The sequence below is a fragment of the Poecilia formosa genome, unplaced genomic scaffold (genome assembly GCF_000485575.1).
Source record: "Poecilia formosa unplaced genomic scaffold, Poecilia_formosa-5.1.2 Scaffold8, whole genome shotgun sequence".
Lineage (NCBI taxonomy): Eukaryota > Metazoa > Chordata > Actinopteri > Cyprinodontiformes > Poeciliidae > Poecilia > Poecilia formosa.
In genome coordinates, this window is record NW_006799947.1 from 545,442 (window position 1) to 617,530 (window position 72,089).

Sequence of the window (72,089 nt, forward strand, 5' to 3'; positions counted from 1 at the left end):
ATACCAAATAGTTAAATTCTGCTTGTATTTGTAAGTAATGTATACTATTTTTCTAAGTGGGTCATTTAAAAAGTCCAGATTGAAAAATTATTTTGCATGATGAAAAATTGTAAATATCTGTAAAGACTAACCATTCTTCATGGACTTTTTTTTCCTCTTAGAATTTTTTTTTTACATTTTTGAATGCATCGATTATTCCGATGATTATCCAGGTTATTATGGATTTATGTTTAATTTTTATATTTTATTGTCCAATTGCCATTTACACTTAAAGCAAACTGCGTCCCACCTGCATTTTTTGCCATTAATTAAGTGTTTTTTTTGTTTGTTTGTTTTTTTTAAAGACATTGGCCTTAGTGGGGCCTTATTTAGGGGTATAAAAATATTTGATGTTTATGATGGAGTTTCTGTGTTTCAGTAAATTAATCTAAGCATCCAAAAATAAGAAAAAGGTTGCTTAGAAAGGCTGTATTGAAAAATTATCAATTTAATAGTGCTTGAAAAATCTTTGAAAAATATATAAATTTCATAGGGAGGCTAATGATTTCGACCTCAACTGAGGTATATATGCATACATTATGCCACCATTTCCAGATATTTTAATTTTAAAAATATTTTGAATGTGCTATTTTGTGTTGGTCTACCACATAAAATTATATGACAAAATGTGAAAAATTTTAAGTGGTATTGATACTTTTGTAAGGTGCAATATATGTAGTTTTACCATAAAAAAATAAATTCTGAAGACAGAAGTGAGGCATCTTTTTTTTAATTAAAATGATTAAAAACTACATTATCCGCAAACTTTACAAGCACTCATATGGAAGCAGTAATGGTTTCAGCACATACACGTTTTTTAAATTAACATATCAGTTTCAGATGTACATGCTTTCAGCATAGAGAGCAACGAAGAGAGAAGAACCTAAAATGAAACTGGGATTCTTTTAAAAAGAAAACTGATGGAACATTGTGCTCTTTAATTAAACATACAAAATAGGACTGACTTGTACACTTTGGCTTCATAGTTTTGCATAAACAAGGACAATAAAGTTCATTCAACACAGATGAGTTTCCACAAATCTCAACATTTAAACAGTTTTACAGGCAGTTGTGTAGATCTTTGGTTTTTATAGAAAGTAACCACACAAACATCATGTGATTTCTCTAGCTGCATGATTGTCCTGTTTTTAACAGAGTTGAGGTTCGAGTGGCTAAAAATACATGCTTTTCCTTAGTAGGAATTAGACATTTGTGGAATAAAGCTGAAAACGTCTTGCATACGTGTATTTCTTCACCTGAGCTCCAAATGCAAGCGTGTTTGGGTCACTATTCACGCAGAGATCAAACCTCAGCTGTGTGGCAACCATTTCTGAGTCACGACTACAGTCTTGTAGCCATCAGACACCTGATATCTGTTGCAAATACCTCAGCTCTCGGCACAGGAGAGCTGAGGTACAGGCGAGTGAACAAACGCTAGTAAGTTAGAACAAGAGGGGACAGTTGTGACCACAAATGCTTCAAAGCACTACTGATGACTCGGAACAAAGGGACCTGTGCAGAACGAGACAGTTGGTAAGAAGATCCCACTCTGGACCCTCCTCTTCCCTCTGTCTCTGTAAAAAGGCACTCAGGATGGGGGGAGTGTGCAGACACACCTGTGCTGCAGGATTGTGATTATTATCTTTGTGTAATATTTTTCAAAAGGACACTTGAAGTGTGTTTAAACAACATGCACAGGAATATTTCATATTTTGCCCTGCACACTTTCAAATCAAGCAAAATATAAGGAAAGTAAAAAAAAAATAGTGCAAAAATTAGCTTTTTTTTTGTTTTGTAAGCGCAGGAAGGCAAATTGTAAGTAATCTAAAAGATCATGGCTCTAGGATCTTTTTGGGCATAGTCCATTTGGAATAAAGGTTTTAGTGCACCAAAGCTACATTGGAAGGCAACAAAATTACATTAAAAGGTTTTCTTTCATAATTTAGTTGCAATATATTACAAAAACTCCAAATTCATACTTAACAAACATGGTAAATATACTGTATAAATGTTTATAAAAAAAAAAAAAAAGGAAACATGAAATGCTTAAGGATTTGGGGTATTTGCATACATTTCCCCAAGGTTTGGCTCAAATAAATATCAAAAGTAAACCACGTTGTCCAGTTAAAATAATGAAAATAAAAATAAATTCTGGCGAGGACTTTAAAACTTACGAAAAAGCTTGAATAAAGAAGTAGGAAAAGTAAGGAATACAGACAACAGGACTCCACTTATCTGCAGAAAATAAACCAAACCGTTTTTGTCTTATTCCTTCATTATTCATCCATTGTCCTGCTGGAACATGATGAAACAGCAGAGAATTAATTTCCTAAACTTGAAAACGCATGTCTCTCGATAATGCAGCAATTGTTCGGAGACATTTCCTCTCTAACCAAGGGTTAATGTCTCTCTGTGGATAATAAATAGACCAAAAGGTTCTGCAGAAGTACTCTGAGCACATGAAACAGCCCTGTATGCTCCTGAAAACATTTTTACATCTGATGCAAATTTTTTACAGAAATGAAAGCTTAAAGGGACCGATTGCTACAGCAGTGCAGCCTTGCTTAGCGAGGAGTCAGTCATGGAGCAGAAAACCAGTCTGACTTTTCTTCTCCACCTGCCAAGTGGGCTGGATCAGTCTGAGCAGTCTGTTTGATGATTGTCTGCTGTGGCTTTCATCTCAGCAGTCGCACTAATTGTTTGCATCTCCGCGCCGTTGTTCGTTTGACTTCGAGTACCTGTCTACATCACTGCGATGGGTTTCTAACAATTATTTACAGTCTCCACTGAGTGCCACCTTGACTCGTATGGCTTTGGAAGGTCTTTGAGAGTACAGGTTTCAGCGCAGTGCAAGAGTTCACTCTGAAACAACAAAATGTCTTCAAACAGTAAAAGCAAAAGTCTTTAAAGCAAGAAAACAAAGGCAAACATGCAACATTTTTTTGTTTTGTTTTTTCTTTCAGTGTTCAGCTTGGTTGTTCATCAATCTTTTCACTTCTCCACCCTCTACTCCCAATCTCCCAATTTTCTAGCTCTCTTCCAGTCAATATGGTCTCCAGACGGATTCATCCAAACGACCTGAAGCGCTCATAGCCGTCGGGGAGTTGCTGTGGCTGCCGTCGGCTTCCACACCCTCGCTCTGGGTGTTCAGGCCCGGGTTCATCAGACTGTTGGTCCCTCCGGTGCCCGTGGCCCCGGAGCATGAAAGGAGGCGGGTGGGGGAGCGCTCACCCCCAGTGTTTCCTGGCGCCACCATAGAGAACTGGTAGGATCCGGAGCCCGTGCCGTAATACAGGTAAGAGTTGGACTGGAAGTTTTGAGACTGGTTGTTTGAGTAAGGGGGCGGCAGGTAGGTGTGGTATCTAGAGGAGGTCGACATGCTAAGACCGCTTATGCCGGTGCTGGAGGTGTTGGCAGAGTAAGGGAAGGCCCCCGGGTAGTGCATGCGGGGGTCTGAGAAGCGAGGGTCTGTCAGTGGGGACAGAGACGGGAAGGTACTCCTCTGTGGGAAGAGGTCTGTAGTCCCTGTTTTGAGACACAAAGACAAATAATAAACCGTTAGAAGCATTCATCCATGATGGAAAACCACTGTCGGCGTGATGAAACAATGGGCTCAAACATTTCCCTTTTACAAACATCAGTATTCTCTGCACTATTACACATTTCCAGAGCAAACCTTCCTAAACCTTCATTCTGTTCTCAAATTTCTTGCGATAAACCACTCTATGGAAATATTTGCTCAAAAGTAATGAACTGAGACATTTTTTGGCTCGGTAACAGTCATCAAGCATTGACAGCACATCATCCCACAGCCTGGTGCACAAGACCGAAGTTATGAAAAGGCCCCCCTCGCCAGCGCCCTCCTACCGGTCCTTCAAAAGGAAATCAACGTACAGCTCTCTGTCCTCTGAGCAATGAAAAGAGGCATTGTCGGTGCTAAGGGGTGCTTTGTATAAACACTGACGGCTTGTTGCACTGTTGTGCAACATGTCATAAATCATACTTCAGTGAAACAGGCGGACGTTCACAATTGGAGACGGAGAGAGAGCGAGAGGAAGAAAGACGTTTTCTGTTCATGTATAAATGTGTATCGCAGTGCAGATCCTGTCAAAGTTAAATGTTAACTGTGAGCTTACAGGTAACGAAGCTGAATCCTTCTGGGTCCATGTAATTTAACAGCCAGGAGGGAAATATAAATAAAGTTGAAAGCCTCTAAGCAGGCTTGAAATGTCTTCATTCCTTAGTTCCCTCCTTATTTATAAAGAAATATATGATGTTGTTCACAATAAATCATTGAAAAGTCAATGAAAAGCTTGTTTTAATACAGAAATGTCAGCCGACTGAAAAATATACCCATGCATGGGTTTCTGGGTTGTCTGAGGTTCCTTTTGCTTTGCATTCAATGTGGCATAGCTGGGAGTCAATCATCTTGGAGGCGACTACTAAGGTGTTGAGGAATGCCAGCTACTTTAATAGCTGCCTTTGGCTTATCTGCTTTTGGCTCCATCCCAGTGACAGTGTGGTAATTAAGGCAGGTTTTGGTACATTGTGCAGGTGCCAAGTCTTGCTGGAAAATGAAATGCACATGCCCATAAAGTTCATCAGCTAGGGGAAGTATGAATTTCTCTAGAATTTCCTGGTAGACGGTAACACTGACTTGGGACTAGACAAAACAGCAGCACACTCAGACAACATGACTCCCTAAATGATCAGCATCTGTAGAATCGTCACACTGAAAATTTTAATTAATTTAAAAGATTCATCTGAAAGGAAGAGCTGTCTCTTTTTCCTTCACCCAGATAAGACGCTTCTGGTGTTTCTAATTCAAGAGTGATGTTAAACGAGGATTTAAAACAGTCACAACCAATTTCATTTTTGTGTTATGACACATGTACTATTGACTCCACCTGTAGTCCACACTTTGTGAATTTTGTCAAAATTATTAATTGGGTTTTACATGCTCTTTTTTTCCCAACAAAACTTTTCCCCCCCCAAAACTTCAAAAACTAAAAAAAACCCTGTGGGCAAAATATAGTGTCCCCACATGAGAAGAAAGTGAATTTTGAGTTTTCATTGCCTGTACTTAAAAAGGTACTAAAATTTACAAAAATATATTTACCATTAAACGCATATTAAATATTGTTTATTTACTGAAATAAGCAAACTATTTGACATTCATTCTACATTCTAATTTACTTAATTGCACCTGTACATACGAAGCTCCATCTGAGTCCCTGTGACATTCGGATATTTCAGAAGAAAGTCTGATGACTAAGAGTCACGTTTAAACACGGAAGAACTGAAAACGCCCTCTTAATGTCTTTGGTTGTTGGAGAAAGTTCCTCATATTTGCTGTTAGCGTAGTGAGCACCGCATCCACACCTGCCACCTGCACACACGTTAGTTTATCCAAACAGAGCTCCGTTCTTGGTTATTTGTTTCTCCTAATGTGGCTTTCTTGGGCTCAATGTGCCCACATGACTTTAAGTGTAAAATAGTGATTTGGATGGCAGAGAAAAGAGAGCTTGTATTTATGAAATGGCAAGCGCTTGCACGCCACATCCCTAAGGGGGGGGGATGCCAAGCTTGCGTGCTGCAGTGTTTTTTCAAATCTCTTCTCCTTGTGTCTGGAGAACAGGATCCATTTTCAGCAACAAAATAGAAAATACGCCTTTGTAATTTCCATGGGCTCGGCTATTCTGTGATGTTTTTTTTTTTTTTCTCTTCCTCACACATTCTTATATTTTGTTTTACTTTTCTTGTGTAAAAGCAGAGAGTTTGTTCATGGTGGGGGTGCTGTTTCTTTTTCCAGAGTCTACCAGGGACAGCAGTCGGCTCCATATCTGATTTCATGGAAGGAAAATCCAAGCCATCAGCTGCTGTTGATTCGGGTGAAGTGGAGTCAGATTATTTCCTACTGGACTCCCAAAAAGCCTTTGCTCCCTCTCTGCGTGTGTGTGTGTGTGTGTCTCTTCGTCTCTCCCTGCGTGCTCTAAATTTAGGCGTCAGGGTGGAGCTGGGGAGGGGACATGCAGGCTATGGCTGCTGCGTGCCCACCCTGCTTATGATCTCCCTGTTGATTGGAGTTGGTGGAAACATGCTGGCTAAACTGTGGCAGGGATTGACTCCTGCATTCTGTCAGGGGAAACTGGATTGGACACTTATCACAACACTTTAATGGGCTTGTTCAGGCTCAGGCTCTTGGCTGCGAGCCACAAGGTGTCTGCAGACACCTTCCAGGCTCCATGGTCCAGTAGCTCCCTCTGGAGGAGAGAAAGAGCTAAACAAACTGCTGCGTTAACTGAGAGGAGGTCTGCATTTTCTCTCTCCTGCGTACCTTTTTGCATCTCCACCCTCCACCCCCACCCCACTGTAAGTACAGACTTTGCTGTTGTGGCTGTGGTAACGGCAGTGCATCTTTGGCTGAGAGGGTCTTCCCAACCAAGCTTCGCAGTAGTTGCCTGTAACCTCTGCGGCACAAACCCCACACATGATCTCCATTAGACTCATCTGAAACGTGTTGACTAAATTGCAGGGACAGGAGGAGAAGGGATGGAACCCAGAGGGCTCGCTGGCACCGTCTCCCGTCTGTGATGTTCCCAGTCTGTGAAGTGGGTAGGTGGGAATCAGGGATTTTATTGAGAACATTGTGTTCCAGCGCCCCTTCTTTTTCTCCGCTGCTTCCGAGTCCTGCAAACTCTTTTAAGGGCGGAGCCTTCCTCCTTTCTACATAGCTCAAGAAGTCCACTAGTCTACACTGAAGCGTGTAACCCAGATAGGCCCAGAGGTTTGTCTCATTTGCCTACAGGAGAAACTGATTTTGGTTGTTAACATAAGGGCAGGATTGAAGCGATCGCCTCCATGTGTGCTTAATTGTGCATCGGGCCGCATACGTGTGTATGTGTCTATCCGACTGTGGTAGCTGGTGATGGGAAGATGCAAATCCAGGCGCTCACCTGTGAAATGTTTACTCAGGCTTGATGCAAACTGTGACAGGCAGAGCCCAGGGAATGGTGTCTCAGGCAAATAAGGTGGAGGGAAGGAAAAAGGGAAAGAGATCTCCAGCTGGTGCAGCTACGTGCTATAGTGATATTCCTGAAGGGACTTCGCTGCGTCTCAGTATTAATCAGAACAATTCTGATTCACTGTCTGGTTTGGGTGACTTGAACAGTGGATACCATTAAGATGAGCAGTCACTGTAGACAGGCATGAGAAGGCTGCTGCTGCTGCTGCTGCTATGCATGCCAAAGAATAGGAGACTCAAATGAACACAAATGACTTCCAGGTGTTTATTTAAGCATCAAGCCTTTGCAGTCGGGGCTTCAAGTTGAATGCAAATGACAATCACCTCTCTGCTGTGGAACCGCGGTCAACAGCACCAAAAGCTTCATCTATGGTAACGCTTCATCATGCCAGAGCACAGCCTCTTTGCATGTTCTCCACTTGTGACATGCAATACAAGCAATGGGAAGTGGAATTTGTGATTGTAGAAAAACCTGAGATTTTACTAATGTATCAACAGGCACAGTGGCACGATTACAATGTTTATTTGTTAAGTAAATCCTTTCCTCGGAGCTGATTCTCCCTTGTGATTTATTGCAGTCACTACCGGTCTTTTGTGTCTATGACTAGTTTCAAATCTTGGAAATAGCAGCTTAAAAAGTCATATATCTGTTTTCATAAGTCAGACTACTAAACCCTGTCCTGAAAGTCTTCTTTGTGTCTGAAAGTGGGTCCTCTTTACAGTGTGAGTGGATGACTCAGCACGTCTGGTGTGGGGTTGGTGGTTTCTGGGTAAGGCATGGATTAGTGGCAGTGGGGGCTGCTAAGAAAGCAGCAAAGATCCACATCACCCAGAGACAAAGGAAAGAAAGACTGAGTAGGAGGGGATGAAGGAGGGAGACTCAGTGGTGGTGTTAGTGGAATGTAATGGGATGTAGTAAGGCTCTTCAGACAAAATCAAAACAGACCTCACCCCTTACGTTACATGCATGCTTGTTTTTCCAAATCCAGAATCTCAAAGGAGTTGCGTTGATATGGAAACATGAAAAGGGAGAAATCAGTCCCTCACCTGGCCATGATCTCAGATCCTCCTCCACCTTACAGGTCTTCAGAGTGGGCGTATCCATCTGCTCCGGCCACAGACCTGCAGCAAAACACAAAGGAACCGGCAGGTCAATACTGGGATCTGCTTATATGAGTAATATACACTTTAGTACCCAATTCTTGTGCACACAAACATTCCCTACAACTCAAATATCCATTCAGAATGATACCAGAATCTAGTTGGTGGCTTAAAATGTGTCCAGTCAGAGTGCAACAAGCAACAGCACACTAAGCTGGTGTATCCATTTAATTAAGCCCATATGTATAATTTTGAGTCGGAATCTTCTCTTAGATTTGAGAAGATTCACAATGTAAAATTTTAGAATTAATTTTTTATTTTTTTGCTATTTTTTTGTATTAATCAAAAACTAAAAATAATTACTGGTATTTATGCCCTTTGTCAGAAACTGTAGCAATTTCTGGATGATTTTAAAATTTGAATATACAAACACATGTATGGGTTGTAAATACTTGATGTTTATAGTAATGAAATCATTGTGTTTGGCTTGGGAACCTAAAACACAATCCAAATAGCCTTCTTTATGACTGACTGGTCCAAACTGTCCTGACACCTGGTGGTTTTCAGATGTTTGTTCCTGTCACAAGTTGGCCTCTGCTGACCGAGCAGTGAAGACTGGGAAGAGAAGGGGGTGGGTTTCTCACCACTGTGAGACCAGGCTTGGAAAAACACGCTCCATGGGTGCATATGAGGTATTTTTGGGCCCTTCAGGCGAGACACTGGAGGAGGTGAGATCTCTGCATAGGACACTCGGTAGCCTGTCCAGCAGAGCTGTCAGGAAGCGAAGGAAAGGTCAAGAACCTGCTGGCCCAACGCGTGGGACCCGGCTTCACACCTGTAGGCTACACCGCAGCGGACTTGGGTCAAACAGTTAGTATTTATTCAAAGTCTGAGATGGCGTATTTGCTACCAGACAACCTGCACGAAGCTCTGTTTACAAATGTATCACATGGTTTTCTGTTTTTTTCTTTTTAAGGCACAAGCAATCAGCCATGACTCTGATGCAACAATTAAGTACACTTCCAATCTCTCAATGTGACAAGTAGTTCTTCGAATGATGCCAAAGGGCAGAGATGGGGATGGGGTGGGGGTGGCACTAGGTTTTTCAGCCACAGCTTGTGTAAGATCTTTGCTTCCCCTGGAGCCCCTTCACTTCCTTTGCAAATGTCCAAATCAGCACTCAGCCACCGAGAGGTCCCGCACTACGCCTCACAATGGCAAATTCTTACACATAAATGGCCTTATTCAGAAAAGCTTGCAAGCAGCTGGTGCGATTCGCTCAAGAAAATAAACATTTCCTTCAAATATTTTGATTGGCCAGCAGACAACATCAATACCAGAGGCACAGATTACCCCTGTTAATAGGAGGACCAGCCCCCTAGGAGGAGCTGCGGAGCGGGGAATGGTGAAGTGTTGACTGCGTCACTAATTAGGCCACTCTGGGACGGTTCCAGTGCAATTTTGGGGATGACAAGAATAAACCCTTCTGCTTTTGAAGTTTATGTGCAGATGAAAGGGTTGGCTGAGATGTCGCTTGAGCCAAAATGGCGTCCCGTCCTCATGACTCCGGATCTAGCAACGCCTCTGAGACATGTAATGAATTTGGCGTAATGAAGCGTGTCATTGAGACACAGTGAATACTGGTCCTTGTGCTGACTTCCTGTTTCGCTCAGGCCTTAGGCGTCACACAGGGGAGAGAATGTGTGTGAGGGAGAGAGGAAGACAGAAAGAAAGACGCCAACCGAGGCAAGCAGAGCGCGCGAGAGAGAAAGAGAGCGTGTTACTGAGGGGAGGAACATGGCCTTGGCTCAGCTATGCGGGACATTTGATATGTCTTTTGAGCCCTCACTTATAACGTGAGCAAAAACAAACACATGGGCTGAAAAATCCTACGTTCTCTTTGAGAGCTGGTCGTCTGCCCGCCCTTCCCGTCTCACCCCGGACTCAATAGAGACTGTTCATGGGATACATGTAGTTTCTGTAATTGCTGAAATGTAAAACTCGGCCTCACTCTGATGTGAAGTTATGACTTACACAAACAGCCGAGTCTGGTTTAAAAGAAAAAGAAAAAAAATTCCACTCACTCTCACTTCTCCTTTTTCATTGTTTTTCACAAAGTTGATGGCTTCAAAAGATTTCCTTTTGGACAAACGTTTTCAGTTTGAAAATTCATTTCTGGGTGACAAAAAAAAAAACTAACCACAAGTAAAACTTTCAGGTACCATGACAAATAAACTCTCTGGCAGCCACTGGCATATTATGTAAATATTGAAGTGCAGAAGTAAAGTGGAGCGCCTAAAAGGCTGTTCCAGATTCCTTGTTCTTTTCTGTAGTATTAGCCTCAGCGCCTCCTGCTTTGGTTTGGCAGAAACGTAACGAACATGACGCCTCCTCTCAAACATCCCCGCCGCTACCGGACGGCGCTAATTTCCTGCCCCGCTACCGCTTCTAATTGGCTTATCATGTCACTCTGAGTGTGAATTAGTTGTGCGCCTCCCAGCCGAGGCGGCAGCGCAGCCTCCTCAAACCAGGGGGTCCAGCTGGCTTGTTTATGCGGAGTAAACAGTGTGGTCGCTGTGGACGGGCCGGGAGGGGGTACGGCTGCATTAAAAACCTTCTCAAGTTTAGTCCAGGCCAGAGGCCACGACGTTAAGATACCGAGAGAGACTGCCAAGGCACAGCTGCAGCAGATGAATGCCAGTTAAGCGAAATGAAGCCAGAAGTAACAACATTTGTATTAAGTGTCATACATGGAATGGATTTGCTCTTTTTTTTATGTAAAATGCTTTACAAAATATAAATACTTTGGTCTGATTTATTGGGGTTTTATGTGATAGACCAACACAAAGTAGCTGAAAATTATGAAGTGGTAGAAAAATTATATATGGGTTTCAAATAAAAATCTGTAAAGACACACATTAATATTAAGGCGCCCTGAGTTGTTGCCTCTCCTACTTCTGCTGGTTTTGCTCAACCACACATGGAAATTTTCCATAGCTTTTCAAGTTTTTCTAATGACTTTTCTAAATCCACCATTTGTGTCCGCTTAAGGTGAAGGAAAACATTCCCACAGCATGATGCTGCCACCACCATGTTTAACTGTGGTAATGATGTTTGTGGCCATGTGTGATGTGGAGTTTTTTTTTTTTTCTGCTATTCTCACTAAAAGGTCAGATTTGAGTGAATCTCTGAATAATTCTTTACTTTCCCAGTTAATATAGTTTTGTATTGTTTGGGACCTACCATGTCTGTTCAGTAATTTGGTTCCAGTTGATTTTATTTAGTAGTATCCTGAGTAAAAAGGGTTAAATATAAATGCACACCACATTTACAGGTTTATGTAAAAAAAAAGGGAAAAATCATTGAAACCCATTTTGTTTTCCTACCACTTCATATTTATGCACCATTTTGTGTGAAAATAAAATACGTTCAGGTTTGTGGTTGAAACCTGAGTAAATGTCTTCTTTGCAGGGCATTGTAAGGACAAAAAGTGAATATGGTTTGGAAAAAAAGGAACCGGGGGGAGAATGTATCAGTTCTGTAAAGTTTTAGCAGCTGATATTAAAACCATCACCGCACATTGTGAGACACCCAGAAAGGCGCTTTTGAGCCCTCATCAAAGCTCAGAGCGCTGGATGGTGGAACGTTATGCTTTGGGTCTGATATTCATCTTCAGAGGGGGAACACACAGGTGTTGGAACAAATAACATGTCAAACGATACCACCTCAAAAGTGCCAGCACTTTCTGTTTGGATGATTAAATTGGTGCTGCGTTTCCTTTCTTCCCTTTTCTCAACTGCTAAAGCGAGTTTAAGTTAAAAAACGTTCTTTCTTCTCGGCCGTCTGTTAGAGCTCGTGCCAGGAGGTGGTTGAGTTTTTGTCTGGATTAAGGTAAAAAAAACTGAAATCTGTTTTCCTCTTTTTTTTTTCCACCCTTTAAGCTAATTCACTTCTTCAATCATGGTTTTTGCTTTTCTTACAGACTGGAAATACCTGTGTACACACTATAAAATGCTGTCAAACTCGCATGAACCTGGAGGAGGAAAAAAGCAAACGATGCCACCCACAGACACAGTCGGCTACACATGTATCTCGCTTGAGGTTTTGAAAACCAGAATAACAATTTAGTGCTTGATTGTCTGAGTGTCAGATTTGCTTGGCTGAACTCGGCGAACCACACATTTTCAAACACGCAGACATGCGCGCACGCACACACACGCGCACGCACACAGCCCTCCACCCTGGCTGAGAATCATTCCACATGTCTAGCAGGCTTACCTGTGGCCACCGAAGAACAAAAACAAGCAGCGAATGAAGCGTCTGCCAGCGTGCAGGAATCTTGTCACTGCATGCACTGTAATGAGCTCTTAATTACCCCGTCTGTCTCGGGTGCGAGCAGAAAACTTACAACACCGTTCTGTGTGTGAGAAACGGTGTGTTTTTTATTTTCTACGTGCCCCATGGTGCAATTGTGTGATTTAAGATTTTGCACAGATGTCTGAAGACGCGTCCTGCTGACAACAGTACAGACAGTATTTCACAGCTCAGTCAACAAAATGAAGCAAGAGGGCTTTGAGGAGAGGTGACACCATATTTTCCTCTTCTTTTCTCGTCGTTTCTCGGGAGGGGGAAAATGTAGGATAATGGAAAACATCTTTTGTAACAGCGAGACGGGAATCCATTTAATTATAACTTGCTGATGGGCGATCTATCACCCGGCGATACTCAAACAAACAGGCTCTGCGATGTAAAGTATCAGCGGAGCACAACTGCGTCTGGCAAGGCTGAAAAAAGCCGAGGAGTGCGTGTTGTTGATATGTAAACACCTCCCCGCGTCTCTAGATGGGATTTATTACAGCAAGTCTATTTTTGTTTGAGCTTTGCTTCTAATTCTGCAGCCCTTGTCGTCTGCGTGTACTGGAAGCTGCTCAGAGGAGACGGTGAAGTGGGAGGGAGGGCCCCGGCCATCTTACTCTGTTATTTAATTATTTTACCACTCTTGCCCTGCGGTGCGGCGTACATGACGCTAATACCACAGATTAAGGTGTGTGGTTTTTATGGCCCTTCCCCTCCTCTGCAGCTGTAACACGAAGCTCAAGGCCTTCAGCGTCTCTGACACTTCCAGCTGATGTTAACATGTTTTGTCGGCTCTCCGTTTATGCGCTGCAGAAGTGTGTGTTGCAACACTGCAGCCCTTTGAAGCCCCAAAAGCCTGTGATGCTCTAATTCCCGCCCTAATCCTGCGCGAGGAGTCTGCCGTCTGGACTGTGTCTGCACACCTCTGCGCCCCGCACATTCAAGACGGGCCTCAGAAGCTTAAAGCTCCCAGTTTAAGCTTAGCCGCAAGGGGCTTTCTGCTGGCAGACAACCCACAGAGCTTCTGGCAAAACAGAAAATTAACATCATAGTGGCGGCATTGTGCACTGTACTTAAAAAAAAAAAAAATCAAAAAAATAAATAAATAAAAAGAGCAAACTATTTTCGAAGTTTACCGGTAGCTGCTGTTTCTAAAATGGCTGATGTGTTTTTCATCTTGGTACAGGATGTGGAGGGAACAACATTAGCATCAACAGAAAGTAAGGACATGGGGGAGCACGAGTAAAAGACCCAGTGTTCCCAGCAGTCAGCTGTTAGATTAGGCCTAAACTGGTGACTCAGCACTGCCTAAGCTTAAGCACAAGGCCAAACACTGTATGGCTGTGATGTTCTGAGATAGGACTGCATCCACATGCAGCTCCCAAACAAGCCCTCCTATCCACAGCAACACATTCGCTCTAAGGTAATGAGAATCATTATCCTGCATGAGAACAGAGGAGTGGGCGGGAGGGGAGTGAATGCCTTCATCCCTCGTTCTCTCTGATATCCCGCTGAAGAGCCTCTGACACATGATGAGGAATGAAGAGTCATCCTCAGCCCGGTCGTCATCCAGGCAGCTGTTCTCAAAACGCGCGCACACACACACGCATAACGAAAAGATCGCACCACCTCAGCCTCAGTCACAGCCTTCCTCCCACCCCCACACACTCGGCCAGTCTGAGAGTGACGCGAGTGCCAAGGTAGCGGACGGCTGTTACATTCCTGTAATGTGAGGTTCAGCCAAATCCGATGGCAGGGCCGGCTGTGTCACCTGGCAGTTGGTTCTCTTCAACACTAGTTATCCCAGGACAGAACTGAAGCTCCCTGCAAGCCCCTCCATATACACACACACGCACACACACACACACACACACTGCCAACCCAGAACTTAAACCCCCCCGCCACCCCCACATTGACTTTAAGCCCTCGACAGAACTTTTTGTGTACATAGATTTGTGGTTCTGATTACTTGAAACCAATTTCCCTCAAAGTGAGGTGACTTTTCGCTGTTGCGGTTTTTATTTTGAGGAAGCCGCTTGCAAGCGTTTGAAGTCCTCACCTTGTGTGGTACTGAGGTGTGTCTGCATGGGGCGTGGATTGTTGTTGACCGGGCCTATCCGCATAGACCGCTGGTAGCGCTCAATTTCTGACAGCCGGTCGGAAAACTGCATCTTCGTGGTGTCTTCCATCTTCACTCGGTGTCCTGCAAGATGGAGGAACATGCACGTTTTACTTCCTTCACAATGGCTGAGGGAAAGTTGTAAGCATCCTGAAGCCAGCGTTGGTCTTTTTCTTGTGTACAAGAGCAGATTGTTAAATTAGAATATCACCGAGAAGCTGATTTATTTCAATAATTCGGTTCAAAAAGGAAAACTTGTGTTTTATAGATTTTTTATGTCAAGCTGTCCAGAAGACTGTCACTGAGACCTTTCACAATGACGGTAAAAAGCTGGATGTTTAGATCACCGTGTCCAAGCATTTCAGTGGAAAGTTGAGTGGAAGGAAAAGTGGACCTTCAGCTGTACAGTATTTAAAATGTCCTGGAAGACAGCTCTGCTAATTTTAAACTTGAACAAACACAGTGAGGCAGAACTAGTAAATGACATGGCTGATCAAATCATCACTGACTGAAACGTCTGAATAAACCTCACTAACTTGGAGCCTCTCTGTTGTTCCTCCAGGCACTAGGATCTGAATTTCTAAATGAAACTGCTGAATTGTAATTTGGACCTCTGGGCAGCAGTGCAGGTCCTTTTCTCCCCAGCCAAGGTACAGTGGTTTAGAAGATGTTTCTGGTTGAGGAGCAGTTAAAAATAAGGATTGTACTAGTTTTAGCTCCGGTTCCGGACAAAGTCTTGGAGCACAAACTTCAGCTGCAGTTGCCTTGTAGATCTCTCCCAACGTCTTAAATAGAGTTTGGTTTACAATCTCTGCAAGGCCGCGATTACTTTTGTAACTTGTGCACCTTGTTTTATGACACTTTTTCCTTCCACATAACTTTCCAATAATATCCTTGAACACAGCGCTTTATAAAGCCAGCTTCATATGGCAACTTCCAAAGTCAGCGGTCTTGCCCATGTTTGTGTAGGCCAGAATAGTCCTGTATTAAAAATATGTTTTAAATTGTTCTGTAATATTGTAATTTTCTGAGAAGCTGAGTATTTTCATTAGCTTTATGCCATAGCCAGTGCTTGAAACATGTCTACTTTAAATGTGTGAAATGAATCTACGTAATGAGTTTCGCTTTTTTCATCTGAATCATTGGGATTAATCGTTATGTAACAATTACATTCTGAATTTGAGAGAACTAAGGAATTGAAACAGGACCCCTCTATCTACTTTTAGAATAATCCAAGGTAAACATATGTACAGAGGAAGCTACTGTTGCCATGTTTTTAGCTGCCAAACACAAAAATATTATTAGAATGTCAGCAGACCTTGAAATACACTGGCTAGACACTAAATGTTGCCCAAGCTGCACCTGCTGCCACGTCACCCACAGATAACGATGGTGTAAGTGGTTGAAAATAATTGCTTCAGGAATGTTGTTTTCCCTGAAACTGATGTCTAATAAAGTGCGAATTATTGCATTAAGAGTCTCTGAAAAGTGATGAGGTTAAACGATCTTTATCTGTAGTGCCTCATTTGAAAAACAGCACAATGTGACTACATCTACCCCTAATAACATCCCCCTATCTTGCTCTTTCTCTCTCTCCCACACACACACACACACCCACGCACCAACACAAATTCAGGTCTGACTGACACAGCACTTAGTCAAAAGGAAACACCCAAACAAGGTTATGAGACCTTATAGTCATCAGTCTTCAGCGTAGCAAAGAAAAAACACAGAAAGAGATGTTTATGTGCACATATGTGTATGTGTTCAGGAGGTGAAGTCAGGGAAGGAGAAGTGACGCATTTCTGCTGCACCTAGAAAACTAACCAACACACTTAGTGCCCTTATCACTCTGCGGTCCCCTTCGGGGAAATGGTAAGAGAAGAAATGAACTCTGATTGTGCCTTTTACGTGGACAGACGCATGTGTATTTGCACATGCACATGCTTTACATGTGAACACACCTTAAATGCCAGACGTGAGTCCGGATGCCTCTAATGGGGGGAAGAGATTTTAATGTAACTATCAATGCACCAAAACTGTGTGTCAACCAGCATGTATACATTCTGTGGTTTTCTCCCTGGCATCTCTACAGAGTAGCCTAATGTGAAGTAATGGCTGGATTTGAATATTTTATCACAATATAAAGAGGGCAAGGCAGACGGACCAATATGGATTTTGCCCGTCCTTTCTCTCCACTGACCCATGGGCAATATATCTTCCCTCCGAGGCTGACCCATGGGTAAAGTTTCCTCCCGTTTACCGCTCTGTCCATTTGTTTGGACCCACTGCCTCCTTTCAGTCTTCATCTTTAAATTTTATAGAATTATATATATATATATATATATATATATATATATAGAACAAAAAACTTATTTTTGATCATTCACAATTCCAATCTTGTTCCAATTGATTTATGCTTTCTCTTATTTACTAGCCATGTGCCTAAATCAACAGCATTTAGTGCAATGATCAGCCTCAAACACTATCCTCGAGGTGTGTTTGTGAGCAATAGATTTTTTTTTATATGTATACATAAATTGTGTCATTGGACTTCAAAGATTTCTTTGAGAATTCAAGAAAGCTGGTGTAAAAATACCGGTTTATGTCTGTCACACTTTTTCAGTGTTTTAATAGATGTTACTGAAAAATGGGGAACAAGTTGTGTTTTGTGATAAGTAATTTGAAAACAAATTGCCAGAAGGTAAAATTAAAAATGAGCTCTTTGTTAGTTTCTCTCCAGTCTGTCAACAAGAGACCAGCATTTTGCTTAAGTTTAAGAGATTTTTTTAATCAGGGCATAACAACACATCCATCTCATGAGGTGATGCATGACACCAAGTTCCGAGAACAAGATTTTAGTTATTTTATTTTTATTTTTTTGAAAAACCACAAATCACTATTTTTGTTTTTTAGCAAATTGTATCCGTTTGTTTTTTTTTTTTTTATAAAATCTGTAATCAAGAATATCCCTGTTCAGGCTTAAATATTTAACAGTTTTTCATGCTTGTTTGTCCCGAAGACAAAAGTCAATGCTTGCTCTTGCTCTTTGTGTTCAAACAAATATAATTTTATGAAGCTCAAACTTTTTTTTTTTTTTTAAGAACCTATGGTCAGTGGATAATTATCCAGCACAGGCCTATTCATTTTACATATGTAATATTATGAACTGGATATAATTTAAATACAGCCAGACCTACAATTTAAAGTGCTGGATTCTTCCTCAATGCTTGTGTTGTCAATCCAATGAAAGGTATTTATTAGGCACCTTCATTGGTTCATTGGCACCACAGAATAATTAAAGAGCTGCTTCCTTCCCCATTTCAAAATAAAAGTCTCAAATATTGGTATGCTTGAAACATATCTAAGACTCATTAATTACGGGATGTTATATTTGTCTCAGAAGTTGAAGCTGCAAGTTGGAAAATAATGGGTTATGGGTCATAATAATGTAATAATGGGTCATAGCACCATAACAATATATTTAAATTTATGTAGTTAAAGATAAATGAAAATATTCTCAAAGAAAGATTGTTCTGTGCTAAGGGCAACCCTGATTTAATGAGACAAACTGTAAAGAGTAAGTAGTTTTTTATCTTTCACTCCTAAAGTCCAATGAGGTTTGAAATTACAACTTTCAGCTTCCTCACTGTGTTTCCAGAAAGTGCCATTATTTCACCAGCTAGCAGCAATTAGGTGTTGCTATACGAGACAAACTTTCACTTTGATGGGAAATGTTAAGTTAATTTAATATTACAAGAACTAATACCAACGCTAATTTTTAATGCCAGAATGATTCATAGGTCAGAAGTGAGTACGCTAGCTACACGCTTAATTAAAAATGAAACGCAAGTAAAACTAACCACAAGCACATCATTACCACAAGAATGGTGTGCTTTGAAAAACAAAAATGACATTAAGAAAGGCATTCAAGTCCAGAGTGCGAGAGTATCTGGCTCCATGGTGAAAATACATGTTAAATGATGCCCAATGAGCGAGAATCTAGCAGCGACAACTCCAGGACGTTTTTTTTGTTTTTTGTTTTTTCACACATTCTGATCAGCAGTAACCTTGAACTTAACAAGTCTGAGAAAAATTCAGTTATGACTAATCTGCTGGAGCAGAAACTGCTGTTCTTCTGCTGCTGTAAAGCAGCTTGATTTCCTGAACATTATGACACCAACTCAGCCGCTGTACCACTTTGGTCTCTGCCGTTACTCAGGAACACCACCCCCCTCTTCATGCGCTCTGGGATATCTCTTTATTCAGATGCTTTGCAGTCGGTCTGTCTTCTCTTTAAACTGCAGTGGAAGGAATGCAGGTTGGCGTTTTCTGTCTCTGACACACAGAGACCACTGTCAACTCCAGACCAGAGTACTGCCAGCCTAGGGGTAGCAGCCCTCCAAATATAGCCCCTATATGTGTCCTTGCGTCGTTATTAAGAGATTTACACCACCTCAAACGGCTGAGGTCAGGGAAATGATACATCCCAATGCTCTCTGGCTGGAAAGAAAAAGCAGATGCCACAGAGGGGGAAAAAATATGTAATTGGTCAGTTTTTCTGTTTCCAGTGGTGGTCTGAGATGAATTGGCTCTTTAGAGATGAAAGTAATCATTCAGCCGCCCACAAATACACACACACACACACACACACACACTTGAGCTGCAGATCCCGTGGCCTGGTTCCAGCTGGCAGGGACAGACACACACACACACACAAACTCATGTGCTGCATGTGGCGACAGTGTTCACAGCTTCCAGCAGGGGGGGTTCAGTGTGATGCGAGAGGGTGATGTGTTTTTTTTTTGTTTTTAGGAGTGGGAGTTTTTGATGCATCATTAGAACTAGGCCTGGAGCCCATTAACCCGGGACCCACAGTTACTGTTAACACCACTAATCAACTGATGGGCAGCTAAAGACCCTCCTTCCCTCTGCTTTCTATCCTCTTTTCTTTCTTTGCTTGGATAAAATTAACATTTTATTAACAGATTTTTTGTGAATAGTTCTTTAACAAGAGTATTTATTTTCCTTTCCCCCAGTCGTAATGGGGAAAGCAATCGTGGAACGGCGGCTGTCCAAGAAGATTCAGTGTTGGACTCTTGGCTGGGGAATTTCTCTGATCAGTTTACATGTTCTCTGTGTGCATGTATGGGCGCTATTAAGGTACTTCTGCTTCCTCCCTCCATCCAAAAACATGTACTGTATGTAATCGCCCACTTTAAATTGCCCTTAGGTGTGACCATGTTCATGTGGTTGCTTATGTTTTGCCATTTGGTCAACTGGTGAACAGTCCAGAGTGCATCTGTGCTCTTAGAAAATAGTAACATGCAAACTCTTTGTCCTTGCACACCTGCTATAAGTGCATCTGAAACAATTAGAATATCATCTAAAAGTCCATTGTTGTTTATCAGCTGTAAAAGTGAAACCCACATAGAATCATAACTTGGTGTTTTTAAAAAAAATATTATTAATTATAACTTCCAACTAAAGAAAACTTGGTATTTAAGAAGCTGGTTCTTAATGAAGAGCTTCTTCAATGCATTATGGAAATGTTAAGTGGAAGGAAAAACTATGCACAAACTACAGCCTGCATTACAGAAACATTATCATCTACACAATCATGGAGAACACTAACATCTTTCCAGCAGACTGTAAAACACAACCAACATAAGGATGGTAAGCCACCAAAGGTCATTTGTAAAGAATCTGGCTGTTCAGAATGATGTATCTTAGCATTTTATTTGTAAGTTTACTGGAAGGCAAAAGTGTCACAAAAAAGGCGAACAACCAACAGAGACAATTGAAGTGGTGAAAGCAAACTGTGGAGCAAAGGCTGCAGCTGAAGTCAACATCTCCTATAAACAGAGGGAGATGAGAGGAACCAAACCGGGCTTCCTTGATGCCTTAGCAGATCCAAAGGCTGAACGCCGTCATGCCAAACTGCAGTTGCAAGCTTGATGCCGTAATTACTAAAAAACGAGCCTCAACCAAGTTTACGTTGAGCAGATATTTCTGTAGTGCAATTACATTTATTATTTTATATATACATTTAAATAAAAAGACATTTTGTGAGTTTTGTAATTGAGACAATTATCAAAATTATTAGAAGAAAATACCTGAAATATTTCTGTTTGTAAAATAATGTATATAAGATACAAAAATTTAATTTCCTTTTTGATGACTTTCTAGTTAACTCAGATGCAATAAAATAAAAATGCTGTATTCTGATGTGAAAAAAAAAGAAGCAAAAGTAAAACATGCATCACGTTGAGGCGTTCAGCCTTTAGCCTGGTCGGTTCTGTATTCATGTGCGGCTCGTCGGGTTTGACCACCTGCGTTTGACTTAGACTCTGCGGGGCCCAGGGCCAGAGGGGGGCTCCACACCAGCCCCATTTCAGAGAGGGGGTAGTTTTCGTGGTCAGATGAATATTTAATGCATCAGGGTGCACTTAGTAGAGAATGTCCTGGTTCTTTTTTTCTATCTATGATATCATAACCACAAGATAGAGCTGGGAGATGGGAGTCAATGCACATATGAGGCCTAAACGGCAGCTCAATATGCATCCAGTGTCGAAAATGGATGCTGGAGGTTGTAGATTTACTAGCCTCCTCTCAGGGTAGTGGTCGCATCAACTGAAAGCATTATGGAAGTCTACGAAGAATAAATAAAATGCTTGATATAAAATGTCTGGTATTAAGGATGCACCGAGAGGCGGTGGCTGCGCTTTGAAGAACTGGGTGCGCCGTTCCCTGCCCTGCTTTGTTTTGTGTGTGAATTGTTTTTTCTTTTTGTATTTCCTGATAGTTTCTCATAATTGCTGCAGGCTAGCGTGACAAGTTATTTTGCACTTTTACTCCAGGCCTTTGAAGCACGTGGAGGCAGGTAAAGTGAAAGTATGGTAAAGCTTTTTTTTTTTGTTTTTACTGTACTCTTAAGTGGAGGAGCAGGCCAGACCACATGAACGGTAAAATCCACCCTGGCCTTCCTCCACGAAAGCCCATATCAGCTCAACACAGAGACCATTTGCTCGGTGAGGTGACTGCCAGGGCTTGAACGTGATGCCACATCTAAATGATCGCCCAGCTCAATGTGTTTCCTCTCTTCATTCATCCCTTTTTTTCCCCAACTTCTCCTTCTGTGTCTCCATTAAAATAAACAATGAAAACTCAATCGTTTCCTTGAAGACACACACTACAACACGAGCCCTCCACACTATCTGTGCAGCAAAGGGCAAGGCGTGCTTTGGCTCGAAACCAAACCTTCACAGAATTTATTTGTAGTGTAAATATTTTCATCGACTGTACAAATGGACTTGATGCGTGCATCAAACATAGTGAAAACTATGCCTGGACTGCATTGTCTTGCATGGTTGCCATAGGATTACATGTAAAAAAAAAAGTTATAAATGGTGAAAAATGCAGTTACATTTGAGAAAAAACACAAAAATAGCATTTATCCTCACTTGCAGGTCATATAAGCTTGGATGTGTTATTTGTTCTAAAAGCTTGAAAAAAAAAAACGCGAGCTGCATCCTTATCTCGCTTCTGAAAGCCGTCAGCTCGATGTGGAGCGACAGTTGAACACATGCAGCGCTGGGGCCTACTTGCCTGTCTGCAAACTTCCGTTTGCCCTCAACAGACGCTGAGGACGTTTCAACATCTGTTGAGCAAAGCAGTGCACACCTGTCTTCCTCTTCCTCCTCTCTAGCGGACCTGAACTCCCCCCCCTCGAGCTCTTGCTCCCACCCCACTGCTTTCTGCCACCCTTTTTTCTTCTACTTCCCTTTTTTACCTCTATTCCAGGCACCCTGCTAACAAAGCATCTCTGCGGCGGCGGCGTGTTTGGCACTCCGCTTGCCAAGGCCACCAATCACACCACCAAGTATTTACAGTGGGGCAAATCAAAGTTCTTGTTTTGAGGCAGACCCTGAGGGATGTGGGTTTTACCCTTGGTTGGTGATTGTGGCTGTCTCGTCTGGGCCAAATTGAGTCAATGCTAGCCACATACAGACATCTCCCTGCTTTAAAATAATTTGCATAACTCCTCTAAGGCTTTCAATATGAACGCATGAAACGGCAGTGCTGTGTTATTATCACAGATGAAATGTGGGAAGCAATTTTTTTTTTCTTTTTCTCACAAACGGGAGTAGAAAATCTCTGGACTCGGTTGCAAATAGGGGTTTATAGGGCTTTCTGAAGTTATCTGTAGCTCATCCTGTACGACCACAGCTCGGATCTGCTCCCTCAGGCAGATGCATCACAATCTCTGGGGACATAAGCAGTGTGAAAAATCCCCCTCGCAGGCCTGAAAACAAGTCGCTCACAGCGGAAGTTGCTACATGAGACTGTTTGAGCAAAGAGCACAGCCTTCCTTTTCTGATAAGGGGGGATAAAGTGCTTTGTGTGTCAGTGTGTGTGAGACAGAAGCAGCGACTGGCCTATAAAAAAAAAAAAGACACGTTCGGGCAGGCTGGACGGGGTGCAGGGGTGCCAGCATAGGAACCAATGCACCCGGATTCTTTAACAATACTGCAAAGCCCGTAGCAAGTAAAGAGCAATCATTCCTCCTTTGTGCAGCTGCTTTGTTCTTTATGCGTGTGTGTGTGTGTTTAACTGTCTCCTACTGGAACGCAGGCGTGTTGGGGGGTGATAGAAATGGGGCTGTTTTTCAGCCCTCTTGGCTCCTTGCCTGCAGACGTTGCTGATTTCCCACTGCTGCTGCTGTTTTGGCCTTGTCGAACACAGAAGGCCTATTTGGCTCCACTGACAGCTCAAATTAAAGCAATAAACTGCTGCTAGTTTGTTATTTTAGCTCTAATGGTGAATGAGGTTGTTGTGAGTGCGTGCGTGTGTGTGTGTTGGTGTTTGCATGTTTTCAGGTTGCTCTAAGCAGCAAGGTGCTGAAGCAAAGGTGGGGGCTCTTGCAGAGCTGTGAGAAAGGGAAGCAAGCTGCTTGCTGTCACATACATCAATGCAACGCCAGTAGATGTGTCAAACAGCTTTGTGTTCACACCTCCATGCACACCAGATCGCGCACAATAAAGTGCAACGACTAGTGCATTGGCCCTAAACAAACACACAGTTCGCAAAATGTTCCACTGAACTGACAATTGATATTCCAGGTGAGTCAGAGGACATGTCAGAGATGTAAATGTATTAATTTTCCATTGCGCTCGCTTCACCTTCAGCAAGTTTGCTGAATTCACCGGGCTGTTTGAGCTGCAGGTGTGAGCTTACAAAACTGACCTCACTTTTTCTGCAGCGATTTCCGTCAAGGCTTCGCTCTGTGCTTTGCCATGAGGACTGCATCCGTCTCCACTTGTGGAACCTCACTGTACCTATTATTTGCTTGCTGTTCCTAACTGTCGAGGTCTAAAGAAATAAATATCCAAACCGCAGGGTGGTGGTACGCTTCGTCTTTCCCAGCAACCAACAGGTGCTTCATTCCCTCGAGCCGCCCCCACAGCACCATCCCAGTGCAGAAAACCATTTAATGTCATAATGCAGCAGCCTAGAAAAATTGACTATTTTTCTAAATGCAGATCATAACTTTTACTGAATTACAGCTGAAAGGTCGTAATGGCCCCCTCCTGTAAGGGTCAGTGTAAATAAGGAAGAATGAGCGCACACAGAGTGGGCATTTTACTTCCCCTAGTAGGTGAGTAAACAGGAAAGACGCTTGGCTGGCGAGTTTAGAAGAGAGCCAGGGTTCTCATCTGATTCTCAGAAAACGCCTGCTTGCATCATCAGAGCAAAAAAAAAAGAAAAAAAAGAAAAAAGGAGCACTGTCTGAGTCCTCGGTAAATTATTTGGTAATTTCTAATGAGTGCTAATCCTCTGTGTGGCGTCAGCAAAAATAATGTGGAAATTTTAAGCAGCCTGAAGCTGTTTTGCGTGCGTCTTTGAAAGTCATCAGCTGGCCCGAGGAGGTGGCATTTAGCTGTTTTTTAAAACATCAAACAATATTCTTCTTTTTGTCTTCTTTCTGCAGCGACAGGACACCAAAGGACTCAATGGTACATCTTATTTTCTTTTTTTTGTTGTAAGAACCACAGGAGGATTAACATAGCTGTGTGTAACAATTTGTCATACGGAGAGCTGGCCTCAAAGCTTCTAGATGTGGTTAAGGTGGCAAGAGAAGTTAACAAGCTTCCATATTTCTGTGTAATTTAATTATCTATAAATAAATTCATCAGAATTGCTGATGCACTAATCAAATTGATGTCGATTTCCTTTAGAAAAATAAACTTATTCTTAGGGTTATGTCAAATCAAAAAATGTGCCAGATTTTTTTTTTTTTTTTGTGATTGTTTTTGTAGAGATTTTAGGCTCAAGCACAACAAAAAATAAAAGAACTTTACAAAATTATTCCCTAATCTTTGGCCGACTTTAATTAAATTAAAAGATATGTTTTGTTTTTTATTTCAGAATTTGCACTGCTGATCTTCAGTCGGATTCAATTAATGAAAAATGGTCAAATTCCGATCTCTGGGCAATTTATTGGTATTGACTAATCATAGCACACATGCTCTCATGTCTGTCTTCATATCTGTAGTACAGGAGAAAAATAAACAGCGGCTTGACATTCTGCTTTACTCCTTCAGGGAGACGCTCATCTGCGCCCCATCACAAGCCTCAAAACCTCAAAATGTGGTGAATGTCTTAGCCTGAAGTATATATAAAAAAAAAAAAACGCACCACTGCATTCCAGCGGATTTATCATATGGCCAATATTTGCTCTACATCTAATCGCTAAGACTGTGCATGATTTGTCGGCAGTGACCGAAGGGGAGGAAACATGCCACAGCCTCTAGTCACCGTAGACGCGGCAGAGGTTAATTTTTACCTCTCAACTTTAAGAGTACAATAAAACTGCTGCTCTTCTATTGTCTGTGTGAAACGGCACTTATTCAGACCGTCTTAATGACTGAATGTGAAATTAGATGGTGATGGATTTGATTATTAGGACTCCTGGCTTTGGTGCCTGTAGATTATAGATGTTTAGGAAAGCACCCAGAGTCTCACACGCTGCCGTCTCCCCCCACCCCTCCCCTGGCACTGATACACCTGTAGGCCTTTCTTTCAAAGACTCTCATCTCCATTTTCAAACATCAAAGTTGCCTTTGAGCGCAATTGGGACCGAGGGTGAGCCCTTTCATGTGATTTGTGGAGCATGGGCGTGGCGCTGTATATTAAGAGGGGGTGGTGATTACCTTTTTTCTTCTTCTTTTTTTTTGTTTTTTAAAGAGATGCACCTGGCAGGTGCATGAGCCTGAGCACCCGCACACGCAAATGCATCAACATGCATGCTGTCTTTTTGTTTACTTTGCAGAGAGACTGCAATATCACAGGAAAAATAACACAGCAAATGTCATTGTTTGGCTATTTGCATACTTTGTACAGTCTGTGTGCCAAATGCAAATAGACTCAACCCGCCAACTCGAGCATGCTCACCCCCCCACCACCACGCCGAGTCCTTCCCCCACGCCCATCGTTCTCCTGTAGGAGCTGAGCGAACACACCCAAGCGAGTAAATAGGAGCAAGAAAACACGGTGGTGGTACTCGTGCGCTTTTTTGGTGGCGGGGGTCCCTTTGGGGTTACGATGTATCTCGCCTTCATCTCGATGCAAGCAGGTGTTGAGCTCACTGTACAGAGAGATCATTTCTATGAAACAAGCTGCCACTTCAACCTCACTGAATTGAAACAGCCACTGCTGATAAGAAAATGTCAGTTTTCAGATATGACTGTAAATACTATTTATTTATTTTTTTCTTTCACATGTTGCTGAAAATAAAAAGGGTTGGAAGCTATTAATAAAAACGCGATACTATCGGTAACAATTTTTTTATTGCCAATTATGAGAAGTAGGTAAAGGAAAAACTAGTTTTGCGGAAAATAAAATTTATGTTATCTAAATCAACTATTCAATCTATTTTGACATATTAAATTATTTGTTTTTATTTTATCTGCTGTCCCATTGAGATCTGACATCTTTTTCAAAAGGAAACTTTGCCAAGGAAAGCTAAAAATAATACTACTGATCAAAATATATTTTTTAAATGTTTCTTACATGAAAACAGACATCTGTATTTAACAGCTGCTTTGCCAAAGTCTGAAGAGCAAACAGTCACAGCCACTGGCAGAAAACCAGGTTACAGAACTTTATAAATCCTCAAGTTTAATTTTTTTTTTACCTCTGAAATTAGATCCTCAACCCCTCTAGAGAAGTTGTGAATACAATTTCTAAATATCATTTCACAAGTTCAAAATATCTTAAGCTCAGTAGATGCAGAGCTGTCAACAACTCTTCCCCTGTCGGTAAATAGGTGAATGGTGATGTCATGTTGAAGCAATGTGAGAAAAACTTCAGAAGTCAATATAGCTCCTGGAATCTTCTTTACACAGAAATTATTTCTAATATTTTTTTTTCTCACATGTTCATTTGCTGCATGTCATTCCTTGCTGCTGTCATTGGCAGTTATAAGCACTGTTTCCAGTTTCAGCACAGCCAAAGGATGATAATAGTGTGTGACAAAGCTAAAGAAGTGCGTGCGTCTGTGTGTGTGTGTGTGTGGGGGGGGGGTAGCTGTTATAATGACGAATGCCGGATGCATGATGAGGAAATCGGCAGCAAAGACGACAAAAATACTTAGCAGAGCATACTTTCTGTTCAGGGGCAGAACTTGTCTCTCTGTGTTTGTATCTGTGTGTGTCTGGGCATGTGGAGCTACTTTAGTGTACACAACTGTGCCCAGACGGTATGTGTGTCTAACCTACTGCTCAGGTGTTTTCAGAAGGCATGTCATTCTTTGTTTCATGGCCCCAGGCAAGCCACCGTTGCAGTCTTGTCCATCAGGTTCTCCCAACTGGATCAGCAAACATTAATTAAAACGTCCTCCCCCTTGGTGCTCGCTCCGCTGCCGCGGCTCGGCTGGTTTCCATGCAAATGCAGAGGGGCCCTGTCTGCACAAACAGCCTACCAAAGCCCTGAGCATGACGGCCCTGCTGCCTGAGCAGAAGCCCCAGCCTTTCTGCACGGCACTTTGTGTGGCATCATAAACCAGAAATCAAAGCTACTTGGGAGTACAAAGCTGTCCCCAAAAGGATGCAATTAATAATAATAAAAAAAATAAAAATCCTGGTAGTTTTATGGTGCCTGTCTGCTTTGTTCAATAGTAGCGATGTAAGTCGGTTCCTTGTGGTTATAGAGGAATCTGATTATTTTTATGGTCCTAATAACATCTGAAAGGCAGCGAGTGTTCCTGTTCTCCGACTCTGCTGCAACATGACTCTGAGAATGTGTTCCTTGTTTAAAATATGAGAGCTCCTTTATATCATCTCGTGCAATTTCTATTTCAAGGCTACAAAGTCTCAAATGCAGTAAAGTGGGCCGAAATGTCATCTGAGCCCCGGATCTGAAAGCTCATTCAGCCCCAACATAATGGACAATATTAATATGCTATATTTGCTTGTTTTGTCAGCTGTTTAAATTACTTTGATGATGATGCGGGGATGATTAGATGTGTTGTTTCCATTGAGGTTTTAATGTTTCCTCCGTTATCAGGTGGTTGAGCTCATGAGGTTCTCTGTTGTAAATATGAAAATGATATTCATTTAAATCAGCTTCAGCAGAAGTTTATTTTTGCTCCTTCTGTGAATTCAACTCGGTGAAAAAGCGTTTTTTAATGGAGCCTTAAATTCCTCCTGGCCTATATTAAACAGTGTCACTTTATAGCACTGAGCGCCAGAGTAAAAGTAGCTCGGAGCTGGAGCCGAAACGTGTCGACAGACAGACGGGAGACAACTTTAATGCGCGCAGTTATTTCAAACCAGGGACTGCACATCAGAACGCATTTATGCACAGACACACACGTCTTTAGAGAACTTCTTTCTTTCTGTTCTACAGCAGAAATTGAAACCATGCACACACATAGTGTCTATTATGCAGTCAGTGCTCTGTATTATACCTCTGCAAATAGCATCCAGCATGGCGAGGGGGGCTACGGGGGGCTTGAGGAGTGGTGCTGCTCATATCCCCTCTCATGTGACACTGCTGCGCTCTGTTTTGACTGGGTTAAATCCACCCTGTCCCAGTATCCACCTCCACAAAACCACAGCGTCCATTTGTTCGGAGAAACCTTTAGCGCCACATTAAACGCGCACCCTTCATGGATGCCATCATAAAAAGACGCCCGTCTTGTCTAACTTTGAACCGTACAACACATTTATGCACGTACAGTTCTCCCCTGAAGCAATGGATGCATCTGATTAACATTAAGCTCCTCCATCCCCTCCGTATTGGCTGCTTTTGCCCCACATGTGAAGCGCAGCTGCATGTGGGTAAGCAAGGGCGCCAACAGCTTCAGAACGCCGTGGGAAGTGCCCCTGGCCTGCCCTGCGTTAAATCAACGAGCCACTTATGTGGTCAGCAGGTAGGACCCCTCTGACCAGCGCTGAGAGGAAGGCGAGGAGGAGCGGAGCCACCTGTGGCTTGGAGTCACGCTCAGGTCCTCTTAGTGGTCTTTGGTTTTCGCCTTAATGTGCTGCAGTTTCCTCCGACTGGACCATGACGGTGATCCTCACACACACACACCTGCACTGCTATTCTACTGAGAACAATAAGCTGCTCTACCTTCGTCCTCCAGAGACTCCATTCCTAACCACACCTTTTAACCAAAACCTTAATTTTATCTTAACCCCAAAACCAACTCTGGTGAAAAACTGGATTTCTGCACTTGTGAGTAGTTACACACCTACGCATGGACACGTATCAGCCTTGTTCTGTGTCTTTTTTTTTTTTCCTAACGGCACATGAGTCATGCGTTTCTCTTACTGTGAACAGATACTGACACCCACACATGCTCTGATGGGATGGCTGTGCAGCAGCCGCATCTCTCCGCAGTGCATGCCAGATTTGTGGTATGTGTGTGATGATGTCTGTGTGCGTGGACTTACTGCGCGGTTCCCGGGGTCCGTCCACGGTGACTTTGATGGCACGGTGATAGGTGGCCACCTGCGGTGGTCCGGTGAACACTGTGATGGTCAGGGTGAAGCTCTTTCCTGCAGCAAAACCACATTGCATTCATGATGACGGACCACTCATCATCGGTTAGAATTACACTAAGCTCGACAATACCTCATTTTGAAAATCAAATCAAACAATTTGATTTGAATCTGTGTTTATCTTTTTTTTGGGGGGGGGGGTGGAGGGTTGGTTTGAGCTGATTAGATTTTAGAAGCCTGATTAAATTGGATTAATAAGTCATTGCATATTTTCTTTGAGACCTTCAAATCAGTTCTCCCTGCTAAAATGAAAAAAAAAAACAAAAAAAAAAAACATATTGTTGACAGGTTTGCCATAAACATGATTTTGATTACTGTCAGAATGCCTTCCAGATTCCTCCCAAAGAGCTTACAGCAACAGAATATTATTGGCTAAATCTTGTCAGCATTTGAATCAAAGCAGTAGCAGAATGAAAGGAGGGCCCCGGGAGGGGAAAGGACCACCTCCATGAAACTGCTACCTCCCACTCTGACCAGAGTGTCTTATATGCATGTAAAAGAATTTATATATATTTTTAGAAATGTAAGAGAGAAGGAGAACTTGGTTTACTCGCAAGACTTTTTATTTATTTACTTAACAGTGTTTTCTGTCATGTGTAGTAATCCGTTTTGAATACCACAGCATAATAATATTATATTATGGCTTCCGAGGTATTTGTGCCATCCAGAGATTAGAAGTGACCAACTTTCTCACATTCACATATTTCTTGCACTAGAGTCTGTGCAAGAAGAGGAAGGCAGTGTGTGACGCCTGTGGTGTGTGTGTGTGTGTGTGTGTCTGGGAGGAAGGGGGGGGGGACTCCTTATCTTAAAAACAAGAGAGCGTGAGAGGAGAGCAGAAAGTTTTTTTGTTTTGTTTTGCATAAATTAAATATATACCCTGTAACTGATTTTATTTGTATTATTCAGGTTTGCTTGCAGCCTATCCATTAGACATGAATCTTGTGGTTTTTATATATATATATATATATATATATATATATATATATATATATATATATATATATATATATGATGAGTGGGGTAAATAGTAAAAAAAATGCCTTGATAATTAAAGAAATGCTTCTTCCACTCGGTGACATTCAAACTTTTGAATAATGTTTTATGTGGAGACAATCGGTTGTTTATGCTTTGACATTGAGAGGTTTTGATTTGCTTGATAGGGTACAAAAAGTACAGTCAGCAGGCCTGCGCTTTAACCGCAACATCCTGCACTCGGGCCTTGATGTGTGAGTTTCTGCACAAGAATTAAACCCAACGCGGATGATAAAACCGGACTTAAAGAGTGGAATCAGCTGGTAAAAAAAAAAATAATAATGTGTGCGCTCATCTTTCCACCTAGAAAGGATGGATGATAATTTGTGCTCTCTTAGATTTGGAATATACAGATAAGTTGCATCCGCGCTTCAAGGCCGTGATATTTGATAATAAGAAATGGACAGAGTGAAATTATCCACGCCAGAATGACTCATAAAACTAACGTAAATGTTTTAACTTTTTTAAATTAAAATGCTGATAAAGATTTCCTTATATGCTGAAGGAATGAGTGTACACAAACACGGAAATAAGATTGCGATCTATTAGTTTCCTGGGTAGAAACATTGTCATCGTCTAATTGTTTGCAAGAAGGCCCTGAAAGCATCTGTGAGAGCGCGCGCCTTTGCGTGTGTGTGTGTGTGTGTGTGTGTGTGTGAGAGAGAGAGAGAGGGTTTCATAGTTTTGACTCACCTCGTCCGCTCCTGCCCACGAAGCGGAGGTCGTTGAAGCGGGCCACTTGGTTCTTCATCACCGCGGAGGCGTTCCGCAGCTCGGCCGAGTAATTCTCATCGTTCCCGGCCATGACAGTGACCAGTGTCCCGTCGGGAACGTCGCCGAGCGCGACGACCTGCGCACGGGAGGAAAAGCAGGTGGTCACTGCGGGTCGCCAAAAATAATAATAATAAAAGAAAATCTCCGTTGGACTTCGCGTAGAAACCACATCCGGTTGTCCTATAATTAACTCCAAATTTCTTTTAGTTTTCCCCACAATGTTAGTAATGCAAATTGTATTAAACGTGTAGCATGCAGGAGAGAGATTTACCAATAACACACAGCAGTATGAATCTACCGCTGACATCCAGTTAAATGTTTGTCAACATCTTGATTTGCATGGTGGCCATTCTATCTCTATCCGGCTATTTTTTCCCCCGATGTCTCATCATTTGGATAATATATTTTTAGAAAACTGTGAATAAAATTATGCAAAAATGGATAAAAACGAAGCTTTACTGCATCTTGGTTTCACATTTCCGACTTCAAATTCTAGCTCCAAATTGCAATGCCTCTGAATGTCTTACTGCGTCTTAATAATTAAATTTTAGCTCGAATAAAGTTCAGTGTAAATTTATAAAACACCAGCAGTTAAATTCCCGTGCACAGATCAGACCATCTCTGTCATTACAGTAGGAAAGTAACTCTGTGCATTATTAAAATGAGGAATAGTTAGTTATTTAGAAACCACCAATCTTGCCTTGAAAGCCACGGGAAGCGTCTTGTTGCACCGCCAGTGCGACGGCAGCACGGAGCAGAGGAAGTTGGGGCTGTCGGTCCGCACTAGCTCTCCAGCGTGGTCCGCCAGGACGTCCACCACGTTCCTGTTGTCTGGCCGCGTCCTCAGGGGCCCCGGGGTGGCCATGGGCCCGTTGCCGTCTCCGATCTTACTGCAGGGGAAGGACGTGGAGGGCGGTGTGAACCGTCTTGTGGTGGGCGGCTCTACGGGAATATGCATCACAACAGCTTGGGTCAGCGCCACCTGACTGGGGTTGTGTCAAAGTCTCTGGAGGACAGGCAAACTCAGGTTATTGGGGGGAGTTCGTGTCTCTCTTTCTGGTCCAGACGTCGCTGGTCTCAAAGGATGGAGGCGAACGCGAAGGGGGGCGAAAAAAAAGTTCCACTGATTGAATAAAAAAAAATTTATAATAATAATAAAAAAAAAATAACAATACTCTCTGCTGACTGGCGTTAGATCAGCAACCCACAATGTCTCATCCTGAAGAACATCAGAGTTGCATATATGTATCTAACAAGCTGACGCTGTCCAAACTCTGCGCAGGGTTGGACTTTTCTATCTGCGCTCGGATCTACCGCACACTTGAATACTTTCAGCCGCGTGTAAACAATACATCAACACCACAGAGCACTCTAACTCTCAGTTAAAAACACCAAACTAAGGAAAAAATCCCCCTAAATATTTTTGGAACAAAACGATAATCCAGCCACGATACATGTAAAAGTTAGAGTCCAGCTCAGCGGTTGTCGCAACTTCTAAATATCACCATAAAACTACCATCACCGCTGAGCAAAAGAGAGAGAGAGAGAGAGAGAGAGAGAGAGAGAGAGAGATATCTAACTTGAATGTCCTGAACTCGAATAAAAGCAATCAAACTGCAGCAGTCCTTTGTTCGTGCGTAAAAGTAATTTTCCCGATTGGATCTGCGAGATCCTGAAATAAAAAGGAACGGTTCCCCGTCGCTCCAGCTGGATTTCCTTTCAAAGTTATCCTTTATGGGGCGCAAAGAAGGAGACTTGTGGCTGAGCAGGCTGCAGAGTGCCGCGATATTACTTTTACACAACTCATTTCAGCTTTTGGTGACTGGGTTCAGCCAATGAGTGCGCTGGGTTGGGCTTTGGCGCACCAATCAAAGTGCGTCGCTTCTTCTCCGGATCTGCCCCGTTGTCACATACTACACCGGCTCAATTATTGATACATATCTGCTCTTCTCCGTGAGCTGCAGACTACATGGGTAAATAGTTTTCTTATAAGTTATGAATTATTATAGTTCTTTTTTTTTTACGCACAGCTGATAACGTAAAGCAATAAGATAAATGTGATGCACATAAAATTTGATGGACTTAATGGTGTTAAAATGGTCTCAGATTTAGATCTGATGTATTAAAAATCGAGTCCATACAACGCAACTGCTGCGACAGGAAAACAAAACATTTAATTAAATATCTTAAACTTTATTCTCTTCACGTTGATTTATTCCATCCCATGTCACTGACTTGTTTTTTTCTTTTAAATCATTTTTATTTGATCTGTTTGTCGTCTATCTAAAAAAACTCTCACAGACCTGTGGTTTTAATTGCACTAACTCATCTTGAAAAGCCATCAGCCGTGTCTGGCGGCTCCATTGCTTCTCCAAGTAAATAAAAACTTTCATAAAGCAAAATTGGGGTTTCGGGCAGATTCTTATCGCGTTAATTACCTGGTTTGAATTAAATATAGAAAATTAAAACAAGCGTGCAATGGTCTCTTAATTGCCTCCACATCAAACACGCAACCCATTTATAATTGCATGTGTCTGTGTACGCCAGAGGCTTAAATTATTAGGAACTCAAAAAGTTGCATGAAATGACGGCACACCCTGCAAAACTCCGAGGCCATACGTCCTTCTGACACTAGTTGGCGCGTTTGCCTTTTCAATCGCTGTCAGCTCGACCAGTCTGAGCCACATATTTCACACTTACTGAGGCACAGAGAGGAGGGCAACCTTTATCTGCCTGCGAGAGAGTCGGAAACCTGAAATATTCTAGACTAAACCCAGAAAGTTAAATACGACACTTTAAGGTTTTTCATGCTGAAAACGCACTTTCCCCCCCCCCATCACTTCATAAGGTCATATTTGATTTATATACTTCTGTTTGTTTTTTTTGTTTTTTTTGCTGGAAGTTTTAAATATCATTAAAGCTTTTAAAATAACACCTACTGTGCGTTAAAATGAATGGGGACCACATTTTCGACTTCATATTTGATATGAGTTTTTGTCCTTAACGGAGCCGAAGTTGGCAATTTCTACTAAAATAATCAGTACATCTTTACTATTTGAGTGTAAATTCTAGAAACTGCTATTGTGGATTTAAATGGTCAGCATTAATTTGGTAAATATTGGACGGCGAAATTATTTATTTAGCTATTCGTAATTCTCATTTATTTTTTCCTATTAATGATGAGAAGCATCCGTCTTTCTTATCTTGATCCCAGATTAAAAAAATAAAGAAATAAATCATTCGAACATGTTTTTAAGCGCATCTATGCTTTGCATCAGAGGGTGTGTAATTATGGGGCCCCGTTGTCGTCGTGCTCACGCGCGTTTTGCGCGTGCGTGGTGGCTTTTAAGTTGTTTACTTGCAGGAGAATAAATTAAGTGGCGAGAAGAGACGCCAAAAGTGGCTTTAAAATTTCTTTAATCACCCGTTAGTCTCGTCAGAGGTACAGTGTGATTGGATGTGGGGGAAATGAATTAAAATAAAATAAAAAATAAAAAAAATTGGTAATTTTAAGATTAAGTTTTACTATAAAGAAATCAATCAATCAAGTTTAATTGAGTGATTAAAAAGATGATTTTCTGCCAAAAAACAGAAAGAAAAGAAATACAACACATAAGATGTTTTAGTTGATTAAATTAAATTAGTATTGTACTAGAGCTACAAACTTGACACCTTTTTGTTTCTATGTTGGTTATTGTTGCAACAAAATCCAAAAAAAAAAAAAAAAAAATTCTTAAAACCTACTAATTTGCTTATGTGGAAAAATTACCTAAGAGCTGTCTGACTGACAGGAATGCCCTCCAGAATGTTTTTTAATGAGTGACCAGATGGTGGTCCTTCAGAGGCGAGACACCAAAACCAAATCAGAAAGGAATTTCAGTTTTATGTGACAGAAATAAGAAACTTAGGTCTCATTTAAAAAAACAAAAACAAAAAAAACAAGAAAACCTGGCTTTGTTACATTTTTTTATTTTAAACAACCTAGTACTGTTACTAAATTGCTGAAAATCTGTCAATATATGTGAGCGTGTGATACAGTTATTGTCCAAAGTACTGTCCCTCTCTTAATTTCTGACATATCTGATTCTTCTGCCAGTAGAAAATTTAATATGCAAACCTGCTTTAAAAACGATACCAATTGTTTTTAATTACCTAGTTTTACCACGTTGTGGTCATATTATTAAATTAAATCTTTTCTCTGTTGACTGCTATAAAATAATACTTCACCTAAAAACATTGTGCAAGAAAGTGTACAAGTACAAAATGACATCATCTTAAATTATTTCAAGCCAATGAATGGTGGGCCTTGTGCCGCTGACCCTTCCTTGATGGCCCTACTGCTAAATAGGATTTTAGCAAAATAGGATTTTGAGTAACACGACAAAATACTTGAAACGAGTCTGATTCAAATTAAGGGAAAAAGAAAAGTTAAAAAAGATCAAAAATCAGAAATGTCCCTCAGTTCTAGCTCACATTGTCAGTTCACATCAGCGGTACCCACAGGGGGAGTTCTGAGGAAAGAATGGCTGCTCTAATATATTCAGTGTGTTGCCACACAAAGATTGCTGACTTGCCACCTCTTGCAAAACTTTCTGAAGCGTTCCCTGCATTCAGGGATCAAGTCTGCAACCCTTAATCTAAAAAAAAAAAAGGAAAAAATAAAAAGCATCATGTCCATTCAGATCACCTATCATGCAGCATCTATTTCAAGTACAGCTCAACTGGGACAGTGACAATGCTGCTGATATTTTAGTCGCCCTCCTGCCGTAGTTCATTATTAATACGTGACCGCATGCTCCAGCTTCACCCCACTCAGCCGTAATGTGCGCTCCGGGCGCCTGTCACATTTAGACCTCGGCATTTCAGCACGCAGTTTCTACGGTTTCAGCCGCACAGGCATTGAGGACGGAGCCCGCCGTGCCCCTGAACGATTTTTAATGATCCGAGTGGGCTGAGCCTGAAATCAAGACAAGAGCTCCTGGAGGACATGTGAAACCCCCGGACCCACCTCAAAAATAAGCCGTGGCATATAGGTTACTTGCCATTAAAAGAATAAAGAGGGAAACGGAGCCTGCAGTTGCAAATGACAAGAGCATCACATCATTGTTAACAAGTGGTTACAACGTGAAAACTTGTGATTAAGACGTTCTCTCCATTTGAATTTTCCAGCTAAGCAAAAAAAACAAGAGCTTACTGTATCAGAAAATTGACAAACTATTGGAAAGATCATCTAAAAAACATTTTTCTTTTTAATAATTTGAACCAAAGATCTAATTTCGGAGTTCTTGCATTGACTCTTTCCATCATTATTCTGCTTTAAAGGTGAAGTAAAAACCCCAGGTACTTTAAGTTTTCTTGTGTAATGAGTCAGAATGTAAAGACTAATATGACTGTGATCACCCTTAGCAGAGAAACCAGTGAAAGCCTTTGGGGTCTGCAATATATACCTGCCTCTAAATGCCACCCACACAGCTTTCAGCGCCACTTAAAAGTCACTTTGAAGCCGGGGACAGTCTCGGATACATGAAGCTGCTTTCAAAGTTTCTTGTTTTTTACTGAATTTGATCTATTAGCTTGTGTAAACTCCCAGGCTATTTTCAGTTCAGACGTGGCACACATAAGCCTTTTGAAGGGGTAGTTATTCATTTGGAAAAAAAAAAAAAAAGAGGGGGATAGAGGTAGGGAGAGGGGGGCAATTAGAAATAGTTTGAGGTTCGGCGATGACATAAGACAAAGATTTCTATCTTTAGAGAAGCTGTGGCGCTCACACATTTCTGTACATTCACAAATTACAGGGCGAGCTTTGGCCCTCAACCCACCGAATGCATTCCTTCCGAAAAGTGTCTGCTCGAGTTTCAGCCGGGGGTTTCTCTTCAGTGGAAATATGAGTGTTCTGAATGAACGACTCCTATGAAATGGAGTTTTATTCCTCTCGGATTAAATTAGCTCTTCTTTTGGGGCTTGAGGTATTTTTTATTTTTTTTCTCCATGAATGATGAATTCTGTGGTGGCTGTGGAACGTCGGGCTTGTTTACCCTTCCCTCCTATTTTTTCTCTTTTTTGTTGAAACGCAGTTCGCTGTGAAGTGGACTTTTTTTCTGCTTGATATGACAAGAGTGTCTGTGATTAGACTCCCCAAGCATGATGTAAGTCACCAAAAGTCATTTGTGCCAGTCTCCTCAAAGCCAAATCATATTCTAGCGTCAGAGTGTTTATATACACAAGTATATGGAGAAACTTTTAAACAACACTGAGTGGGTACAGACTGTTTGGGTTTTGGGTCTTTCGCTGCTCTGATGGCTGATTCTTCCTCAAATTTTGATTACACAACGTGTCAGCACATCACAATTGGCGGTCATTTTTGTCCATTTTGATGTTCAGACAAGAAAATAGGAAACACATTGAGCAATTTCGATCATACAAATTTGTATGTTTCTTTTTTGTCCACAGAGGTCGTCTGTGTTAGTTTTAATGATGGCAGGAATGCATCTGTGTACTCAAACGTCTGCAGTTTTTCTCATGGATCTCTGCTTTGTACATCCAATAACTCATAAATAAGAGTGTCAGGCCCCTAATTTCAGATCCTTGAAGGCACCGAGAGCGTATTTTATCCAGGCGAAAATGAACAGAGCGGTGACATTTCCAAACCCAGCACCTAATTACTATGTAAGCGTGATGAGCTGAGATGCAGCGGTCACCGGAGGAGACAATGAGCACATTCATCTCATACATCTTTAATATTCTGCTTGCATTTTAGAAAAAAAAAAAAAAAAAGGTGCAGAGCAGAGGGCTTATTAAATTTGTCTGAAACAACCGAGCGTCATAATGGCTGCTAAGGGAAAACTCCAAAAAGGTTTTTATTTCTATCTGCTGAATGTAAACAGGGTTCTTAAAGAGATTTTCAGACATGTGCTGCATGTAGCTGTCTGACACATCCTTAATCCTCCAGAGTAATCTAAATATATTTACTCAAGTACCACATTTAATTAGCAATTCTATTTATTCTCATACTGTGAAGTCAAAGAAAAATAATTTTTTTATGTTAAACATTTAATTTCAAACATTAGACAAAGTATTTTTCAAGTTACAATTTTTAAATCGAGAGGATCTGTGATGCCTTATCAAAGTGACAGCTGCACTTTAAAATGATCTTATGGCTTAACTTAAATAAGAATAAAAACCATCTAAGTATATATTGGTTCAGATATGTAAAGGGAATCAAATATGCAGACTTATTAAAGGTGAAAACAATTATTTGAAGTGCTGAATCTGATTTATTTTGTAAAATAATAGACTAGCTTGCAAAACATACAAGGGAACATTAACATTGCACTCCGATTTGTCAAACATGTTTTCATGCAAGCCATAAATTTTACATAAAGATGCTGTTTCCAATCATTCTTTCTGCTAATTTCATTTCTGGAAATAAATTCAAGACGCCTCCTTCATTTACTGTTTTGACCACAACTTTAGCCTCAAGGTTCCAGTCGCAACAAAAAAACAAAGTTGATTCAAAACTGTAGTTGGTATCAATTGTCAAGTGAGTAGAGAAACACGACGATAAGACTGCTCAATATTTCAGGCAGCGTTATTGTACTGCTTTTGTTTTAAACCCCCGCTGTGATTCGAACATCTTGGGAACTTTTACTAAGCTGTCATTATGACTGTATCTTCTGCAACATTGTTAATAAAGGTCAGGTTTTGCATCTTTAAAGGTTAAAACAAACTTTTCTGGTAGATATTCATATCTCCCCTTAAAAGTCACCTGTTACTTAGACAACATAGGATGCAAATGTTTCCTTAGTTTTTTTTTTTAGATAATCAACAAGTAAACTGAACAAATTTGTAGTACAAAGGGGCTGTTAGAAAGCAGAACAAAACTTTGCGAGGCGAAAATTTATCAGATGTTATTCTCATGTTTTAATATACTACCAGACATCGGGACACATCGTCACAACTGTATTCAGCACCAGATGTTTGCTGGGGAACAAGCTTGGAGCAATTTGTGAACCAGTAGAATTGACCTTTAGTTACAGTAAGCAAATACACATTACGTCTTGACAATCAAAATGTGCTGAAATTATTACATGAGGATGAAATAACCACGATTTGGGCTTGTGTTGCAGCTTTTAACATGACACTTCCAGTAAAAAATAATGAAATCTGAAAGCAAACTTCAAGCCGTCCAGTAAACTGCTGTTTGAAGAAGCACTGTTTGCATTACATGATGATTTTAGTTTCAGAAATTCTGTGTTATGGTCCAGATGATACTGGGAAGACTGCCGACTTACCATTAACTCAGCAGACAGTCACTGATGCCCTCTACGAGGAGGGTAAGTCACAGAAGAACTTTACTGAAATAATTCTCCGTTTCCAAGCATGTTAATAATGGAAAGTTGAGTTGATGGAAAAACTGCTGCACAAAAAGGTGCACAAGGAACATGCCGTTTTGTTTTCTGAAAAACCACATTTTGGGCAGAAACGAATGCCTCACATACATGTCTGTGTTTGGAATGAATCTGTATCACACATGGGTTCACATTTTGATCTAAATTGCTGAAATAAATTCACTTTTTTATGGTATTCTGATTTATCCACCAGCTGTTGCATGTTCATGCAAGTTCCATTCAAACACAAAACTTTGAAATCGAGACGCTTTTTTACAAATAGGAAATGTCTGCATTTTACATTTTTTAAAATGTGCTTCACATTGTCTAATAGGCCTAAATAGGCAGATATTTTTAATAACCAGCATTCAAAGTCAGCATTCATTTAGATATTACAGTACCTTAATTCATATTGTTTAAATATGTGACAAGAAAGTATAGTTTATTGTTAAACGAAATAATTTAATTGAGATTATTCAACACTTTTGATGCTATTTTAAAGAAATGTGCTTGATTTGTGGCTTCTACTTAAGTATTTGTTTTATTGTGTGTTTTCAGATATAACATATTTTACCTCAGAGCAACTAGTGATATTGAATATATAATTCAAAAACAAATTTGAATCCTTTTACAGATTTTTTTCTACTTTACATGGTACTTTGAAGGAGTTTTATTTTTTTAACACTTGCACTCTTTCAATAGATTTTTCTTTTCCTCCACTGTTTCCTGAATTCAAATCCAGTTTTTGGTACCAAAACGTAATTGTGTGACCAAACGGATGTCTCTTTTCAACACCAAAGTTTCAGGAGCTGTTCATTCGTGGTACAGATTATGAGGCAGCCTGATCGGTTCACTGTAATCTGGGATTTGAATGGGGTCAGACCCTCTCCCTGTCCTTTCAGCCGCAGTTCAATAAGACACTCCACACCCTGAGCTGCCGGGGGCTGGGTGGTGGGGGTAACTCCCCGTAGACCTCAGTGTCACGCTCGCCCCGCCCTCACATCATCCGTCGGGTACACTCACCCAACGATGACAGTGAGCTGCCTGTGATGTGGTTTGCAGGCCTGTTTATTCTTTTGGAAACCCACTAAAAGTAGAACTGGATGGTAAGCTCACCAAAAGGCCCCAGTGCCTATTATAGGAGCACTTTGGGTTGAGTTTTGATCTGGTGGGTTTGTAAATAGGGCCCTGCCTTGCTGCGGGGCACCACTTTTTGGCTATATTGTTTAGTGTGACCTGAAGGAAAGTTTCTGATGCTCATCATGATTTGTAACCTGGAACCAAATTAATGTAACGTGTGGCATTTAGCGTTGTGTACGCCATAAGGACATCAGCGTACGGTATTCATAATGCTGCTGATGATGGACGAAGGATTCATGAACGTACCCTGCGCTGCTTTTCTTCATGGTACTGAAGGACAGATTGCATTTCTTCTTCCTTTATTTACCCCTGAAAGTCAGTATAAGTTTTAAATCTAAATGAGACCCATAAATACGTCAACTCCCCCATTTTTTCCAGTTGTGGTTTTTGGTGTGAGCTATAATCATTTCTCATCTTTCTTTGTCTCTGGGTCTCTGTCTGTTTGTGTGTATCGACACACATCCACACACAAATGCAGTGTTTCTCCTTTTCTGGCGAGGGCTTCTGATGCAAGGACGGCAATCTGTAATCTGTAGTAATTGTATGTTGCAGAAAAACATTTTTCCGCTGTGGTAATCGCTGCAATATGTGCAGTTGCCTTGCCAAAGTGACAGCACCACCACCCCCTACAGACAAACACATAAGCCATCGTGACTTTGCCAAAAGAGCCCTGCTAAAAGTTTGCTGAGTGCACCTAAAGATGGCTCAGGGACAGACAAAAACTGAAGGATTGGGAAACACTAACACTTAGAGTGGAAGGAAAAAGCATCGGCACCCCTGAAGCCTCATAATATTTTGCCGCGTTACAACCACAAACTTCAAAGTTGTTTATTGAGATTTCTATATAACAGAGAAACACTAAGTGGTGAATAATTATGAAGTTGAAGATAAAAAAAAAAAAAAAAAAAAATCTCACTAGAAATTTAACTGCTCTGTGCAATCCTCAGAGATTTGTTGATAACATTAGCGAACAAACAGCATCACGAAGACCATTAAACACTGCAAGCCAAGTCGGGACCTAAGGTTTGGAGAAGCTTAAAGGCTCTCTCACGCTTCATCCGAAACAGAAGCATCGACCTGCAGTCACGTGCTTGCAGGACGCTCAGATTCACACACATCTTTCACACACGGCACAGACAACCTGGGAGCACACCTCCCGCTTCAGTATGCGTCTCGCCGCTAAAGCATATGTAAACGAAACTGTCACAAAGAGAGAGCCACACTGTAATTCAGGCATCTTCCTGCGTGGACATTTGTGGTTTCCATTATATAAAGCAACGCCACATCAAAACGTTGAACCCCTTACATAGCTCTGTTCAATATATTATCACAACTATGGCACCATTTCAAATCCGTCACAACATGGCTGTCAACCAGGAGCTACTGAGATTCTCAACTCAGGTGTAAAAATCTGTTGTCAACCACCAATCTGGGCTTCATGAAGAAGCGTCGAGAATGTGGCGATTTAAAGAAGAAAAAAAAAATGCAAGTATGATTTGCTGTTTGCCACAAGCCCTGCAGGGGACACAGTTCTGGTCAGATGAGGTAAAAATTAAACGTTTTGGCCTACATGCAAAACAATTTGTGCGGGGGGAAAACTATCTCTGCACATTTTCCTATGACACACAGTGATGGCTGCATCACAGTGGATGGATGCTTTTGTCTTCTCAGGAGCAGGAACACTTGTCAGAGTTCATGAGAACATGAATTGGAACTGAACACATGGCTGTAACAGAAGAAAACCTCGAAAAATAAGGCTGTGTTAATGGTTCAGTCAAAGTTCTTAATTTGTCAATAACTGAAAACTGATATTCAGACTTTGGCCATTCAGTCTGGATGAGATTGAGCTATTTTGCAAAAAGAATGGGCATAGATTTCAGTTTCTAGATGTGCAAAGCTTTAACGTCCAACTGTCATTCCAGCCATATTGCTGACTCCATTGAGATAAACGTATGCATGCCACACTTTTCAGGTTAATGTTTATATACGTTTTTGAAACCCAGGTGTCATTTTCATTCTGCTTTACAATTATGCACTAGTTTGTGTTGCTCCGTCCTCTGAAATCTGCATGAGGTTTGCTGTTTGTAACAGGGGAGCAAATGTGAAAAAGTTCAATGGGTACGAATACTTTTTCACGCATTGTACATGCAGCACCTGTGGGACTGTCTGAATGCATTCACCTTCTGCCAAAGATTTACAGTTCCTGTTAGTGACAGTTTAACTGCCACACACTGGTGCCAGAGCCCAGCTGCCACACACAGATCAGTATTTTAAATCTTTCACAGAAGCCACATCAATTCACTCCTCTTCTGCTCCTTAACTGCTAGCGCAAACTGCAAGCAGGTGATGTTCCCAAAAATCCTCTCGTAATGAAGTTATCCTGGAAAATCGGGTCTAATTTCAGAGTTCCTCTTGCTTATTTGAAGTCTCGGCCACATTAAATGTAGGGGATGTAGAGACGGTCTGTGGCTCAACCATTGATGCATATTTATCAAACCATCGTCTGCCATTTCATCACTCTCACACCAGCAACTGCTCAGTTCTGTTGGACTGTGGCGCTGCGCTGTGAGGTCACCGACACGTCGAGAGTCTGAGCGTGAGCTGCGTTGTGTGTGATGAAGACGACGGCGTGCTTCACATCTCACCACCTCAGCAAGTAACCTCTCTGTCGTTGCATCGAAGCAGTGAAATCATTACCTAGTGCGTCATCGGCCCTTTGCACAGCAGTGCCCCAAAAATATGTCAGCCCAGTTTGTAACCACACACACCTACTAAAAGGACAAGTAATGCTCGGAGACATTTATAGATACACAGCACAGACACCAAGATTGCAACCAGACTGTGTGTGCAAACCTTTTCCTCTCTGGGCTGCTACCCTGGCTGCTGAAGCCATCCAACCTCCCTGCAGTTGAACTTCCCTGTGTCTGCAATGGAGTCTCTGTGTCAGATCAAACAGCTCCCTCTGACGTGGAGAGGAGACAGATCGCGGAGCTGGAAGCCATTCAGTCTGACAGCTCGAACACGTTTGAATGGCAACCCAGCCTGCGTCTACTCTTCCCTCGCTCGAGATCCCACACAAATATAGTAGCGCCACCGGAGAGAGGGAAGAGGGGGTGAGGAGAGCAGGGGAGCAGCAGCAGCAGCAGGGGGAGGAGGGGGGCATAGCAGTCTGTCAACTCGGAAAATAAGTTGTGAGGCTTCCCTCTCACACAAAGGCAAAGCCCCACAGCACACAGACCTCGCTCAAAATGAAATCGCATGTGAGCCGAATATTAGGAAGTGCGCATGGCTTCCAGCAACCACCAGGCCCTTATAGCCAAGCCTGTAAACCACATTTTCACCAGCAGACAATGGCTCTTTGTGCATGTTGTGTGGCTGTCCCCCCCCTTGATTGAAGCCCTACACATTTGAAAAGTTTGATTGAAACCGATGAGGAAGAAGCGTCAGTTTTAAAACGCTTAATTATCAGGGACGATGTCGGTAGGGGTGAACAGGATGGTCTGCCCTTATTTAGCACCACTGCAGGGGAGAACTTTGATGTGGCTGCTCGTGGAATGCTGTTGTTCATTCCTCTCTGCAACAAAAGCCACATGTTTTTACTTTTTCAGACTAGTCACTGTTACTTTGAACTGTGAAGGAACATGGTCAGGTCTGCAACGCATGATGTGAAGAGCGACGACTGCACTGTACGTTCAAATGGCTTTGAAAGTGTTTTTCACCAACAAACAGTAGACTGGAGCTTGTTTTATCATCTGGTTTTGTCTTGTCTGTACATTTTATTAGGAATACAAGTCATTATAATCAATCTGTCCTGCATATAGCATCCGTATCTGCTTGCTCCCCCTTGGAGTACACTATTATACTCTTACATCCACCTAGTGCTTTTCCTCCTTAATCTAGGTAAGACGTTTATAAAACTGTTTTGTTTAGGTCAGCATTAACACAAGTATTGCCACCGTTTTTGGGTTTGTCCTAAGCACCTTTATGCTTGGTGGCTTTTGAAGTACTTTGCCAAATCTTTCAGTGGGTGTTTGTTTCACCTATGGGCACATTTTTTAATCATACTTTTTCCTTCCCCTAAACTTTCTATTGACGTATGCATACAGCACGGTCTTTTGCATTAGACTTTTTGTGGCTTACCCTAATTGCAGAGGTGTCAGTGACTTTCTGGTGAACAGCTGTCAGTTTAGACGTCTTTCTCGTCACTGCGTCGGCCATGCCAGCAGCATTTGTCTGATGGTGACTTAATAGAATATTTAAAGAAATAGGATTTTAGGTTTTTATCAGTAATAATGGAATAATAGCTTAAAATAAATAACTGCAGTGTGACCAATCTATATGGTGAAAAAGTTTTCAAAAAGTTTTACTTTTTGAACTGAAACAGGTTCTTGAAACAGATTGACTTTTCAAAGATGTTCAGACTGAGATGCACTGTTTCTTTCTTAAAGATATTCATGAGATAAATATTTACTCTGAGATGCATTTTAATTGACTAAATTTGTTGACATTTATCTAAATGCATGCAGTCATTTTCAATAATTTACCTTTAAAGTCAGCATTTGTATTTTTGCAATGTATTTTTAAAGCTGAATACAGATTAGTGTCACAATCATATAAAAAGCAAACTGCTTTTGTCATCACTCTTTTCTTTTTTTTTTTTTTTGTTCCCGTATGATACCTCTGCTCCCATGAATTCAAGCATAACCGTCTAAAAACTCACACACAAACGCACAGCATGTATTGGGTTTTTAACTTTTCTACTATTTTTATGTCCTTTCAACTTGTTCCGTTCTTTCAGTGGGGTCGGTTCTGTCAGGTTCTGTCACAGTCATTCCTGAGCAAACAGACTTCAAAAGCCTCATTCAGAAGGTCACTCTTCCAGAGCTCCTTCTGACTCACTGCAGACTTCAACCAGATCGGAGCAGGAACCTGGTGCCGGTTTCCTGACAACTGTCCATACCACTTTCCTCTGCAGACGTGAGACAACTCTTGGAAAGCTCTTGGAAAGTATTCGACTGGCCCTCTGGGCTTCTCATCGCGAGGAAGCAGGGGTGTGGTGGCTCAAGTGGCTGCAAGTTCAAGGAGCTCTGGAAATCCCTCAGTCACATAATATTGCCATACCTTATTCAAGTATCGTTTGATCATTTGATGATTCTAAAACTCATTAAAATAATTAAAAGACATCGGTGTAGCTGTGGCAGAAGAGAGTCACAGCTGGGCTTGATTCCCACTGTAAGATTAAGCTAAACCAGTTGGAAGCCTTCGCGTCCCCTCGGATTTGTTTTAATCCTGAAAACCACCTGCGGGTCTGGAGTCACTGAATGCTTCCTCTCATCATCTTCACAGCTAATGAGCAGTGGCGTTGCCTCCGTACGAGGAGCAAAGCAGCCACGTGGAGGACGCATATCAATGCAGGATTTTCCTCTTTTGACTCAGAGCCCGAGGCGTCCATTGAGGCTCAGACTCTAATCCCCTGATTGCTGTGTTTAGGCCCGGCACGTCGCCGCTCCACGTCAAGGCGGCCACAGCTAACGACGAGCTAATGACACAACGATGACAAGCGGCGTTTGTAAACCCAATCAGTAGCTCCGGGTACGGCTGCCCGGTGATTAGGTTAATCAAACCTCATGTACGGCATGTGAATAAGCCGCCCGCTGTCTGCCTCTTGCGTCATCGCGATGATTAAAGGGGAAAAGCTGCGTTCGAGTCAGTGTGACACAAACTTTCTGCCAGGTTGGCTGTGTTAGCAGAACTTGCTGTCTTTCTAATGTTTTTATCAAATTCCAGAAAATAAGAGAACTGGATGTTCCTTGGCTAATAAAAGCATTTATGTGCTTCGGTTCTGCAGAGAGGGAGTCCAGCAAGATTTTAGAAGACGGTGAAAGCTTTGAAATGCTCTTTTCAGTGCACAGATTTTAGCTGATTATTAGAGACGCTGCTGTTCAGTCACCCAGTGAGTAATTCTACTGGAGTAAGCCATTGGGAGGCCATATGTTAACCTGGACCAGCTATTAGGATGAACTCAGATAGCACTTAGAGCTGAAAGAAACGTCATACTCGTCATGATGACATGCACTTCTCCTCTCTGACTCAGCATTAGCAAGTCTCCAACTCCTGTCTGTGTGCATGTGCCACATGTATGACAATTAAATCATGTTCATATGCCGTCAAGCCTCTTGCATGCAAAATGATAGTAGTGTCCCTTGAGAGGTGATTAAAACTCACCATTTTTGTAATCGCTTTTATTTCCATGCATGCAAATTTCCAAGGAACACTGCACGTCTTATGCCCAAGAAAATTTGGTTTAGTTTGTTAGCACTCTATAAAAGAGGCAGCTCAAAAAACCAAAACTGTTTGAATTTGTTTTTTTTTTATATAAACTCAAATATTCGTTCACAATAAGATCAAAAATGTCGTGAAACACACAACACATATTTTTTTTGTGTGTAACATCTGTTTGGGGTTTGTACAACCATGTTTGATTATTGTATTAAGGTCCTTGGATTGAGGTGGCCAGTCCATAAAGTTAACCAAGGTGCTGCTGGAGTACTGGGGCGGTTGGGGTTGTTGTGTTATTGAAATACCCAAAACATGACAACACGATTTCCTCTTCAGCACAAGACAACATGACCTCCTAAAGTGTTTTTGATGTATTTAAACTGATCCAGGATCCCAGGTTTGTCGTAAATTGGCACAACAACAAATATTATGAGAAATAGCCCCACACTTAATCCCAAGTATTCATATATTTTCAAATTTAAACTTAAATCATCTATTATGTTTCACTTAATCTAAGTTGGAGTCATGGGGGCACCGATTTATAAATTTGTAACATCTTCTAAGTTTCTTCTGACTAGAAAAAAATACAAATGGAACAGTCCAGTCAGACTCCTTTGAATTATGGGGATTTTTTTTTTGCTAATAAAATTATAACATTTAAGGTTAGAACATGACATCAGACCAATAAAAATACATTTTAATATATAAATGTGGGCTTGAATGAAAAATAGCCTTAGTTTTTTTTAAATCTACCAGGGTATGAATAATATCTAGACATCTAATTTCTACCAAAACCGGCGTGTGATCTGGTAAGTGATGTCAGTCGGCTGTTTTTTTTTTTTTAACTGTACATCTGCGCTCGTGACTGCTGCGTCCATGAGAAAAGCAGACGGAGTGACCTCGCTGTAGACAGACGATACAGAAGGAGCGCAGGGGCCACTTCTGCTTAGGGGGAATCCCTGGCATGGTGTTTCCTACTGAGCCAATACAGAAGTGAGGCACGGCGCAGAAAATACGAGTCGTCTGAAGTTTACTTCAGGGCAAAAATAAAAAAAAAACAACCTGCGATCAGTCTGCAAACTCCACAGAAAGCTGCCGTCGTACGACACAAAATAAATGAGACATAGAATTAGCATTTAAACAGGAAGTAGATTTGAATTAAAGTGGCTAGATTAAAACTGTTTATTATTCAGAGGGTTGTATGGGACTTCCTGTAATGGTGCATTTAAGATGCTGCGTCTGGCCACAAAACATACTTTGACACGTAGTCCTATATATTAAGGCTAACCGTCGTTTTCGCTCGTCGGTTTCTGCGTGTGCTGGAAAATTTTGATCTCATGCATCAAACAGGGCTGATTTTTCCACCTGTTTGGATCAGCAAACTCAGCAAGCTAAAAGCAACACAAGGCTGTCGTTCAGCTGTAACTTCAACACTTTCCACCACTCCAGACTAACTCTGCGATTTTCTTTCAGTCGTAACATAAATGAGAATGATTAAATTTGCCAAAAAGGAAGGAACAATTAGGTGGCCCATTACTGACGCAGTTGGGCGCTCTGACGGTTATTTGTTCCCCCTGATGAGTAGTTGAACAGAGAACTGAAATCCCATTTTTGAAACGCCAGCTCCACAAAACAAGAAAAAAACGATTAAAAAAAATTGATTCTCTGCAGTTAAAATTGTGTTTGAAGAGACAGGAGAAGTCCACCCCCATCCAAAAAAACCCAAAAAAAAACAACAACAAAAACATGTTTTATTGGAGCGTCAACAATGTATGTAAACAAGTTGAGAAAAAAATTCTGGGAAAAAGCAGAATCGGAGAACATCTTGTATCCTGCAGAGCCTCGCATCCTATCATTATCTGCATTTTTCCTCCTCCGTAATTAGGTTCTTTCTTTATTGCTTATGGGAAGAAGGATTGGCTATAAGGATGTTTTGAGCATGATTAAAGTTAGTCATAATGAAGTGAAGATTCACTGCAAAAGGATGTGAAAAACATGATTTTTTAATTCTTTGATGGTGACAGAATGGTGCCTTTAGATCTTAGCTAAATCTTCACACATGATAAATCCTCACTACCCTTGTCTCCAGTCAAAGACATAAATGATGTTGCTGTCTGCTATGTTTCGGAACATGTGGGATCTCCATAAGTTGAAGTCAATTTCTGTGCTAAGGACCAGGCCCATGCCTGCCCATTAAAGTAATTTGTGGGTTAGGATGCAGCTGTAATGTTCAAAACTAAAGTGCAAAGCAGTCGAGGTCGCTCTTGGTCATGTTTTGATTTTCCACCTTCTTGCAGCAGCAGAAATCATGTTAACAATGCAGGGAGGGGTCTAAACAAAACTTTTCTTTCTTCTTCTGAGTCACCCCCCGAAAAAAGCAAAGCAAACCTGTGATGAACCTTTAAATTGTTTGACTTATTTTCATCTCTGCTGCAAATTGCCAGCGTATTGAATTTGGTTGCTACATAATTTTAGGTCGATGCGTAAATTAGCTCACAATGATGCTTGTGTTTTTGCTACGGCCCTGGCTTTACCACTTTATAGGCCCAGAGACCGTCCTGTGGTTTAGGGCGTAGGTTTGAAACGAAATGAAAAAAAAAAAAAAAAAATTAGTAAATCAAGATAGTGGCTTTACTTGAAATTAGTCATCTTTGATGGAAACCAAATGTATTTAAGTTAGTTTTTGGAATAAAACCCAATCGCGTAATGTGTGAAGCACAAGCACAAATATTTTTTGCAATTATTTTTCATCTCATTTAAATATACAGTGTCTTGTAAAATTATTCATACTTCATTAAGGTTTAATTGTTTTGTTTTTTCAGGAAGACATCAGTTTCAGGTTTTATGCTAGGATTTCCTTAAACTTGGATTGTTTTCATAACTCATAGTCCAGTAGATTTGGTTTGATTGGGGCCCAAAATTACAACATTTGGTAGTTTTTCAGCTGTTTTGCTTCCACACTGCATTATGTCAAACTAACCAAACACTTTGAAAAACATGCGCCCCCACGCCCCCACCATCTACTGAAGGAAACAATACAAAAACATTTGAAGAAGACATGAATGCAACTTCCTTCTTCACAAAGAAAAATGGAGTGGCGTCAGATTTTAGAGATTGTAGGATTTCACTTTTGCCACTGGTGAAAGACCACAAGCTATTTTCCCCTCTAGTGTTACTCGCATCGCACATTGGTTTTGGTTGTATTTACCCAGCATGCCCTGCGCTACTGTTCACTTCCTGCTTTTGGAGTGGTCTGTAAAGAGTTTTATTGCACATTCACACCTGCAAACGGACTGCAGTTTGATCAGAGCAGTCTAACGAGGACTGGGGTGAAAGCACCCATAGGTCCATCGGTCCTCACATGACTCGCTTCCTGTCCTGCTGAAGAAAAGCTCCCCGCAGCATGATGCTTCCACCACTGGGAACAATGTGGGCAGAGTGCAAGGTTTTATGTTTATATATTTAATTCTTTGATTTAAAATGTGAATAAAATTTGCGAATGTTTGTGGAGATAGTTCAAGGGGTGTGAATACTTTTGCATTTGTATTTTCCTCCAAAACAAAATTTCCTGAAGCTTAAAGAAACTAATTTCTATACTTTTCTCCAGAGCAAAGAAAATGAAGTTATTTTTGTAGATTATTGTGGACGTCCAGTCCAACGTGACCACACCAGGTCAGCGCTTAAGTCTTTACTCCAGATGATTTGGCCAACGTTAGCTTCACCCTCGCTCTTCTCTAAATTTCTTCAGCTCCACTGCACATTGCAGCAGGATTATCCTCCCCCCACCCCACATCTCCACTAACGTGTACCCTTGTTGAAAGAAGCAGCTCGACCTTTCAGAGCAAGTCTTTTAATCAAAAGAAACCTTATGAAGCCAATTCACTCTATCAGATCGGCAGCAGAAGAATTTGGGCAGTGTGGTCGCTCGCCGACCACCAGAAAATTATATTTACAACAACACTCTAACCTTGACCGGCGCAGGATGGAGCTCGACGCTTTGAGCCAAAATCGGGCGGATCGGGCCAGGCTTTGGGATCAGTCAACCACATAATCAGTACACCCCTCTACCTCGAAGCCATCACACTTGCAAACCCCTAAAAGTGTTTCCTATAAAGTTGTGTTGACAGGAGGTGGAAGCAGCGAGACGGACTGGAAAGTAAATAAGTACCCAGAAATACGTTTACAGCCCTAATCAAGTCCAGAACCTTCTTTCTGTCCCATATGCCTTCAGAGTTTTATAAATACATATTATATTCTGCTAAATTGGAGACAGGGTTTCGGTGCTCTGTGGTCGTCATGAGTTTTCTATTATTTGCTTTCGCTTTAAAATATTGAAACTCTTTATATTTGGTTACAGCTTTCAGTCTGCTACGCCAGTCTTTTTCATATTCGGGCCTCTCACTCAGCGGGGCTTTGACTGGACTCCAATCATGCATGTTAATTCAACAGAAAAGAACAAAATCTTCTCCATATGACTTGGTAATCAATTCAGCAGAAGCAAGGCATGTGATCCCGCAAATTTTAAGGCATCTCTTTTGACGGAGCTACTGTGCAGGGGGCCTTTTTTAAAATGATTATTATTTAAGTAAGCCGCTGAAAACACCATTTGAAACTTTTGTGTCTGGTGAGAGAGATTCTTTCTGGTGAGGATGATCTGCTGCCTTCTCTGCATTTGTGGAGCGAGCTCTTCGAAAATCACCTCGCTGCTACTGTGCTGAGGATTTCTCTCACTGAAATTCTCACTTCCATTCATTCAGCACAATAAGCCAAACACATAAAAATCCTTCTACTCTAATAAACTCGAGACCTTTTTTTAGTCTGCCACAAAAGGAAGCTGGCTCCAGAGCGCGTACCATGAATAAAAACAGCCTGCAGGGGGAACACAGCGGCCCTTCCAAGCAGATGGAAATGAGGTGACAGAAACTGAGCCAAGGATATGACCCTCCACAGAGGCCCAATCTCTGCTGCTAACAAACCAGGTTTTCCACCTGATGTAAATACTCAAAAACTAACCACAACCATAAATGTTACGACTCATTTTTCTTTCTATGGAGCCCGCGTCTTTATTTATTTAATTTCTTTCCAGAAACGCTGCTCTGCCTGAATTGTGTGAGGGTTAGCAGGTGTAGCCTCATTGTGGTTGTTATCAGCGAAGTGCAGCAGCTCCATGAGTCTGCATCAGATTAACACCTCGGCGAGGCGCAAGCATGTATGTCTCCTTCTGTCTCTCGCAACTCGCTAACTGTCAAACTTTTAGCTTTTTCTTGTGCTCGACAGAGTTAAACAGCACGAGAAAAGCACTGTCTGTTCCCTTGTGTGTATGCATGCGTGTGTGTCTTGTGCATTTTTATTTGTGTGTAGTTGTGTGTGTCTCCCTGAGCTTTCAGCGGAGGACTGAGGTTTCTGAGGTGAGGCGTCCTCTAGCTTCTCACGCGAAGTGCATCTGATGTTGCACATCACACGCTTAGATGTGTGCACTGTGAAACAGGTTGTGATATATAAAAGAATTACCAAAATAACACTGGAACAGCGATCGTTGTTTTTGTGCTGATAAAATTGATGCTTAATTTTCCTTTTTAGATTTTTTTTTTCTTTCTTTTGGCTTTTTTGAAATTTGAGAGGTATCGCTACATGAAAGCAGAAAAGATCAAGATGATTTTCAGAGTCTGTATTTGCACACGTGAATTTGATGTTGTGCTTGGTTTGTGCTTCCTGACTTCTGAGGAGCTGAGAACAGCGTTTCCATGAGCTTGATTTTTCTAAAACTGCTTCTATCCGCTTCAGCTTGAACCTAAAAAGGTCCTATTCCTTTGCATGTGTGACGCACCATTCTGAGTTGTTTTGCTTGCATGTGGTAGCCCCAGTTTAAATGCGCTCAGACTGAAGTGGATGATTTAACATCTCTTGGCCTTTTTGACTTCAGTTTCAGTCCCCTGGCTGCTGCGTGGATTTTAAAATAAAATTGCACATTCGCTATTGATTTCGGTCGCCATTTTGAACGCCCTGGCTCTTGTTTCCCTTTTTGACCCGCTGTCTCCAGTCCTGCCTTACATCTTGAAATCAAAATCAGATCCCCGCGAACAAAAGCGTGATAGACGGCACGCATGAAACCTGACATTGGTGGTGCGCTGATCTGATGAAGAAGGGCACAGATCCAGCAGATAAAGAGGACGGGTGGTAGAAAGGGGGTGACTTGGAGCCGTGTCATGAGGAAACTATAAATGCCTGCAGAAGCTGCGAGAACACTGGAACATCATCTGCCGTCACTGAGAGGATATCAGAGGGTTGTTCTCACGTGAGGCACAGATGGGGAGTCTGACTGCGTGTATGTGTGAGGCTCCGGAGATTTTTAAGATAAACTCTGCAAACAATTATGAAGTGGTAGTGCTTCTCCTGTGGCTGTCTCTAATTAACACAGCTACAAGGCCTTAATTGGGAAAGGAACTTTTTTTTTCTTATCCTCTGCTGTCTTTCTGTGGCTGAAAAAGACTGAAGCCTCCAGCATAGATTAACAACTGAAGTGTCAACAATGCCTAGCATTTCTTTTTCTTGACATTTGGCACAGCCTTGCCAGCCTTCCTCCTCCTCTTGTTAACGTTGTTTGTGAGCAAAAGCTGTCTGATTGCAAATGCCATGGTAACAAATGGTTTCTTCATTAAGGACAGCCAAGTGCACTCACCTCACCGCAAAGACCAAAAGTACCTCCTGGAAGCAAGGCACTAATATGTTTTTCTTTTTCTTTCCTTTCCCTATTCGCTCTTTCATTGCATTGCCGTGTTCCAGTAAAGCAGCCAGTCACATGGAGCCTCTGAGCTCGTATTCTCGCAGAGAGTTTCACTTGATAATGAATGTCTGTGGTGAGAATCCCATTATGGAGCTACTCGATCAAGCCTACAGAAAACACAGAAGCTGAGAGGCCTTTATGGAACCATATCAGTCAAGTGCAAACCAGATCCTCTTTTTTTTTTTCTTTTTTTCTTTTTTTTTTTGGTATAATCTGTCTCAGCATATTAGAGCAGTACAAGGGGAAAAAAAGAACAAGGACGTGGATCAACTGTCTAAACAAGTTGAGAGTGGGTTAGATGCGAGGCTGGGCTAGGGGCTCACCTCTAAGTAGGCTGCTGCTGTAGTTGGAGAAGGAGTCAAAGATGCTGTTGGATGCCATGACAGGACAGGACCGTGTCTCCAGTCTCCACCAACCTTTGGAAAGAGAGGACGAAAGCAGAATTAAAACACAGAGTGAAACAGACGAGCACGGGAAGGAAGGCGAGCCTGAGAGGGCAAGAACTCCTGGAGCTCTGTTTGCAACCAAGAATCTTTGGGTTTTCTGACTACCACAGGAATCCCAAGCCACAAGCTTGCAGAGAGAGCAGCAGCATGTGCTAGCAGCAGCACCAGAACGTGTTTGAGCGAGAAATGCAGGAGAAAGAAGCAGCACTGAATTCTGAATGGCACTGGCGGTGCCGGAGTTCCCAGGTGTCCAGGTGTGGGAGGTGGACTCACCAGGGCTGGAGATGAGAGAAGGCGGGGGCCCACGCAACAGAGCGGTCTGTCACTCAGCAGGCCGACACTCCGAGGTTAACCCGCTTGTCTGACAGCGTGGTCTGCCACTTTTCTTTCTCTTCCTCGGCGGCGGTGGCCTGACTGGAGCTTCAGTGCTAGTAAAAGGCTACAAGCCACAGTCTCTCTGCATCCTCCTCGCCATCCTCCACACAGAGACAGACGCACTCCCCTCCGTGAGTGGTGGAGCCCACGTCACATGTCACATGAGGTCACCGGGCCTCTCCCTCCCACCCTCTCCCTCCCTTCTTCTTCTTCTTCTTCTTCTTCTGCTGTCTTTTGGCTTTTTTTCTGTTTTTTTTTCTTTCTGTTTCGTCCTGTACTTTCCACACTTTTGCAGACTTCCAGTACTTACTCTCACTTTTTGTTGGTTGTCCGAAGTTTTGGAAACATTTTCTTTTCTTTTGAGCTTAAACCACACAGAGGCCTTCGCCGCTGTTGAATGTCCAAGGCTCTAAAGTAATTGTAGATGAACCAGTGAAGCAGTAAAATGTTAGAAGCTCAACACAGCAGAGATGAGAGGCACGAGATTGAAAGAAGCAGCTTTCGGAGACTAATCTGAGCAACCCTGAACTTGTTGCTATTGACAGTGTACGCATGTCCTGTGCTAGTTTTATGTTTGTCTGACTCACTGCACATCTGTGTTAGTAAGAACCGGTGGTTTTGGGCCCGCAAAACCTCCACCCTCACTTACCACTTGATAGTATCATAATCTTAGTCTCATCAGAAGCAGCTCTGCCTGTGCCTGGGTCTTTCCCCCTTTCTCTGAACAGTTACCTTCCAGTTTTCTCTTTTTCATTTGTTTTCAGCTATTTTGCCTTGATTGACTCTTACATGTCAGCATAAGCGCAGTTAATGCAAAGTTCACGTGGATTTGCGTAGAAAAAAAAAGTTTGCGTTTCCTTAATGCCTTTTTTTTTCTAAACTTCCTTTTGCAAGTATTGAAGTATTTGCGGCCTACTGTAGCGTCTCGCACCGAATGAAAGTACAAAGTGAGCTAACCTGATTGTGGTTTTCACACTTTTTCATTTTCCAAATAGAATTTAAGAATGGAAAAGTGCTTCACTGACGACTGCAGATGAGATGCAAACAACATTATTTCTTTTACAATCATTATTATTCGCATGCCAGTGACGACCAAAGTTTTCCAAGATGCACTGAAACAAAACAAAAAAAAAAAAGTCAGCTTAAGTGAGTCAAATTAAGTGAGACGCATTTCAGGTTGTAGAGACCGGGGATGGTTGGGAGCAGACGGCTCCGCTGTCTCTGTTAATAGTTTAAATGCGCAATTAAAATATTGTGGTGAGCAGGGGGCTCACCCTAGACAGAGATTGGGGAAGTTTCGTTTTGCAGCTTCATGCAGAATTTCTCCCTGAACACATTTCGTCTGAGTTCATGTGGCAATTATCATTAACTCATCCGATCAGTTGCAGCTTCACTAATTTAGCAAGAAGATAACTGAAGCGCAAATTAAACTCCTAATCTAATGGAAAGAGACGGAACAATACAGCCAAACAGGCTTGATACCTTCTGAAAAATGTGACTTTTTTCCAACTATTTCTATTTTATTGGGCATTTCTGTGATAAATAAACACAAATAAGTACATAACTCTGACACAGAAAGAAAATAGTGTGCTGCTTTTTAATTAATTTATTTTTTTTACTACAAAGAATCTGAGATATGTTTTGTGTTTATATTAAGTAGAACCGACTTTTGCTTACAGTCTAAGTTAAATTTCTTTACCTTAGACTAAAATATCTCTTTGCATTCACCATGACTGGATTCGTTATTTGCACCTGCTGGGAAAAAAAAGCATCTCAGTTTAGGGTTGTGACTCTCATAGCAAAATGTTTGAAGTCTTATCTGACCAGAGCATCTATTTCCAGGTTTGAAGCTCCTAAACGCCCTATAAAACATTATAGGGTGTCATTATAAATGACATAAATAAATTATGTCATTTATTTGATTTTTTTTTTTCTTGTAACAATTTCATTTTTCTTGCAAGTTACAATAAAGTCTAGATTTGTGGAGAGTGAGGCTAATTGTCGTCTTACTGACAGACTCTTCCTCCTGAGCTTTGGCTCTTTGGTGCTTGATGTCTGAATGCAGTTTGTTTGGATTTTATGTAGGGATATCAGATTAAAGGTAGCTTAGTGTGCACGCCTTACTGTGTGGATGAGGGGTAGTTGCATCACATAAACTCCTAATTAAAAACATTGAAGTTACTGAAATACAAAATGGCTCCAAGGGTTGTGATCAATTTTGCAGTGTACTATAAGCATTTTAAATCCTTTTACAGCTTTTTCACTTTGCCTTGTTTTGCAATTCAATGTTAACTTGCAAACTTGTATTTCATTAAAAAAATCAGTAGCAAAATGAAAAAAACTCTTCTAAAGATTTGACTTCCAGCATTCCAATATTAAGCCATTAAACAAAAAAAAAAACATTTACTTCAGGATTTCCTCACGAGTTATTTGGTAACAGTCCGATTGCTCAACATTTACACAGAAATTATGGATGTGCGGGGCAACAAACATGCTGCCAGAGTTACTTTCATTTTGCTAACTGTCCTCCTAAACTACACATATGTGCGTGTGTGCGTGTCTGGGTTCATGTCTGTTTGTGTGAGAGCTCTCAAATCACTGGCATTTGCAGACCTGTGGTCTCCACACTTCCCTTCTCCTTTCTCCTGTCTCTTAGTGACACAGTGACCACGTCTGGCTGTGGGACAACAGACCCAAACCACCGTCTGGTCACTCATGTGACCCAGTGCTTTCCCTAGAAACCTGTATGTGTGCAGATCCATAGGTTTTTCGGTTCTGTTTCCCCTGCCATTGTGTATGGACGTCGGTCCGCGTTGCACTCTGCTAATTGTTGGACCGAAGCTTTGTTTGTTTGTGTGTATATGTATGCCATGTGTAAATCCATGTGTGTGTTGGAGAACGAGAGAGAAAGAGGCGAGAGCTCGCTCTTCTTCCTGGTAGCCCGCACTGCCCTGTAAATGAGCAGTTGCCGTTGAGTTAGGCGGCAACGCGGGCTAAATGACACGGCGCGTCAGCGAGTGTGGCCGAACGCTGAGGCCACAGCCGCGGCCCCAGGGCTTTTATCAGTCCGTCCACGAGGCCGCTACGGGCCTCTGACTTAACCTCACACATAGCGAGGCTTCCTTTTCTAACACCTCCGCTGCCTCTTGACATGGCCTCGTCCCATGGCCTGCCAGCCTGGGGACAGATTACAGCTCGGAGAAACAGAGGGCAGACGGAGCTCCTCGTGAGGCCAGAGTCACAGGGATTTTAACCTCAGCCAGTGTTTAAAACCATCTGCAAGTTTGTTTTTACGACCAAAAATATTAAACAAGAAGAAAATGCTCAAGAGAAGCCAGCATGTTGTTGTTTTTATGAATTTGTGCAACCAATTCTATTGGCTATTTAGTATTAATTTTCATCTAAAGTTTCTCTTAAAAGTACTCTCGTCCTGGGAACATTCCGGGTTTCTTCCTTTATTGTGACACATTCTGTATTATTACAGTGAAAAACAGGCATAAAAAAAATGTAAAGAAGAAACTAAAAAATGCACAAAACCACACCCTTAAAATGAAACTTCATTAGCCCTCCTGTGGTCTTGGTGCGAAGCTCAGGAGGAGATTGGAAAAAAGTCATGGTTGGACAGTGGAGATGTAGAGGGTTGTCCCGTCAGACCATCAATTTCCCAAAACACACACACACAAAAAAAATCTCAGAAAAAGCGCACATGGGGTCAGTGCGACCCCCACCAGACTGCGCACAAAGTAAGAAACTTGTAGGGTCTAAATGGTCCCTTCTCTTAAGACTGCGGGAGGATTAAAGCACATCTTGATTTAATGTCAACTTTTGGTTTTCTTTGAGGACATCTCTTGCCCTCAGCCATCCCCATCTGTGACTGCACAGATTCTCTGTCAGGTTTGTTTCTTGAGCCATCCCACAGCTTTACTCGTCTTCAGGTCAAGTCATTATTAAGTTGTACTATTAGTATTTCTGAGTGCTGAAAAGCAAATCCTTCCTCACATTCGGCTTCCTTACCGTCTGCTGAAAGATTTGGGTCAAAACTGACTGGAATTTGTTGGTCATGCTTTCAACCATCTTGATAAAAACGAGTTCAATCCGAAGAAATGTGGCCACTGAGCCTGAGGGTTCCACCACCGTGTTTCACAGTGGGAATGAGGGGCTTTCTTTTGGTTGGTGTTTTATCTACGAAGCTTTTAGAATCGTAAATCAAAAGTTCCCATTTATTTACTTCTGACTGTTTTCCTGGAAAAATTTGGAAATGATTTCTTGTGTTCAAAATTTTAAAAGTCTAAAAAAAAACAACCTAGAATTTGAACAGTGTAGGGCCACTAGACGTGGTAAATATCTTTCTCTTTTTTTAACTGTTTCCCAAGGCATGGATCTTTAGTTTTAATGTCAATTTTCATACATTTGTTCCCCTGTGGAAAACAAAGACGTATCTGGATTCTCAACAAAGGATAGTGGAAAAGCTAAATAAATATAGCACTGTCCCACAATATTGTGCAAGAATTGGCTATGTTGCTGTTTAGTCCAAACTTGATATTTGAAGAAAGCGCTGGAGTCAAGGCCTTTTACTCAGTGTGTTTTCCCTCTTTTGTCTAGGTAAACATCTGCTTCATGTTTTGAAATGTATCTCATTGCTTTGCACTGCCCATGACCGTGAGGGGAAAATAGTCTGAAGATCATTGTGGCCGTCTTTTCACTAAATCCTTTTTTTTTTTCTTTCCCCTGCCCAGGCCTTGTTTATCAAGCCCCTGTATTTAAGCTTAATATAACTCCTGTTTTGCTGAGAAAACTGTGGTGGTTTAATCACTGTCAGTGGTCCTACGCCTTTCGGGCGTGGCTCGAGAAGCAAAAAGGACCCAGTGCGGTCGTGCGTCCAGCTGCAAAGGGGCTTATTTTGTGGTCTAAAAATTGCAGGCTTCCCCATATGTTCCCCATAAACGTGGAATGCAGCGTGGGACTTGAGGAGGTTTTTATAATGAAGTGGCCGTCATTGCATCAAACACCAGGGTCCTGCCTGCCTCCAGCATACGGCCATGGGAGCCTTTTTCCTTAGACTGTGTGCAGTCCTGACTCCTCATTCACACCTCATACCGGGGGGTGGGGGGGTTCATCTAATTCAGTCAGAGTAAATTCATTGTGTTCATTTCCATTACCGGATTCTCAAACACTCATCGTTTGCTGTGATATGATGTCATAAGAGGTTTCTACTGGAAATTCCTGAGGATTTCATTTCTAAGGGGAAGTTTTGCATGAGAGGATTTGGAAACGTCCTCCTTCAGGCTGTGAATAAAATTATTTTAAAACAGTCTAAAGAGATCGCAAGTAAACAGCAGCTGTGTGCACTGTTACCAACTCGGCAACAATCTGTGTGTCTACATGTGCGCTTTGGTTTGTGTTTTTATTGTCAGTGAGACACTCCCAGATGCAGTGGTTTTTAGCATGCAGTATCACCGTTGGAAGTGATCACCGGGCCCATTATTTATTTATTGGCTCCAGCAGACATGGAGACTGTGGTAACCACACTGAAAGGAGGGGAGCGTGGGCCCTTCGTTACCACACACAAACACACACAGGCACACGCAGGCAGAATCCCAGAGATCCTGAGTGGTGTGACATGGAAACGGGACAAAAAAAGGAGAAGTTTTGTCACTGTTATGTGTGGATATTGTGGGAATTTCTGAAATTTGTAAACGTCCATAGCAGTATTCACTCAGACAGACAAAATTGAAGCTTGTGACTGAGTGCACACCACCATGACAGCAGCGGTTGAAGGATGACTGGCTCATTTCAGGTGGTTTTGTAGTTTTGGCACCTGCCTCGTCTCCATCAGAGAGAAATGTTTACAGGTAGTAAACTCTCCATCCGACCCCCTTCACCCCAACGCTTCCTGTTATTCAGAAACTGTGCCAACACAAAGACGCAGCATCCAGCTCTTCTTTACAGCAGGTTAATTATAAACCCCTCAAACAGCTGCTGGCATCAGCTGAGCAGACTAATTGGGCCATTACTGCCTGTCAAACTCGCTCTCCTGTTTATTTAACAAAACACAGTTCAAAATAAATATATTTTGTCACATTGTGTTAGCTCTATGTGGTTAAGGTTTAATTGCTGAGGTCTTTAAAAATAATTAAGTGCCAAAAACATTACATTACAGAACGTACAGGTTAGAAGTTATTTTTCTGACTTGTATCCAAAATGGAGAGGTAACTTTGAGCTTTCAGGTGAATTTACAAGTTAGTGTCAGGAACTTATAATCTACCTTCTGAAATTTAAAACAGACATAGAGGTTACTTTTAAGAAATGTTCAAGTTATTTTCCAGAACATAAAAATAACTTTCAGGAACCTGCAAATTACTTTACAGAATTTATACTAATTAGAAACATTTTTTACGTTTTTTGCATCCTAAACTAATAGGTTCGTTTTTAAAACCCAAACTCATCACCTGATGGTCTAATTGATTTTATGCTGAAAGTAAATTTGGCAAAAAATAAAAATAAATAAATAAAATCGCCACCGCTTTCTTTCTATGAGATGTATTAGGTGAAAATGACTTGGGCCATTATTTTAGGAAAGTGACAAAATATTACCTTCATGTCACATACAGATTACTTTAATATAATCCCTGTGCAGAAATTTCAAAGTATTTTTAAAAGGGTACCCAGTTACTCTGCAGAACTTTCACAAACTTACAAGTTAATTTATGAAATATATTCATCCTTTTTTCCCCTAAAATCTGTACCAGAATTACACATTGTTTGGATCCTGAAGGACTCTTCCCAGAAGCCAACACGTTACTTCCATTAAGTCTACAGGTTACGTTCATTGCAGTTTATTTTTTCAAATCTTTCTCATGACATAAAATGTATTTTTTAGAACTTACAACATATTTTCTGAGGCTCATGGTAACTTTATTTGAAAGTAGTCAGTGTATGGGTGATTTCCCAAAACATACAGGTTAGTCACTTACAGAAAGGTATCCCACAAATCCAGGAAAGTACCGGCAGTATTGTGTGTTGTTTCTATTTTAGTTAAAAAAAATATATATTTTGCATATAAGCATATAAGTATCCTTTGAAGATTTCTGAGATAAAGAATATACTTTATATGCCAAAATAAATAAAAACAATTATTGTGAAACTTTATGTAAAATTTAAATTACTCCTGGGATGTTTTGTTTTACTCAAGGTTATGTCAGTGACAAAGCAAATTTAGAATCTTTTTTTATTATATATCTCAACTAAGTAGTTTCGAAACTAAGTAGGTATATGTAGAGAAAACTACACCACAATAACAAATGATGTGTGTGTTTACATTATAAACCAAAAGAAAAACAACATTAATATGATTCACTTTTTATGGCTTTCTGCTTGCTTTGATTGGGGAATTTTTTGTAAAATGTTACCCAGTTGTTTGGATACATTTGCAATCTGGAATGCACCGAAAAGACAGCTTTTCGTTTTCAGAAGCAGTTTTGTTTCCAGTCACACATCTTCAAGGTGCATCAGGTGCCATTACTTTGAAAAGCAAACAAGGAAGAGGATCTCCTGATGCAATCAAAACATCGAGCTAATCGCATTCCAGTTTTATTATGTTTTGGTTTCCAGTGCTTATCACGTTGTGCTTGTGTGTTTTGTGAACCACTTGACTTCACCAGAGTGGTAAATTTACATTCTGCTTTGAGGTGCACAGAGGCACCACATCATTGCAACAGAGCAGCTGGAAGGTTAAGTGCAGCAACCTCACATAAAAGCACCCGTAAACCCAAGACCTCAGTTACCCCAAACGCCCCAAACGCCCAACCAGCTCATATTTCTCAGTCCGCGATAAATGGGACAGCTTCTCCACAAGCGCGATGCATTGTCAAGATCTTCAAAGTTGTGACTGTTCATAAGATTTTTTTTTTTTTTTTCACGTCACTAATCTTTTGCTCTTACTGAGATGCAACTCTAAATTTGCACCTTCTCCACATTGCTTCGGGTTTCATCTGAACTCAGCCGGTTGTAGTCATCTCGATTGCTCCTCATTGTGTTTTATTACCTGTGTGTGTACGCTCATTTTGCATGTGTTTGTGTCTATGTTTGTGCGCATACGTATTTCCTGTGGTTCAGACATGGGGTTTGGATGTGACAGACGAGCTTGCAAACATGCAAGTCTGCGTTAGGCAGGATGTTCCTCTAGAGCAGATGCACAGTGGTTTACACAGAGACTGTGTGCGTGTGAGCATGTGTCTGCACTGCTGCACTAAAAACTCATGTTAATCATGCAACTTGTTCAACAAAAGTTGTCTGAAAATAGGTTAACGCTGCACTAAAGTCGAAAACGTTGATTTGCGCTGGTGCTTATTTTATTTGATGCAAAAACTTCAACAATATAGTGATCAAATTCTAAAACTAGGAAATTATAAACAATACTAAAACTAAAAACAGTAAATTCATCTGAAATTTTAGCATACTTCAAAAAAAATTGACTTTGTTCAAGAGTACTGGTAACGTTAATTATTAATTTGTTGACATTTCATGCATACATATGACAAATAGTAAGGTGGATAAAACCTCTGTTTAAAATTTGGTTTTAGTGTTATAAACCAAATAAAGTGTTAACCAAAAATCTGCCAATTATTTACAGGTGGGCAATGTAATTTGAAAGATACCCTTTCAGATTTTCAACATAAGTTAAAGATGCAATGTTTAAACTGATTATATATTTCTGTGGTAGAAAAATAATAATAAAAAGAAATGCATCTCCATTCAAAGTTATTTGTTTTATTAAGTCTGAGTGCCCTGGTGTATCTTAGAATATTAGAAAGTTCTGAAAGGGTAATTTATGTTGTTGGTTAATATTAAAATATATATATTCATTTCTATCAGGGTCGCAATTCAAAAAGTGAAAATCAAATGTTTCATGTGTAGAATGTTTGAAAATAAATTATGGTAATTTGGTTAATTAACTTTGGTAACTATAACACAAATATAGAAGCACAGTTGAAACATTTTTGTTCAGCTTCATCCTCACATTTATCAGCCTCTGTGTGCTATTTCTTTTTTTTTAAATTTGCTTTTACTGCATAGTCTATTATTTCTTATTTCTTGGCTATTAAATGTTGGCTGTAACTTTACATGCTACAGTTGTGAAGCTACCTGACATTTCTATTCTGCTACTATCGGTATAGCGTGGCATGGAGGCACGATGAGCTTGTGGTTCTCGTCACGACCCTCCTGTGTGATCAGGAAGCTATAGGTTGTGGCCATCACCTTATCTGCTGTGTTAGGTGTTATACCCTTGATCTTCCTGAACTTGACAAATACCCTATAGATTCTATATGAGGTCTAGGTTAGATGGGTCAAACACAGTGATAGCATGGTCACTAAGCCAGATAGAAGTAGCTTCCTCAGTGAGGGCAGATGCCAAGTTCATAAAACACACCAGCAGATAACAAGACTCCCCAGATCATGACTGATTGTAGAAACTTCATAGTCAACCTCAACTAGCTGGGATACTGTGCATCTGTCCTCTTCCTGTAGATGATGGGACTTTGATTTCCAAATGAAAAGCAAAGTTTACCTTCATCTGAAAACTGGAACTGGGACCTCTAGGAAACAGTCCAGTAGATTTTCTCCTTTGCTCTGGTAAGACGCTTCTTTCTTTGGCTTTGGTTTACGAGTAGCCAAATCCAAGGAAAGCGGTCATAGCCCATGTCCTAGATAAGCCGATCAGGTGGCTCGTGAACCCCAGTTCCAATCCACATATACATGTTGCTTGCTTGTTTACAGCTCTCTGTGAGCAGTCGCTCGTTTAGCATGACCTGTGACTTACCGTCCTTGTGGTAGGTGTCAGTGACTGTCTGCTGAACAACTGTCAGCAGTCTTCCCCATGATTTTATGTCCCCGAAACACGTTTATCTCATAATATTTTTGAAGTGTTGATGTATTGTCTTTTGCCTCTGAGTTTCATTTCCTCCAATGAAGCATTGAAACGTTTCAATAGGATTCTAATATATTGATGTACATGTGTAAACTGGTTTTTGTATCTTTTTGGGAGCTCTAGGAACTTCCTATAAGCTAGGTTTTTCTGGTTTCTTCTGAATCAATGTCTTTCATTACTTACTACCCATCTTACAGTTTTGATTACATTTGTACTCCAAGTACAAAAACTTATTTCTAATGTTTATGCACAGGCAAAAAAAAAACTTTCATATATTAGTTGCACCAAATGTCTGCAATTTGAATGTGGAATAAAATGTTTTGTCAAAGAGTTGATTAGCACCTTTATTTTTGAGCAAAACTAGTATGAACTCACTAAAAACAACACTCAATATTTAAAGTCCTCATAAAAAGATACAAACTTATAACTGACCCAGATCTCAGAAGTGACAGCAAAGCTAATTCAGTAATATTTGTGCAGTTGTGAATCAAAAAAAAAAAAATTACATTTCTGATTATTTTTGTCCAGCAAAGTGGAAGATGTTGTGATTTCAAAAATATCACGTTTAGATTAACCAAGAACTGAGTGACTCAGTGGAGTGGACAGTACTGAAACCATACTGTTTACCTCGCACTGACTTTGTGTATGTGGGTCTTTGCTGCTGTGACCTCATTTCACATTGCAGCCCACTCATTTTGCGAACACGGTGGCTTTTACTGACCTAGAACGAGGGAAGGGGGCTCAGGAAATCCAGGGCTGTGTTCTTGCATATGCACACGTCTTTGTAACTGTAAATATACGCATATGTGAATAAGCCTTTAATAGGAATTTGAAAGCCGGTAACATAATAGCGCACACCATTTATCTGAAAAATGTCGTTCTCACTTTCTCTTTCTCCTCCTCCCTCAAGCCGCCTCACTTTCATTCGTCTCCTTCTCTGACAAATAGGACCCACGTCCATTAGGATGCTATATGAGGTGGTGGTGACACAGGGCACTCTTGATGGCCCCATAACACTGTCTCAACTCCCCAAATGCACACACATTTAAGTCTCCCTGCCTTCCTCTGCCTCCTCATCCATTCTTCGAGCTCTTTAATATCAGAGCTCATTGCTCTTTGTCATTCGCTGCAAGCCATCCCTGCTCTGTCTCTTTATGTATGTGTGTTCGGCTGAATCCCCTTCCTACACCCCAACACATGTCTGATGTATGATCCAGAGCTGGCTTTCATTCTGAGGGGAGCGCACTGTTTCCCTTGCAGCTGGGGAGTTTGTCCTCTCTCCTGGCCTCTAATTTTTTCCAGGCCCCCCGGACTGAGTGACAGGCTGGATGGCAGGTAAACTCCACACTGTGCAGAAAACCTGGTCCAGTACATTACCACTATATTGTGGCTTCATGACCGTCTCTGATGCAGTTATTCACAAAATGACCTCAAACTGTGGCTGATGGTAGCACACAAACATTGCTCATTACCCTGCAGAAGTATAAAAACTGGCCAAACTTTCTCACGTTTTGTCACATTGACCTATTCCACCACTTGAGCTGTGGATCTTCAGCCCACCGATTGCTTCTCTGATAATGACCTGCGTTTCTTTTCCTGACGATTTAGGTTTTATTTGGTAGATTTGGAGTCGTAATGTTCAGTTTTCATTTTAAAACAGTTCGTAGTGAGTTGCTCACTGTATGATATATTGTTTTGTAACCTAAGTCCACTTCAAAAGTCTCCGCAGCTACATTCCCGTCATGTCTGGTGTGTTTTGTAAAAACTTTTTGTTCGCTAGTGTTCTCCAACAAACCTCTCAGGTCTTCACAGGACAGCTGTGTTTAAATTAAAGTTTACACAGATGAACTCTATATAGTAATCAGAAGACTTCTGAAGGCAGTTACTTGAATTGTTTTATGCTTAGGGCTACCAGAGTAAACGGGAATGAGTGCAAAAAGCATGACACTTCATAGTCTGGTATTTGTAAAAACTGTGTACCAGTATCCTTTCACTGCATTGTGCAAAATCACGCTAATGTTTTACATAAGAGCCCAATTGAGCAGATTAAGCTAAAAGAGTATTAATATTTTTTTCTGGATTTCTCAAAAACAGTTTTTACGCTATGTAACTACTTTGATGGAAAAAAAAAAATCAGCCATTAGCAATAATGATTTTCAATTTCAAACACCAACTCTATGTTTCTCAGATAAACTTTGAAAACAACTAGCCTGGGATGACTAATTTTTTTAAATGTTAAGACCACCCTGAGCAGTTCTGGTGTTATACACAGGAGGAAATGCAGATTTGAACCACTCACTAACACGTCACCGAGTGCCTATTGCGTCTGAAACCAGTACTGTGGTGCGGTTAGGGTTTATGTGAACAAGAATCTTACCATGCTCTTTGAATGTCACATACTTCCCTCTGTAAAAAGCGGGAAGCGTCGCTGCTCTTTTTTTCTCTGAACAGGACTTTTTTTTTTTTTTTATGTCTGTTGACATCCGGGAATGAGATGGATTTTTCATCACAGACTTTATTGGAACAACAAGTTAGCTTATAAAGGTTGACCAACAAAAAAGTAATACAGACCGAAGATATCATTTGCTATAAGTATCTGAAATAATACCGGGTTGCACTGAAACCTTGTGGGTTTTTTTCTTTGTTTTTTTTCCCTTCATACAGTCCAAAGACATGCATTTGAATGATTGTTTGACTTGTGTCCCTGTAATGGATCTACTCCACCATTCCCTTTTTGAAAACTGGCAGAACACTACAAGAACTAAAAAAAAAAAAATAAGTTGGCTTAAAAAATAATTTACTGGAAGATTTTAGTTTGCAGCAAAAATCACACTTTGGGCTTGATTTGCATTGATGTAATGTTATCGATTGTCATGAAGTAATTCAAGTGATTTATGTTGAGTTTTTAAATTATTTTCAGGGTTTTGTGCTTTAAGTAAAGTTCAGTTTTTATGAAAGATTATATCTCAGTGAAAAAATGTTCACTTATGTTCAGATTACAACCACACACTTGTATTTGATTAAGTTATTTATCAATCTTTGTCTAACAAGTTTAAAAAAAAAACACATCGACGAAGGTCTTTTACATGGTCACCTGTCCAAGAGGTCAGCAGGACACTCTTCAGAAACACAAATAAGTTAAAGCAGTAATTTTATATATAAAGTGCAATTAAAACACTGATATTGAAAAAGCAGTGCAATTATTGACATTTAAAGGAAAATGAAATACAATACCTGTTAACACTGCTAAAACACAGAATAAATAAACACAACACTACGTAAAATTCATTTTAGTAGTATGTGATAAACAGAAAGCATTGCATAAGTGGAAATACAAAATACTAATTTCAAATTATATACATGTTAAACTGATTAACTGGATTTTATTTAAGGATATTTGCATATGTTATTGAATGTATTTCCTATTTCAGAGCTTAAAGGTTGAGGTTTGGATCGGTTAAGAGCGATAGTTTAAACATCTTTGACACAAACGCGAGAGCAATGTCGATCCTTTTGTTTCAGCACTATAAATATGGTGTCCAGAAGCCAGACGAAGCAAAAAGACTACACAGACGTGCAACAGCTCTCCGTTTGTAAGAATATTTGAATAACCTAAAACTTGACTTAAAAGACTAGAGTAGCCATTTGCCCATATAATGTTGCAACAATGTGCTCAGTTGAAGTTGTGCTCAATTAGCTCAATTTGATCAAAAACAGTGTTTTAAAGCTATTGATTTAACGCATTTATGCAAAATACAGGACGGTTGAAATCAAGTGCAAGGGGGTTTTCTTACCACCTTGCACTATATTGTGATATAGTGGCATTAGTTATTTTGTTATGCTAATTCAGACTATCTTAGGGTTTATGCCTGAATTTATGATAGTAAAAGTGAAGAAGTCTTCTTTGTCCCAATTTTCCCACAACTGTGTACAAGGCATGTTTGTGGGCAAAGACTTGGTTGCAGACCTAAGGTTAGAATGAGGTTTAGGTTTGGATTAGGTAATGGCTGAGGTTAAGCAGTTAGCTCTTGGTTAAGATTTGTGAAAGGGGCTGGGAAGTACATTATACAAATACATTTCCTCACCAAGATAACTTCAGATGTACTCTGTGCGGTTCTCCCCATCTTGACAATTGAAGACATCCTCCTCCTCCTGTCTAATCTACCTGACTGAGCTCATCAGTCTGTGTGGTAGGGTTGCCTGCCAGTGTCCGCCATCTTTGAAAGTTAGAGACCTATTTGTGCAAATATGCTAGATGCAACACTGCTTGAATACACGCAGAAATGGCTTACGAATGTACAAAGGAAGGCGCAAATTAGATTTTCACCCAGATAAATGAAAACATATTAAAGTCACACACTGCATATGAAACGCATCTGTAGTGCAATCTGTCACCTCTGAAGACACTCTTTCTGATGTTTCCCACGCTCGTCACTTGAAATAGTTTTAGAGGCCTGCAGGGTTCATCTGTAAACAAACTCACACCTACACACAAAACCTGTGACTCCATGCGTGATCCCTGCAAACCTTTGCCTATATTCACCAGATGTAGAAGGGCTCCGAAAGAAGCAGGTGCTTTCTGCATCGTCTTTTTTAGAAAAACCAACAATTTCATCTTTCGGCGCTTATATACGGAATGATGCATGTATATATATATGTATATACATATAAGTGCATATGATTGTGTGTGTGTGTGTGTGTGTGTGTCTGTCTGCTGTCTGGGAGCGGGTGTATAGCCAGGTGCTTGCTGACATACTGGGGCTTTGTGGTTGTGGTTGGTGGCTTGCTTGCTGTGCAGACAACCAAGAAGGAACTGTCTACTTTATCTATCTTCTTGTGTCTGTGTGTGTCTCTGCGTGTGTGTGTGTGTGTGTGTGTGTGTGCGTGCGTGTCTACGTTTGTGTATGTGAGTTTAAGAGAGTATAACATGAATATAGATTCTATTCTGTATCGTTCAGACTGTTTCGTGACAAGTCTATGTGGATATGGTTTCCGCTAGAGCGTCACATCAGTGCATGTGATTGTGCGCAATGCAATCTGCTTGTTTGTGCATGCACTTACACCCATATCAAAGTTTTCTTCCAATTTCTACTTGTGCAGTAGAGCGAGCTGCAGACAGAAATTGGCAACATCCGTCCTCTTTTATTGTCTACAGTCTTCCTAAATGCATTAGCACTGCAGAAATACACCAGCAGGTGACAGATCAGAGGATATGGTAGCATTGGCTGTATCAAAGGCCCCATTGCAACCCACATGCAGAGCTTATTGTGGGCTCACTACAAATAGAAACAATGGTTGGAGTGGGAGTAGATGCACCATACCATTCCCGCAGCCCTGGCTCGGGACCTGTGGTGGCACATGATGTTCGGGTGAGTATGACTGAGGCTAAACAGGCGCAAAACAGCAACACAAGTCTGTGGGCACATATGATGGCAGCAAGCCTAGTAAACCATGCAAGAGGGTGGCTTAACGTACTGTAACATCAGGTTGTTTATGTGGATTGGAGCCATTTTTACTATTTTTCCTCATTAAAAACAATGCATGAGCAACTAATGAAGACTGATGGATGAGTAGCTCTGTTTATGTTGCACTTTTACCACTTTGTCGTGACAAGTTCTGCACTACAACACCTTTGTATTTGAACCTTTTTTGTAAGTAATATGTCTCTTACAGCTAAAACATGAGTGTTGTTTTTTTTTTCTTTTGTTTTTGATCGGTTTCTGAAGCTGTGAAAACTTTTGGTGCCTTCTCAGAGCAAGAGCAGAAACAAGGCTAATGTTGCCACAGAACAGGACATATGTTGCCACATTCTCACGGTGTTGGTTAGCCAAACCTCCTTACCCAGAAGTCTTGGCTAGGTTCTGCTAAGTTGAGTCATCTCAACACAGTTAAAGGCTTCTCCCACACACAAACCGCTGCTTACTATCTGAGTCACAGAAGTGAAGTTCTTGAATCCTTACATTTTACACATTAAACGCACAGATTTAGCCATCCTTACTCTAGGCTGGCATCCATGTTTATCTTATTGCTGTCAGAAAGTGATTGGTGGATTTATAACTTTAAATTAGGTCACAACCCTCACATTTGAGGATACAAAAACATTCTGTGATTGTGTAGCACAACTGACATTTGCTGCTGGAATCCACTAAGAATGCTACAAAGTGGTTTTTGCAAACCCACACGCATACATACACACTTTTCCATTGTAACGTCAACCAATTCTGTATCATGAATATTTCAGCCAGAAGTCACTGTTTATTTTTTCTGCGCATGTCTGCGAGTATAGGAATGACTCGCCGTCTTGCATCATTGTTCAGCACAAGGTGCTGTTTCAACTGAGATTAAATCTGCTCTTGCAGAGTGAACATCTTGAAAGGAAATGTTGCTGATTCTGGGTTTGAGGTGATACTCCACCATATTACCTTAAAGAACCAGAAACATTTATTTCTTACCCCAAAATGACATAAACCAGTATAATAGTTCCTTTTATTATTTTATTCGTAAAAGTTGGTCATCAATTTTCAAATCAATTTACGCTGCATTATGTTCTTTGGCATAAAATAACAAGTTCTTTGGTGGTCAGTAAAATATAACAATTTTACTGACCACCGAACAACTGGGAGCAACGTTGTGCTTTTGAGAATTTGCGTTGAGTGTGCGCAAGTGGTCTGGCCTTTGTATTTGATGCTTACGTTGGAGCAATATACTCTGGGGGAAAAAAAAAAACATTATAGAAGGTTGATATGGAGGTGGACCTGCTCTGCAAAAATACCTTCCAAATCGTCCAGTTTGAGTGAAAGGTGGTGTACTCGATGCATGTCAAGTTGCAAAGCATCAGAGTAGCATGGCGAGGCACCACGACACCCCAATGAGCCGGGGGTGAGATGGCACATTTGGTAACTGCCCAGGTCAATGTGCCAGCTATAAATCTAGCCTAAGACTTGCAAACCTCTCTTTTGTCCTCCAGATCACAGATAATGTTTCTAAAGATTAAGGCCTTTTCTTATAAGTTCCTTTTTTAAACTATAATGTGGCTTTTTTGACATCTTCCTGTGTGAGAGGCTTTTCCGACCATGTCGGTACAGGATTATCACACGCTCTTTTGTTTTGGGTTCACACCAAAACAGGTTAATCTCTGTGACACATAATCTGTTTCGTTCTGAACAGCGGGATGGCAGTTCCCAGGCACCGGCATACATTGTGGCATAAAATCAATATTGCTCATTCTTAGAGCACA

The 72,089-nt window shown here is 41.1% G+C and overlaps 1 protein-coding gene across 2 annotated transcripts; it reads right to left on the minus strand.

The window, feature by feature from the left end:
- Positions 1-753: 753 nt before the first annotated feature.
- runx3 (RUNX family transcription factor 3) lies at positions 754-55,060 on the minus strand. 2 transcript variants are annotated; one of them, XM_007574568.2, is made up of 8 exons: positions 54,823-55,060; positions 54,427-54,519; positions 32,214-32,455; positions 31,433-31,589; positions 29,597-29,701; positions 14,580-14,723; positions 8,111-8,185; positions 754-3,564 (listed from the first exon to the last, which is right to left on the minus strand). In XM_007574568.2, the coding sequence occupies exons 2-8, from the start codon at positions 54,482-54,484 to the stop codon at positions 3,083-3,085; spliced, it is 1,263 nt and encodes a 420-aa protein (XP_007574630.1). In that variant the 5' UTR covers positions 54,485-54,519; positions 54,823-55,060; the 3' UTR covers positions 754-3,082. The 2 variants fall into 2 exon arrangements, with proteins under 2 accessions (XP_007574630.1, XP_007574636.1); XM_007574574.2 differs by lacking the exons at positions 54,427-54,519; positions 54,823-55,060 and having other exon boundaries at positions 32,214-33,319.
- Between the last annotated feature and the right edge of the window lie 17,029 nt (positions 55,061-72,089).

What these genes read in the sequence shown, in the direction of transcription:
- runx3 (XM_007574568.2), bottom strand. Translation starts at nt 54,484, where the DNA reads ATGGCATCCAACAGCATCTTTGACTCCTTCTCCAACTACAGCAGCAGC. An exon ending in CGTGGGCAGGAGCGGACGAG is followed by an intron (nt 29,702 to 31,432) that starts GTGAGTCAAAAC and finishes GTTTTGCTGCAG; the next exon opens with GAAAGAGCTTCACCCTGACC. An exon ending in ACACCTCAGTACCACACAAG is followed by an intron (nt 8,186 to 14,579) that starts GTGAGGACTTCA and finishes GTTTTGCTGCAG; the next exon opens with GTCTGTGGCCGGAGCAGATG.